This window comes from Eptesicus fuscus, chromosome 14, assembly GCF_027574615.1.
Source record: "Eptesicus fuscus isolate TK198812 chromosome 14, DD_ASM_mEF_20220401, whole genome shotgun sequence".
Taxonomy (NCBI): Eukaryota; Metazoa; Chordata; class Mammalia; order Chiroptera; family Vespertilionidae; genus Eptesicus; species Eptesicus fuscus.
The window spans coordinates 43,430,616-43,502,704 of NC_072486.1; the positions used below are offsets into that span (position 1 = coordinate 43,430,616).

Genomic DNA, 72,089 nt, shown 5'->3' on the forward strand with positions numbered 1-72,089 from the left:
AAGACACTCACATTCAATATACAAAATATATGATGCTGTGCTGAGCAATCAACGCGCCCTGTTTGTACAGATTTGCGTGAGTTGTTCTTAAGTCATTGTCAAACAGATGAAGGTCAGGTTCTAGAATTTCTGCTGCTTCCATAACTTTATTTCATCATTTTCATAGACACCTAAAATCCAAAATTTGCCTATATTGAGGAAATAGCTTCTTTTCTTTCACATTTGTGAACTAGTTGGTGTAATATATTTCAGGCCAAAGATTTTCATAGGATGTGCTAGAAAACAAAGAAATCTCTTTTTTTTTTAAATTGGATTTAGAAAACGAAGGAAGAGAGGTAGAGAGAGAGAGAAAGAGAGACAGAGAGAGAGAGAGTCTGCCAGCATCTGAAGATGGCCCTAAATATTCTTTAGTATGTATTAATATGGTACCAAGTCCTACTTCAGTTCAATACCAGGCAGTATTAAAGCACTTTCTTCCTCTTTTGACTTATCCATTTTTCTTTATATGGATAAGATTTTTTTAAAAGCTAGCAATTATCTTTACTTTCATGAAGACTCACCTGTCTTTTTGAGAAATATGAATTAGCACCTTGACAGATACAACTTACCACATAACAGATCCAGACACATGAAGATTTAGAAACATTCATAGAATATTTTGTTACCTTTTAAATAAATAAGTAGAAAATATTATCAAGTAATTAAAAGCATTTGACATTTTGAACTTCACTATGGAGACATTATTATTTTATTCTTTTCTTCTGTTTTCGAAGATTAAAATCCACAATATCAGACTTTTCATATTTTTGCTCTTTAGCTCATATTCATGTCAGCTTCATATCCTTTAAAATGGATTTACATTCTTAATATCTTACCTCATTTAATAAAATCAAAGTTGATTAAAAGCTTCATATGAGCCCTGGCCGGTGTGGCTCACTTGGTTGGAGCCTCATCCCATACACCAAAGGTGGAGATCGGGGGCGGGGGTTAATTCCAGGTCAGGACACAAACCTGAGTTGTGGGTTTGATCCCTGGTCAGGGTTGGTACAGAGGCAAGCTATCTCTCTCACATCAATGTTTCTCTCTCTCTCTCTCTCTCTCTCTCTCTGCCCTAACCCCTCTTTCTAAAATCAATGAAAAACATATCCTCCTGTGAGGATAAAAAAAAAAAAAGAGAGACTTTACATGAGCCTGCAATTTGCTTCAAAATATTGCATGTGGTGGAGGGAGGAGAACTACATTGGAAAAGACTGACCATGAGTTGATGGTTCATGAAGCTGGTGATGGAATCATGTACTATTCTCTGTACATTTGTAAACTTTTGTAGTTTTCCATGTGTGTGATGGACTTGTATATGAATATTTAAGCTCTTTCAGGATCCTACTGCAATATTATATGTTTTTTTTCTACAAAGTCGTGTGCTGCCTTTAAGTTTCTTGCTGCACCAATCAGCCATACAACTTGTTTACATTTATTTTCAGCAGTACTCCTCATTTTGAAGGAGACATGCCGTAGAGGCAGCTATAATAACAACAACTTTTAATAATGACTAGATTTTATTGGTGAGTTACAAGGGAGCAGACATTACGCTATGTGCTAAACATGAATTGTCTCAGTCTAATCCTCATGGGAATGATTTTATCCCTGGAGTAAGAGGTTATTAAGAACTTACCTGTGTAATTTACCTGAATAAGTTACAAGTATAACTTAAAAATGAAAAACGTATCTGAGAAGCTGAGTTTGAGTCAGAATCCTTTATGAAAGTCAAGTGTACATTCTAAAGCACTATATGATAGACCATGGCATTACTTTCTCCTACTTAATATCTGTAAAGTTCTTTGATTTCCTACCAAGTTTGATATCTCCTCTTTAAATACTTGATAAATTGTCTGCAACAAAACACTTCTGGACACAGATTCTGATAGACGTTTATATTTTATCTTTGAAAGGCAGATAACATAAATGAATCAATAACTATTTTCAATGAGAAAATCTTGCTTACAGTGGTCTTAGAAAATTATAAAGCGGAGTCGTTTGATTTAACATTGTTTACAATTAGAGTCAACACAGAGGCTATTCAATTTCAAAAACAGTTCAAAAGAAAAATATGAAAGAATTAGATGATAGTTGATGTGAGGATCTGTAGAATTCAAAGTAGTGAGTTAGCTATTTAGAGAAGCTGGAAAATACTAGTTAAGTCCCATTATTCTACATTCTGACATTTAAAAAGTTGAGTTTGTTTTTCCGAGAAATTTTCCTATGGTTTGCTTTTGCATAAGTCCCAGACACAATGATGTTGATTTTATTTTTTGTGGGAAATTGTGTTGATTAATTGTTTGTTTGCTAGAGTTAAACTTAATCATCACCCTTGTAGAATTTAATCCACTGTCTGTGACTTCAACTGATGCTGTTATATCAACACAAATGCCTATTCCAAAGCAGCGTAGGCGCTCTAGGAGTTAAAATAAACATGTGCAGCTTTCCTACACAGGTTATGGTGGACTTATTTTTAAAATACAACATGAATTCTCAAATTTTTCATCTCCAATTAGTTACTGATTGAGCTGTCCTACTAAGTTTCCTGGGTTTGGATCTTGGCCCACCACTTACTCTATGACTATGGTAAAGACTCTGTGCTTTTCCAGGTCGGCTTTTCAAACAGTAAAATGGAAATGCCTGCTCTTTGGGGACTTATATGCCATCTATATAATAAAAGCCTAAGTGACCATTACGGCGGAACGACCAGAATAACCAGTTGCTATAATGCGCACTGACCACCAGGGGGCAGACATTCAATGCAGGAGCTGCCCCCTGGTGGTCAGTTTGCTCCCACAGGGGGAGCGCTGCTCAGCCAGAAGCCAGGCTCACAGCTGGCCAGCACAGCGGCCATGGTGGGAGCCTCTCCCACCTCCGCAGCAGCACTAAGGAGCAGCGAGCCGAGTGGTAAGGAGCGAAGGGTCTTGGACTGTGAGATGGATGTCTACTCCATGGGGAGTAGGCCTAAGCCAGCAGGCGGGCATCCCCCGAGGGGTCCAGGACTGCAAGAGGGTGCAGGCTGGGCTGAGGGACCCCGTCCCCCCCGCCCCCCAGTGCATTAATTTCATGCACCGGGCCTCTAGTCCTGGTAAGTCCTTCAAAAAAGACCACATCCTCCCTTCATATAAAAAGCAGGTTATTTTTCCTGTCATTTTTATATAACTTCCTTTCTTTTTAAACAAATAATAATATAGTGTTTCACAAGCAATTACTTAGAATTCTCATTTCATTAAAAGGTGCTGATTGGGCAATTCATTATGGTGATGATATTATTACAGAAGACAAGGCAGAGGGGCAATTTCAGGGCTGTAAATATGAAAAATCCTCAAACTCAGAAAAAATTTTGTAATATCAACTAGATATTCTTTACTTTTAAATATGTGTTTGGGCAATGGGATCGTTTGCCCATATTAGCTCAATGCTTTCCAACTTACCTGTTCCCAAGGCTCTCCTAAATGAATAATATATGTTCAGAGCGCCTCCCCTGGAGCGGCCATTACATTGGAGCTGGGGCAGAAATCTGTATGTTTAACTATTGCCCCAGGTGGCTCTTATGATTGGGCAAGTATAGGAAGGAATGCCCCAAGCTGACTGGCCCATTCTGCTGATTGGGGGAAAGTGTATATATGCAAGTCAACCATTAAAATTATATTTTTCCTGAGACATAGCATAGTCAAATTCAATAATTGTTTCCTCAGAGCCAGCAGTGGGTTAGCAGCCTGCAGGGCTGAAACATTAATCAGAGTAAAGGTTGAGAAGATGATTTTGCCACACATCCTTTCTGCAGCAGGGTTATATTTTGGTGTTACTATATGTATTTTCCAAGTAATTCCCTCCCTCTCTGGTTTCTCGCTGGTACACTGAGGACCTCTCTTCCTAAAACCAAAGCAGAAATAAAGACTGAAAGAAGTTACCTTAGTCCATATGGGCTGCTATAACCAATATAATAGACCAGGTGGCTACACACAACAGAAAGTTCCCTTTCTCAGATCTGGAGGCTGTGAAGTCCAAGATCAAGGCACCAGCAGATTTAATGTCTAGTGAGGGCCCACTTTCTCATAGAAAGGCATGTCCTCACTATAACCTCACATGGCAAAGGGCTAGGGAAGTCCTGAGGTCTCTTTTATAAGGGCACTAATCCCATTCATGAGGGCTCCACCTCATGAGCTAAGCATCTCCCCAAGGCACCACCTCTTAATACTATCATTTGGGCATTAGGTTTCAACATGAATATTTGCGGGGGCAGAGAGGACAAATATTGAGTCTATAGCAGAAGCCTTTGGCTTCAGTGTCAGACAGTTAGGTTGTAAGACATGCTTGCTAAGATGAAGATTAACGCAGAAGACAGAGGAAGACAGATATCAAAAGGGCCTGGGGGAAAGTGGTGGGTGAGGAATACAGAATACATATCCTCCCTGTCAAAATCAATTTATCTTTCCCTCCATTCAATAATGTTTTATGCTTCAGTTTTGAGATATAATGTTACTGATTGCCTATATCCATAATTCTATATAATAAAGAGCTAATATGCAAATAGTTGTCACGCAATCATGCCATCATGCCATAACGGCTCAGACACTCAACACTGGGGAGAGAGGAATGGGGACCAGCCAGGCTGTGGCTGGGAGAGAGACAAGCTGCCCACCCCACGGTCCCGGGTGCCAGGGGCTGGGGCCCAGGAGAGGAACAAGCTGCACTCCCTACAGTCCTGGGTGCCAGTGCCTGTGTCTGTGGCCTGGGAGAGGGACAAGCTGCCCGCCCCATGGTCCCGGGTGCCTACAGCTGCGGTCTGGGCAAAGCCGCCCGCCCACGGTCCCCTGCAGCTGCGGCCGGCCTGAGTGAAGCTGGCCCAGGTCCTGGGTCCTGAGGCTGGCCAGAGGGAGGGAAGCCCTGGTCCCAGGTGCCTGTGACTGGCCGGAGGAGGGAATCTTGGGTCCCAGGTGTGGGGCGAGGCAGAGGCGATTAGGGGTGATCAGGCCAGCAGGGGATCAGTTAGGGGTAATCAGGCAGGCAGGCAGAGGTGGTTAGGGCTGATAAGGCAGGCAGGCAGGTGTGTGGTTAGGAGCCAGCGGTCCTGGATTGTGAGAAGCAGTCAGACATCCCCCAAGGGGTCCCGGATTGGAGAGAGTGCAGGCCGGGCTGAGGCGCCCCTCCCCCGCCACCCCGCCATGTACGAATTTCGTGAACCGGGCCTCTAGTGTATATATAAATGCCATATGTGTGTCTTGCCAAAATGCTAGAAAGCCCAAAAGGACACTACACTACCATCACAATATCTGCCCAGCTACTCAGCAGCAGACCTGGCAAATAAAAGATGGTCTCTTATTTCTGCAAACTTAAAAGGGTTATACAAAGTGATTCACATCATTAGATGTGAGATAAAGATGTTAATGATTATATGTGACTCTCTGGTTTCCAATTTCCACAATCCCTGCTCTCCAGCTAACCACAATATTTAGCTCTACAAGAAAACCCAATCTTGGCTACAATTCCTTTTCTCTTTTTATAATGGCCTTCTTTGGCTGTAAGTTATCTTTGATCTCACTTTGGTTCTGACCTTTTGTCCTAATTCTTAAAATTGAACTTCTGCCCCAACCAGTGTGCTCAGTGGTTGAGTGTTGATCTATGAATCAGGAGGCCACAGTTCGATTTCAGGTCAGGGCACTTGCCTGGGTTGCAGGCTCGATCCCCAGTAGGGGGCGTGCAGGAGGCGGCCGATTAAGGATTCTGTCTCATCATTGATGTTTCTATCTCTCTCTCTGAAATCAATAAAAATATAATTTTTAAAAAAATTGAACTGTCATATTTTGTTCAATAGATAAATTGGACTTCATCCAAATTAAAACTTTTGTGCATCAAAGGACACTATCCAGACAGTGAATAGACAACTCACAGAATGGGAGAAAATACTTTCATGTCATATATCTGATAAGAGAGTAATATCAAGAAAGAACTAAAACTCCACAACAAGAACAAAAAACAACTCAATTTTAAAATGAGCACAGGACTTGAACAAAGATTTATCAAAAAAAAATGCAAATAGACAATAAGAACATGGAAAAATATCACTAGTAATTAGAAAGCATAATTAGTCATTAGGGAAATGCAATCTAATCCAAAATGAGATACCACTCCACACCTAACAGAAGGGCAACAGTGCATCAAATTACTGTCTTGTACCAGTCTTGCCACTCTCCGTTCTGCCCTAACATTGACTGGTCGCTGACAGCCACAATTCACACGTTCAGACCCAGATTTTCAGCTGACAGTCCAGTCTTTAAACACTTTAACAACAGCTGCTCTTGAACATTTAACGAATTCAGCTGTTTTGCTGATACTCGCTCCATGGCTCTGAGTGCCAACAATCATCCCACGTTCAAAGGCTGTTAAATCGCGTTGTTTACCCATATCTTCAGAAAAAGTCACTTCTGCTGTAGTGGTAAACAACCTGCTCCCCTATTTATAATGGTCTGGGCCTCCAGCAACTTCAGTGTGAAATTATAGCTAATTTGCCTACAAACGTCAGGTGGTCATACTAATCTGGCCACTCAGTGTATAGTGGGGAATGTCTATATTTATCTATCAGAAAATATTAGATCGAGTGGGAAAAAATTAAAAAGGATATAATACATTTAAATTACAAAATGAAATTGCCAGTGTGTATATGAGAAGTGTTCCACAGAAATACACAGAATGTATTCATTTAATGTACACATAGAATATTTAGAAAAGATGCAATGCTAAGAATCAATAGCATGTAAGTTATATTCTCTGACTGTAAGACAATAAAATCTGAAATAAAAATCTTAACATTGTTTAAAAGAAAAAAATTTAACCCTCCATATTTGACTTCAAAACATTACAAAGCTACAGCAATCCAAACAGTGTGATACTACATAAAGACAAACGTATAGACCAGTGATGGGCAACCTTTTGAGCTTGGTGTGTCAAACTTCGCCAAAAAACTGAGCATAACTCGGATAGTGTGTCACTTTGAGGAAAAAACTAACTCCAAGACTCTAGTCGCAAATATTTCATCCTCAGGAGCAGCAAATGTTTCATCCTCTGCATGCGGCCGCGTGTCATCAGAAATGGCTACGTGTGTCAGTGCTGACACGCGTGTCATAGGTTCGCCATCACTGGTATAGACCAATGAGGCAGATAAGAGAGGTTAGAAATAAACCATCACACATATGGTCATATGATCTTGGACAAGGGTGCCAAGACTACACATAGGAAAAGGACAACATCTTTAACAAAATGGTACTGGGAATCCTGGGTATCCACTTGCAAAAGAATGAAATTGGATCTTTACCTTATATTATATATAAAAATTAACTCAAAATGTATTAAAGACCTACATGGAAGGCCTAAATCTATAAAACTGTAAGTGAATCGCTTATAGGGGAGTCACTTCATGACAATGGATTTAGCATTGATTTCTTGGATGCAACACCAAATGCACAGGCAACAAAAGCTTAAGTAGACAAATGGGACTACACCAAACTTAGAAACTTCTGTGCATCAAAGGAAACAATCACTAAAGTGAAAAGGCAAGTGTATTTTTCTGGAAGAACATATTTGCAAATCATATATATGTTAAGGGATTATTGTGCAAAATATACAAAGGACGTCTACAACTCAACAATAACAAACCATCATTTTAAATATACAAGACTTAAATAAGCATTTCTACAAAGAAGATATACAAATGGCCGACAGGCATACCAAAAGATGTTCACCTTTACTAATCATTAGAGAAATGCAATGAGAGGGTACATACATAAAAAGCAAAAAAGTAGCAATATGTCTTTGTGAGTATGTGAAGAAATTGGAACCCTGTGCACTGTTAGTGGGAATGTAAAATTTTGTAGCACTATAGAAAACACATTGGAGGTTTCTCAAAAAATTAAAAATAGAATTACCATATGATCCAGCAATTCTACTTCTGGGTATTTATGCAAAAGAATTCAAAGCAGGATAGAAGACATTTGTACAAACATTGTTCACAATAGCCAAGAGGTGGAAGCAAACCAAATGTCCATTAAAAGATGGATTAAAAAAATAAATGCATATACACATCCAGTAGAACATTATTAAGCCTTAAAAAAGAAGGAAGTCCTACGACATGGATGAACCTTAAGGACACTATTCTAAGTAAAATAAGTAAGTCACAAAAGGACAAATAGTGTGTGATTTCATGTGTTGAGTTATCTAAAGTAGTCCAACTCATGCAAACAGAAAGTAGCATAGTAGTCACCAGGGTTTAAGAGGGAGGGGGAAATGAGGAGCTGCCGCTCAATGGATACAGAGTTTCAATTTTGCAAAATGATAAAGTTCTACATATCAATTGCACAACATTGTGAATATGGTTAAAACTACTGAATGGAACACTTAAATATGGTTAAGATGGTAAATTTTATGTCACTTTTTTTTTTAACCAAAATTAAAGTAACACAAAACACCCAGGCCCAGAGACCGTGGAGTCATCTTACAAAATTACATTAAAGATAACACCTTTCCTACATGCCCCTCAATCCCATCTCTCTTTCTTCCCCATTAACCACTGCATTGTCTCCAACTCCAGCAAGGTCAACATCACTGCTACTGAGTCGGGGAGGAGCTACCTCACAGAGGGAAGAAAAATGGCACTCTTTTCTCTGGCACCAAGTGGTCCACTTCAAGTGATCCCGGCCAGGGTAAGAGACATGGCTCGCCTTTGAGAAGAGATTTGAAGTGCTCTTTAAGACATAGCACTTAGCATTCTCATTTCTATTAGAGGACTAGAGTTTACAACTTACAGTTAACTAGGAATGAGCAGAAGGGTGACTAGACATGCCCAGTTGTAATCCATTGTCAGAGAAAGAGATTTCCTACTGAGCTTGTTTGAAGAGACAATGGGAACCAAAAATAAAGATGTTTTCTAACTATATCCAATGTATTTTACCTCTCCAGTGTACTGATTGCAAATGTTAATGTATATAATGTCAATATAGGGAAAAATTTGGGAAGGTTATACATTAAATGGTTAACAGTAGTCAGATTTGTGGATGAATTAAAAAGAGGGGGTGTGTTTGAAAGAAGATATTTACTCTTCATGCATATCTACTATTTGAATTATTTGCAAGGAGTGTATTCCTATATCACTTACATAAGTGATGTGAGATGTTTAACATATTATGCAGGTTTATTTATTTTTAAAAAGATATATTTTATTGATATTTTACAGAGAGGAAGGGAAAGGGATAGAGAGTTAGAAGCATCAATGAGAGAGAAACATCGATCAACTGCCTCTTGCACACCTCCTACTGGGAATGTGCCTGCAACCAAGGTACATGCCCTTGAGCAGAATCAAACCTGAGACCTTTCAGTCCGCAGGCCAACACTCTATCCACTGAGCCAAACCGGTTAGAGCTATGCAGGTTTATTTCCTATAAGTAATAGTTCTGTCTAAATACTGTCTACTTTGTTATAACCAGATATTATTAATAAACCTATTCAGAAAGACAAACTTTTAAAAAAAATTGTTGGAAACCAGCATTGATAATAGGGCTAGGTGTAAAGACTGTTTTCTTGATTTCTTTTTTTGTTTTTTTTTTTTTTTTTTTGTAGCAAAAGAGGAAAAAAGGTAGGAAGGGAAGGAAGGAGGAAGAAGAGGGGGCGGGAAGAAGGAAGAGTGAGAAGGAAGGTAGGTTCAATCTCCTTTTCCTGTAAGTTTTTAAACAGACCAATTAAAAAACACTAACTTCATTAGCTCCTGCTAATAGTAAATGAACTCACCAAGAACAAATACTGAGCACTATAATGCTGTCTGCTTGTATTATCTTTTAAACAATTTTATGGAGAGCATACTTTTATGGAGAAATTTTACATCAACATAGTGCCTCCAAAAGTTAAGAATTACTAGAATTCCATTCTTTAGCATAGAAACATTAGGTTACAGTTGCTTACAATAAGACTAAGAAATCCCCCAGTAAGTCACAAAAGCCAATTGGGAAGGTTATACATTGAATGGTTAAATTTCTTTGAAAATAATTAATGATAATGGTAAACATTGTTTTCCTGGATATTCTGCTATGATTTTGGCCTTTCCTCAATGTTACCACTAGAATCTTACAGGAGCTGCTTCCTGCCAACATAAGCATTGTGTGAAAACTTTACAAACATAGCTGGGAAGAACAGACCAGTGACCTCTGTATGACTTCTTAGCAACTTTGCAAAAGGGAAGCCGAATTTTATATGTGGATTTGGTGGTTTGACTGGCCTTGGCTAACATCAGCTCCACATGTAAGGCGGGCGCAGCGGCCCCTACCCGGGCACCAGCTCAGTCTCATGTGCCATGAGTCACAGTGGCGGAAGAGAGCCTCCTTCCTGGTTGTCTTGACTCACTCGGGAGCAGAAGAGGATGCTCCTTGGGATTGTGGTCCTGGGTTATGTGAGAGACCGCAGTGAGCTAAATGGCTTCACCAACATGCAACCAAATCCCTCAAATTGGGAGAGAACAGGATGAGAATGACCAAAGTCACTGACGGTTTGGGCTGGCAAAGTTCTATGAAGTTCTAACATTAGCTCTGGGCTCATAAAGCATGTTTTACTTTGCCTTTTTTATTTCTAATAGGTAAGTTGCTGCAGCTCAAGTTGACTTTTCAATAAATTCTGTAGGAATGTACATTCTGTTTAAGAGTGAATTTATATTCAAAGTCTATCTTGGATCAGACCTAAATATCCCAACTTGCCTCAGAACCCATGTCTCTGGATGTTATGAATACTGACAACAGCTATCCACTATTGAATTCTTCTCCAGAATTGATGTTTTTCTTTTTTTAAATTGAAGCCACCAATCTCAGGTTTCTCACCTTTTTATTTACTCAGGATTATTTACTAGGGACTAGATTATAATGAGCACTATGTGCACTAGTGATTTGTCTAATTATCAAATTACTAAAGGGTTGTCCCGTTTAGACAAGCTCCGAAGATGATTTTAGTTGCAAACTAATAATAAAGGGAATATCAGAAAAATGTTCGAACAAAATAAATCAATGCCTCCTTTCATCATATGACCAACCACACGTCCTCACAGAATCAAAAGTGATTTGTCAATTTAGATAATTCAGGGACCTACTGTTTCATGTGCCGTTCAATGGAGGCTACCCCTCCAGGCTACTCAGTTACAGATCGTTGCCTCCATTTATTTTCCTGTAATGCTGTCCTTTTCCAACTTCTACTGGCTTTCTTCCTGCTTTGTATCTCTTATATCCTTAAAGATCCAAGTTACAATTAATCTCTTTAAGTAAATATTTTCACATTTGCCTTGCTCTGCTAGAATTTGTATTCTGTGTTTTCTTAATTCTTGCTCACTCCGACTTAAAATCTTTATCACTTCATCATTTTCAAAACACTATTTTCTCTGGTCATTTATGACTCTTCTGTTGTTTCTTCTCTGAGCTCATTGTGTCTAAGTTTCCTTTTGGTCTCTCTGCTTCCACCTACTCCTTAAAAGATATTCCCCAGGATCCTGCCCAGAGTTCCCCCTTCTCAATCTCTTACTCTCTCGCTGGATGATATTGCCCTGGAGTTTCTCTCCTTGAACTCTCCAGGTTTATAATCTAGATGCCCACTAAACACATTTCCAAATGAACCACACCTATTTCAAACTCAAAATGTTCAAAAGTGAGTTTATAACCCAGCCCTGTCCAATCCAGCCTTCCTTCTAAAATCCTAATATAAGTTAAGGGCAAAATTCTCCAACCAATCACCTTTTACCTAGCCCTCTATTTTCCCAAATAAAGTAAATTGTCAATCCCACCTCTTAAGAGCTTACATATCCATCCCTTCCTTTCCAACCCACACTAATGTATATTACTGATGGCCATGATCAACATATCTATTTCAAGGCTTCAGGCTTTTATCACATCTCATAACTAGAGGCAGACTGGAGGATGGATTAGATGGGAGCATTGTATTTGCATGACTTTGTAATACACACACACACACACACACACACACACACACACACACACACACTGCAGCACCATTCAACAAATATTTCATCTTTTCCCAATTATAAATATTTTATTGTTGATATTGGGTGGATTTCATAAATATGCTTTAGCTGTTACACTGATACTTTTTAAATTTTATATTTCAATTACAGTTTACATTAAATATGATTGTATATTAGTTTCAGATGTACAGCATAGAGGTTAAATAATCATGTACTTTACAAAGTATTTCCCTTGATTTTTCCAGTACCCACTTGGCACTATACATAGTTATTACACTATTATTGACCATCTTCCCTAGGCTGTACTTTTCATCCTCATGACTATTTTGTAACTGCCAATTTCCTTCAACTTTTCACTGAACCCCCAACACCCCTCTGACAGTTTATTCTCTGTATCTATGAATCTGTTTCAATTTTGTTTATTTATTTTGTTCTTTAGATTCCACATATAAGTGAAATTATATGGTATTTGTCATTCTCTGACTGACTTATTTCACTTAGCATAATACCCTCTAGGTTCATCCATGCTGTTACAAATGGCAAGATTTCTTTTTTTTTTCCTGGCTGAGTAATAATATTCATATATATAGGGTATCACAAAAAATGTATGCACACACTTTTTTTTAGTTTATTCTTTTATGTGGTATAAGAACGTGAACTATTTGCATTTTTTTACATGTGTCCAATTTTCCCAAAACCATTTATTGAATTAACTTTCTTTGTCCCATTAAATGTTTTTGCCTCCTTGTCAAATATTAATTGATGATATAGGCATGGGTTTATTTCTGGGCTCTCTATTCCTTTCCATTCATCTTTATATCTGTTTTATGCCAGTAACATGCTTTTTTAAAAAAATAAATAATATATTTTTATCGATTTTAGAGAGAGAAGAAGAAAGAAACATCGATGAGACAGAAGTAAAATTGTCTCTGTTTGCAGATGGCATAATCTTATGTATAGAAAAATCCTAAAAGTCAAACACACACATATGCACCTAGGATTGAGCCCACAACTCAGGCATGTGCCCAGACCAGGAATTGAACTGGTGACCTCTTGGTTCATGGGTCAATGCTCAATCACTGAGCAACACTGGCAGGTGTATATGTCTGTCTTGATGCCAGTATCATATTGCTTTAACTATAGTAGCTTTGTAATATATTTTGACATCAGGAAGTGTAATGCTTTCATCGTTGTTCTTCTTTCTTGGGCTATTCTGGATCTTTTGGTGTTCCATATACATATAAATCTTAGGATTATTTTTCTATTTCTGTAAAAAAAAAAAAAAGGTAGGCAGTTAGACAGACATGAGCAGAGCAAGGATGATGGGCCTGTTGCAGGCCACCAGGGTGGAAAGCCCAGGAGCCTAGCAAAGGACAATTGTATGGTGGGTGTATGGGGGTCACCCTTGCCCCCAGGGTGACCTTTCCTCCCCTAGCATAAACCTGATCATTCAGTTTAGATCCCCTGACCTTTTCTCCTTAGAGATAACATTTAGGTTTTGGTTGTAATTTCAGCTCCAGAAAAGCAGCAAAATCAGACAAGCAAAACCATGGGCTGACCTCAGGACCCGCATTGAACAATGAACCTTTGCCCTGGCGCCGACCAATCAATCTGTGGAGACCACAACCCTAAAAGAACACACTTAGAAAGCTGCTGGATTTTCTACTGAGATCTTTCCCTGGGGCTTCTCCTAAAATCTCTACCCTTAAAATCCCTAGGAAGGAGGATCCAGCGTGCTCTCTCTCCCTGAAGAACCCAGAGCCTTTCCCACCCCTCCCCATCCTCCCAGGCAAGTCACCTTCACCTTCCTCAGTTCTAAGCTCCAAGGGCCCTTGCTTTGCCTCTACAATTTGTTTCCTAAGCCCATTTCTTCTATGAATTACTTCTACCTCAGTGATTTTTCTAAATAATGTTCTCTTATAGTTTGAGTCTTGGTTCTGAATTCTTACCTAGTCAGAACTCAAGTACCGTGGTTGTTGAATCCAGGTCTAGTCTGACTCCACTGGTCTAACACCTGGTGCCATTCCTGTGGCTGCCAACAGCTCAATCTTACAAATCCTATGTAATAAAAGGCTAATATGCAAATCAACCGAACGGCGGAACAACCGGTCACTATGACGCGCACTGACCACCAGGGGGCAGATGCTGAATGCAGGAGCTGCCCCCTGGTGTTCGGTGCGCCTCCACAGGAGGAGCACCCCCTCAGCCAGAAGCCAGGCTCACGACTGGCGAGCCTCTCCCTCCTCTGCAGCAGAGCTAAGGATGTCCAACTGCCGGCTGCCCCCGGTTTGCGAGAGGGCACAGGCCAGGCTGAAGGACGCCCTCCCCCCCCCCCCCCCAAGTGCACAAATGTCGTTCACTGGGCCTCGAGTATATTATAAAGCTGAAGAGCCACACAAAAGCACATACCATGTATGGCCATTTTTAAGCATTCAAAAACCGGCAAAACTAATTTGGTGGTAAAATTCTGAACAGTGGTTATTTTTGTGTAGGTATGCAATGACTAAGACAAAACATGAAAGCTTCTACATTGTTGGAAATCATTTAAAATCTTGATCCAGGAGGTGGTTACAATAGTTCATTCACTTTGTTACCAAGATATACAGTCATGATTACTGCAGTTCTTTTGTACATGTTATCCCTTAAAATTTTTCACACCCATCGTTTCAGAAAATTTTAAATATTGTATTTTATCAATTTAGCAAGGGTACAGGAAAAGGGATTTTCATATATTAGGGGTAGGGATGTAAATTGTGACAACTACGTAGAGGAGCAAATGGAGGAAATCTACTACTAAGAGTTAAAATGTGCATATGCAGTGCATTCACGTGTTAGTATCTGTACCTTCCAGGACACTTATATAGGTACAAAAAGGCACATGCACTTAGGTTAAAGGTTGCAATGCTTCCAAATGTTGTAGGAGGTGGGAATGGAATGGCACCAGTTGTATGACCGGTGGGGTTAAACCAAACCTGGGTTCAGCAACCTCGGTACTTGGATTCTGCCTAGGAAAGAGTACAGGGTCCAGACTCAAACTGTTAATAGAATATTTATTGGGTAAATTATAGAGGTCGGAAAACTAATTCCTAGAAGAAATGGACTTAGGAAACAAGTTATGGAGGTAAAGGAAGGGCCCTTGGAGAGAAGAGTCAGCAGTTTTCCAGGTGCGTCCTTTCATTGATGGATTGGCCTTCACTGACTGACTGGCTGGCACCAGGGCAGGGGTCATTATCCAATGCAGCTGGTCCTGATATCAGTCATGGCTGTTTCTGTTGCTTATCTGGACCTACAGCTGAAATACAATTGAGGCATAGAGGTTATCTCGAGGGAGGGAAAGTGTGTGTGTGTGTGTGTGTGTGTGTGTGTGTGTGTGTGTGACCCTCGGGGCGCAAGGTCCCACCCTAAAATTGTCCATTGCTAGGTACCAGGGGCTTTTCTACCCTGGTGACCTTCTGTACTTGGCCCATTGTCCTTGCTCTGCTCAAGTCTGTCTAACTGCCTACAACAGAGAGAGAGAGAGAAAGGTAAGGGAATCATAATTATATCCATTGGTTCTGAGGACTACCCTGAAGTATTTTGAAATCATTGGGTAAATTTACATAGAGGTGTGAAAAGATCTCAAATATATAATGTTGATATATAATAACATCGATGCATATGTAAATGCACAGGAACTAGGAGTCATCAGATAGGGACTGGGTTTGCAATTAGGGCCTGAGCAGGATATTAGCTTAATTTGTAATGTTTAAATTTATGGTTATGTGTAACTTAAAATTAATAACAGCACTTAGAATGTCTTTGGAAGAATATCCAAGATGTCAGCAACACTAGTTGCCTCCAATAGGTGAACTGAGTGCCTGAGAAACTGGGAGCAGAAGAATTTTCACTGTATAACCCTCTATTTCTTTAAATATTTCAAGGATATAACTAGCATCTATTTTTTTTGGGGGGGGTGTTAATTAAAATATATAGATAACTTGACTTAAAACAATAATTAAAAAATGCCCAGTCTCCTAGGAAACGTAACTAAAAGTGACTATTATGAAGATGTTGGTGTCAGCTATGCGATAGGAGCTCAGAGAAAGGTCTCCTAAATAGGTCTAGACTCTAGATTCAAAACGAAGGTGAAGCTAGAACAACAAAAAAAGAAATGTTCCACTTTTTCATTCCTGGAGAGCTTAGTGCGAGGCGCCCACGGGTCCTGAAATCTAGTCCCAATTTTCAAGGCGGAAGAAGCAAAATTGATGACGGTGGGGAAGCGGCCTCTTAGTAAAACTGAGAGGCACCGGATTAGGTCAAGTGCAACCAGCGCTGGCTTTCAAATTCCCACCCTCTCCTGGGGGCAGATAAGCCCGCCCTCTTTCGCCTTTCCGCCTCGCTTATTGGGCAGATGATGATTGACATACATACTTACCAATCAGTGAGTCTACTACAGCACTCGGGCCCCAGCCGGGTCTTTGGTCCCTAGGGCGACTTGCGGACTCTGTGCGTCTACGTCAGCGTGCTGACGTCAGGAGCCGGGTAATCGTGGAGGTTCGGGGGCGGCTGGCGGCCGGCGCTGGGCTGCGCCTCGCCTGCAGGGCTCGATCCAGGTCCCGCCCTGCAGAGCCCGCCCCTCTGCTCGCGAGGGCCCCCCACGGGCGCGACCACGGAGTTGTCCTCCCCGGGCCAGCCTGGGGCAGCAGGCCCGGAACCACCCAATGAGGTAGGCTGGGTTTCTCGTCCTCCTATTTGACAGATTGGAACACTGAGTCAGCCGGGGTCAGATGACCTCCCCGGGGCTCACAGGAGACCCGCCGACGGAGGCCCCAGCCCGAGCATCTAGCTGTGTTTGCTAAGCCCGGCGGCGTCCTCCGGAGAGGGGAGGAGGAGGAGGCGGAGGAGGAGGAGGCGGAGGAGGCGGAGGAGGATGGGCTAGGGCTAGGCAGGCTCTGTTTATGAAAGATCCACAAAAGTGAAGTTGCAGCATTTAGCCCATTTTCATCTAGGGCTTGGGCTGGGATTCAGGGGGTGTTTGCAGGAGCGAGGTCTCCATTCCTTCACCCTGCAGACCCAGTGGAGTCTTCGGTGGGGTCCAGCCTCATATTGGCGCTGTGGGCCCTCCAGAGCCACCAAGAATGGTGACTCGGTGATGCCCGGGTTATACAATCAAGTGTAACCGGCATCATATTCATCAATAAACGCTGTGTTCAAAACAGAACTTAGAAATGAAAGCACAAGTCATGAATGTGTTGGCTGTGGTTTAGTTCACTGCTTTGCCCACTGATGGGCACCTGGCCATATTTCAAAATCTCACCAGCATGCTTGCTTTCGTTTAGGATTAGCAAGGTTCCCCCCGCCCCCCCCCCCCGTCCCCCTCTTTTAGTTCAAACATGAGTTAACGTGAACTTTTCTTACCATTTCCTTAATGTGCCAATTTTTCATCATGTCATTTGTCTTTATTTCACATGGAATTACTGAATTCATCACTTGGATAAGTTTAGCAAGGTAAAGTAACAGGTCTAACCTCTCAGATATAATGGAATTAATTCAGTTTATCTCCGAACTCTGTTGAGAAGGGTTCTGAACGATAATGTCTTTATACCATCTAATCAGATATCCTCTCCTTCTAGAAGCAGGATCTCACAAAACTTACGGTACTGTTGCTTTATTCATAAAGTAAAAACACGTATCACATAATATATGCATGCGTACATATTTTCTATTATATTGAAGGATTTATTCTCTTTAAATCTTGCTGTCTCAAACATTGATCTTTTAACACTGCATTATTGCATAAAACTGCATTAAAGAAGCGAAACTAAAGCCATTTCCAGGGACTTTTTCAAACTTGTGTCCACAGAAGGATGGTAATATCATTTGAATTTATTCTTTGGACAAGTTTATCTGATGAGTGCATCATCTATGCCACACTTTGTTTTAGGTGTTGGGGACTGAGTGCTGAAAAATTTATATGAGGTTTTTGCCTTCAAAGACCTTAGCTTTTGGTGGAGATACAACAAACATGTAAACAAAAATGACAACTTGAGCCTGGCCTGCGTGGCTCAGTGGTTGAGTGTGGACCTCTGAACCAGGAGGTCACGGTTCCATTCCTGGTCAGGGCACAGGCCCAGATTGCTGGGGTCAATCTCCAGACGGGGGGACATGCAGGAGGCACCAATCAATGGTTCTCTCTCATCATTGATGTTTCTATCTCTCCCTCTCTCTTCCTCTTTGAATAAAAATATGGGTGTGTTTTTTTAATGTCAATTTTAGATAATGATAAATGCCAGAAAAAAATATTGCAGGGTAAGGGACTAGAGTGTGACTGGGATATGGAGGGGGGGGCGGGAAGGGAGAATTTAGGTATGGTGGTCAGTGAAGACTTTCTTGAAGAAGTGACAGTTTGACTGAGACCTGAATTTTAGGATGAGTCAGCCGTGGCAAGTTCTGCTGGAAGTTTCCAGGCAGATGTGCAAAAGAGCTAAAGGAAAAATGTGCTAGGCACGTTCCAGAGATAGAAGAGAAGCTGTGTGACTGGAGTGGAGCGAACCTAGGGCAGAGTGAAGTAAAGGACAGTGGTAGGAGATGACACTCAAGAGATGGGCAGGAGCCCGGTCACCAAAGGGACAAAGGAAATAGGATTTGTATATTGCCAAAGCCCTCTTTGTTTTCTTTTCTTTCCTTTTTTAACCTTGATGTTTATTTATTTATTTATTTATTTATTTATTATTTATTTATTTTTATTGTCTAAAGTTTTACATATGTCTCCTTTTTCCCCACTTGACCCCTCCCCCCAATCCATTCCCACCCCGGGCAAGCCCCCACCGCCCCAGTGTCTGTGTCCATTGGTTATGCTAATATGCATGCATACAAGTCCTATGCTAAAGTGAAATAAGCCAGTTGGAGAAAGATAAATATCACATGATCTCACTCATATGTGGGATATAATGATCAACATAATTTGATGAACAAGAATAGATCGATCTAGAGACAAATGGTAGGGGAGGAGGGTTAGAGAGCAGCCGCTTTGTTTTCTTTAGTGATGGTGATAGACTCTGACCATCTCTCTGCTTTATTTTGGTTATGAAGTCATTGCAATAATTCATTATTTTTTTTTTTTCACCAGAGGTCCTCTTTCTTAAAGAAAAAATGTCTTCTTCCCTCAAGCACTCTGTCCCAAGATGTTTCTTCCCTGTTCATTGTTAATTATGTGCAGGACTCTGCTTGTCTTCAGCTTCCTGGTTTATCCTTCCTATTGCCATCCATGAGTCCTCTCTAGTATCATCTTTATGTTCTCACTCTTTGGAAAGGACTGGAAGTTAATCCCTGCTCTTCTCCAAGCTGAGTTCTTGGAAACTGCATTGGTGAAGTTAATAACCATTTTCCATTGATTAGAGACTTAATATTTGCCTGCATTTAGTGCCTACCGTGTTCCAGGCATATTACATACATTTTAATTCTTCCAACATATTGGGAAGGTAAATATTATCCCTTCTTTATGGAAAAGGAAACCTAAACCCAGCTAATAATGAAGGTGTCTAGATTTGAACACCCCAATTAGCCCGTCCCCAAAGTCTAATCCATGTTACTTTGCTGCTTCCCTCAGTATGTAACAGCTGCTACAAATCTCTATTGTTTCACATTATATTTTATAAAATGGCATTTAGAGATCATCATTCAGTACTCTCAGTTGAAAGCTGGGCTGTGGAGATGTATAGATGTTTAGTGATTTTCAAGACATAACTGATGCCAAATTCTCCTCCTGCTGATTTTCAGCCTAATGCTTTTTGAAAATTTCATCACAGGGGGTTTCTGTATATATAAAAACATAGCATTCCAATGTCCATAAACTTACACAAGGTCATTTTTTAAAAGTTTAAAGAGTGCTGCTTTGGGGGCAAAAAAAAAAATCCTTTGTTTTCTTTTCCTTCCCTTTTCTAAGCATTAAACAAGTATAAGCTTTCTGGATGAATCTTTGGTTTCTGTTAGTAGAAAGTCATTTCAAATAACTTTAATATTTAATTTTTATTTCACAAATCTTTGAAAGGGACTTTAAAGTTGTTATTGTTTTCCAGCTTTAACCTTATGCTTACAAGTATGGGAAGCTTTTTCATTAGTCAGTTAGAATAATGTTAATCGATTATGACCTTCTTTCTTAAATGTTGGAAGAAATTTAAATTTAGGCAAAAGAGAGCTTTTGATCTTTAAGCCATCTACTGGATATTTTGTCCGGGTATCTCTATCCTGTAAGATCGTTCACGCAACTGATGATCAAGACTGTTGTGATTTGGCCTCAAATCATAGTGCCCTTCTTCCACTATGAACCCTGTACCCCAAAATGCACTCCTGGCCTTTCCTCCAACTTCAGTGCCATTGTTTGTACTCTGCTTGCAGCCTGGAATGCCTTCTAGGTGGACAAATCCAGCCAGCGTTCTCCCTGTCCATCTGCATCCATCTGTGCTACTCGCTCAATGAGATATGTCCCGTGTCTCCTTAATGGAAGCCGTTCCTTACACAGCACTTTGGGAGTTTTCCTCTGCACAGGTCACCAATCTTGATACCTTTGGTAATGCACTGTTTTATTCATGGGTGCTCAAATAGATGTTAGCTTGAACTTGAAAGAGACTTAATTCATGTTATACGTGCAAAGCTTTTTGTAGATTGTAGAGCCCTGTAGTTTCATCCCTGCGTTTATTCCTCATCTTTGAGAGAAGCACTGATATGCTTTTCTTGGCTTTGAGTCATACAGACTCTTTCCTGTTTCAGTTAAGGCTCTGACTTCTATAGTTAACAAGGGGTCCCTTGAGAGGAACTCAGATCCTTGGGTTGTAAATGTTGACGAGAGATTGTCGCAAATAAAAATCAATGTTGTGTGTGTTTATAGTGTCAGAAAAAAAAATAACGGCTATTCCACTTTTTAATATTAAAGATAAGAAAATGCGGGCACAGAGTAGCTGGAGACCCCTGCAGTGTAGGGATAGGAAGGCTGGTCAGGACCCCTGGTTCACAGCAGCAGGAGCGTGTGCAGGCCATGGTTGGCTCTGATGTCCTACATCAGAACTCCTGAAAGCCTCTCCCAAGTGTATCAGCGCAGCTCAGTCATTTCCGGACTGTTTTGCTTGCTTTTCTTGTGAGTTGACCTGGATCTGGAAGATAACATCTTGGTGGTGACTCAAGATCAAAGCAGGACCTCTAACCAAGGATCCTTAACTGAGCTATGGAAGCCTCAGGATCTCCCTGGGCAGGCATGGGGGGAGTGTCAGGTTTGGTAGACCCTTAAAAAGTTCAAAGGCTTCTCTTCGACTTCTCCTCTCGTTAGTTTTACAAAAAAAAAAAAAAATATTGGGACTGGTAGGCATCCTCAACGCATTAAACTTGGGGTTTGGAAGAATTTGGCTTAGTGCCTTATAAGTTGTGGTAATCACAAGTTTCTGTGTCCTGTATTTTCTAGAACATTATACTTTTCAAATATTGTGCATTATTGTTTGCCAGAGTATATTCTTATCTGCTTTTTTGTTTCAGGAAAATGTATTCTCATAATTATTTTTTTAATTTATCACTTGCTTGTTGAATTAATAATGTGGAACCAGAGAATTTTCAGTACCTTTCCCTATTCGTATGGTAGTAAAATTCATCAAAGGTCACACAAGCAACTCTTAAGCTATTAGATGTTTCATCAGCTGAGGTGGAAACACCAGCCAGGATTTGCTTTTGTCATTATTGATAATTAACACAGAGGGCTACCTCTGTGCCAGGTGCTCTTCTAAATGCTTTGTCCGGATTCTCATCCTCAGCACTATTGACATTTTGGATACTTCTTTGTTGTGGGGGCTGTCCTGTGCGTTATAGGATATTTAACAGAGTCCCTGAGCTCTACCCACTAGATGCCAGGGGCACCTCCCCAAATTGTGACAATGGGAAATGTCTCCCCAGCCTCTGACACCTTGAGAACCACTGCTTTATATAAACTAATTTATCCCTCCTAACCATCTTTGAGGTAAGGCGTATTACTATTGTTCTCATTTACTAAAAGGAGAAGCTGAGGCATAGAAAAGTTAAGTGATTTGTAAGGTTACACAACTAGTAAGCAGTAGTACTAGATGTGAAACTAGGCAGTGTTTCTTTTGGAACCCTGGCCTAAATGCAATCAGCTCAGACTGGACACCAGCTAGTAGGGATCTCAAGACCCATGTATGTAAACAGGTGTTAACATAAGAAGCATCCAAACCTGTAAAGAATTTTTGTGACTTTATTTGAGCCAAACTGTTAACAATTGCCAGGAAGCAGAATCTCAGTGTATTGGGATAATGCCTGGAGAATGGCAGTTTTTCCTCTTGTTTTGTACATCAGAGGAGGAGATATAAGTGGGTTACATGAAATTCATTGGTGATTGATTAGAGGAGGTGAGAGAAAGCAAAGGGGGGGATGGGAACCTCTGGGATTGGATAAAAATCATAGACACATGCTTCTTTTACATAGGTGGGCACAGGATAGTTAACAGGTGACAATTGACCGGATAACAACAATGAGGGAATTTGTGGTTTCTTCCCAGGTACTACTTGTGCCCTGAGGGGTCCAGAAAAAGGGAAGTTACAAGTTAACCTGACATTCCACAGGTATGTTATCTTAGATGCAAAAAGACAGTAGGATCAGTAAAGATTAAAGTCAGGGAAGATTCTGGCCTAGGGCGTGCCTACCCACTATAAGCTGCTTTTTAATTAAAGGTTTTAATTTCAGACCATCCTTAGTGGTTACTTTACATCTCTTGAGTTTGCAAAGTCACTCACTGTGCAAGCCTTTCCTGAGTTAAGTTAGCATGTGGCCCTTTTTTGTCCACAACAGCCTTTAGACAGCTGAGTCTGGGTTTAACTCTCTCTGAATGACCAGGCTCTCTGCCTGCATTTTAGTAGCAGAGGAACTCCTGCTGGCCTTACTGTTTTCCGTTTTGAATTTATAATTGCTTACCTCTTGTTAAATAATTTGAGAGCAGATTTCTTGAGAGTGGAGTTAGTTTCAAATCTTCATTGAGAACCTGTGATCTAAAAATGGGGCCCTGTTAGGGGCAGAAATAAATATTGGGGACTAGTTATAGTTATAAGAAATATTAATCATGCTCTGTTAACTGTGATTGCTTTGTTCTGATTAAAGAAAGCACATTCTAACCTGGCTGGGAGTTTTATGCCCCTGGGACCTGGAAGTCAACCTTTGACCTGGGAGTCAGCCTTGGAATGCAGTCTATTATCATATGGAAAGATTAATAACCTTGTTTCCCAAACAGTGGAGTCCCTGCCCTGTATTGCCTGTAACCGTTATACCCATTCTTATTCTTTTTGCCTACTTTCTCATGTAATCTTTGTCTTACCTAATCTAAGCAGCTGGCTTATTGGGGGGTTGGGGGTACCAAGCAAATTTTCTTGGATGACCTGAGGCTCTCCCATAGTGCCAGCATTAATGGAATATGATTCAGCCCAGTTTCTGCTTAATTGGCTCAAGTAGTGACAGGCGGCCTGTACCCATTGGTTGTCCAGTTTCAGCCCTACTACTTTTGTGATATCTGAGCCCTTTCTCATTATTAGGCTATAATTCATAAACTTTTTTCTGGATATATTAGCCTATAGTTGCATTGAGTCTTATGTTTATGTGATTCTGTTTTCTGCATCATGAGCTAGGTTGAAAAAGTCATCTGATGCTGATATCTTGAGGGTCTGGTTTCTTGTGTGATGAAGTCTGATGAAAAAAGACAAGGGTACTGACTACTGATATTTTTAAAATCTAGGCATTAAGATTTTGGGATTTCCTTATCTGTCACATGCACCAAGCTTTGGACCTCAAACCTTCCTTCATAGTAAACATTAGTATTTTTTTTATATAAACTTTGTATCATCCTTGTATATCAAAGTACAGTATATGTAACTTCTGCCTGTTGGTTAGATATTCCTGGGCAAAGATGTGGATAGCATTCTCTTTTATTGACTTGCTCTAGTTTCTGAAATAGGAAGTTGGCCTTGGAAAACTCCAGGGGCAGTTGATGTCATGTCTAACTTAGCATTGTTATCAGGGTGCTACTTCTACCAGCTGTAGAGCCACCATAGGAGCAGTGAGTAGAAGATTGCTCTGTCAGTTAAAGTGACACTTGCAGGATCCCTCATCTCTCTAGAGAAGAAGTCTTGTGTTGTTGAAAGAAGTCTTGTGTTGTTTGACTCTGAATGGCCACCTTGGCAGCTTTGCTATCTACTTATTGGTGGGCTCCTTGGAATTTATCTTCTGTTTTGTCTGTATAGAGAAGGTAGGTCTAGGGAGGCTATGAAGAATGTGTGATAAACACATTTTTAATTCTAGTCTTTAAGATGAAGAAAGTAGTTACTAAAAGAAGTGTACACTTTTAGCCACCTTCTCTTCCCGGGAGAGCAGTGAGCTCACTGCCTTGAGGTATTAATGATTTTCAGATCTAAATCAATAAGATTGCCAGTTCTGTCCTGAGAATAGAGAGCATTTGTTTGAAAATTGCTTGCACTTACTACAAGCAATTAGCACTTACTACAAGCAATTAATAGCTCAAAGCTTTAAGTTCCATCTATCTGTTCCCAAATTGCTATCTCTAGCTCACACCTCTCCACTGAACTCCTGACTTATGTCCAACCACTTACTTTGTTTCCACTTGAATATTAATAAGCATCACATACTTCTTATGTCCAAACTAAACTGATATTCTTATTCAAAGTTGCCCCTCTCTATCTTCTCCATTTCAGTACATAACTCCCATCTTTCCATTTCATCAGACTATAAATCTGGCAGTTTTCCCTCAGTCCTTCCTTTATCCCATACCCCTTATCCCTCCCATCACAAAATGCTTCTGGCTCTGTATTTAGAGCCAATCAGTCTCACCACCTGCACTATCACAACTCGAGTCTACTAAGTCAATATGTCATCTCTCTTCTTGAATTATTGCCATAGTCCACTAACTGGTCTTGCCACTTCTATGGTTCTCAGCTTGGAGAGCCTCTTAAAGTTTTAGCTGGATCATGTTTCTCTTCTACTGAAAACCTTCCACTTGCTTCCTATCTCATTCAGAGTCTTTATCATGGAATATAATGTCCCCTGCCTGTTGTTACCTTTTCTGTTATCATCTACTGCTACTCTTCCACTGTCATCTCCAGCAGTGCTGAAAGCTGATGACCTGGTTGAACTCCTACATCAACATTTATTAAAATGTTCTATTATTGAAGGTAGGGGAGGGTGGGGGTAAAGGGGAGAGATCAACCAAAGGACTTGTATGCATGCATATAAGCCTAACCAGTGGACACAGACAACAGGGGGTGAGGGCATGTGTGTGTGTGTGTGTGTGGTGGGGGGGGGGGGGGGAGTAATGGGGGGATGAGGACAAATATGTAATACCTTAATCAATAAAGAAATTAAAATGCAAAAAAGTAAATAATTATTGGAAATAAAAAAAATGTTCTATTATTTTATGTTAACAATTACTCATCTATCCAGCCCTTTGTATTCAGCATGTCTCTATCAAAATAAACCTATGTTTCTATGAAAATTGAAGCTTTTGTTTTTGTGGGGCCCACATAAACTTAAACCTTGTTTATTTGGCCCGTGTTAGCCTTTGAGTTTGACAGGCTTGTCCTACATGGCCAATTCTACCTCTCCTCAGAGCTTTGCCCTTACTGTTCCCTCTACCTGCACTGTTCTTTCTCCTGGTATTTACAGGGAATTTCTCTCTTATCTCCCACTAGTCTTTGCAGCACCTTCTCATTGAGCTCATCCTGACCACTCATTTTAAAATTACAATTCTCCTTTATCCTCTGTCCCAAGGAGGTAAGTTCTGTGAGGGTAGGAAATTTTTTCAGTTTTGTTCATTGCTACATCCCCACTGTTCAGAGGAAGATCTGAAACATTTTTGGTGCACAGAACATATTTGTGGAGTAAATAAAGTAGATGTAGTATATTCTTGGCAAACTTTGAATTTTCAAAAATCAAGTACAATTCTTAAATCTTGTAGTACACATCCAGATTCAGTTTCTCAATATATGTTTTAGTTTGCCTCAAAAACTATGAAAACATTGGTGTGCATTTACTCAACCATCTTTAAATCTTAATTTATATGTCAAATAAAAGTTCAGTAACATTTTAAATATTGCTATAGAGATAGATCACTTAGAAATTAAGTAGCTATAAGAACAAGTTTGGGCCTGGCTGGTGTGGTTCAGTGGTTGAACCAGGAGGTAACAGTTCAATTCCCGGACATGCTTGGGTTGTGGGCTTGATCCCCAGTAGGGGACATGCAGGAGGCAGCCAATCAATGATTCTCTCTCATCATTGATGTTTCTCTCTCCCTCTCCCTTCCTCTGAAATCAATAAAAATGTATTTTTAAAAAGTTTGGGCTTAGAAGATAAATTACTGTCTGTTAGAGCAGTGACTTAAAAACACCATAACATTTTTTTTTTTTTTGCTTTAATTTTTCCAAGTCATTGATAATAATTTCTAAGTACAGGGGAGGCCGGGGAAAGGTCAATGGGGAAAAAAAGGAGACATATGTACTACTATTTGTAATACTTTAAACAATAAATTAAAATTAAAAATATAATTTCTAAGTAAATATGAATCTTGAAGCAGATTGTCAAAAGGTTAAATTCTGTTTATGGGCATTTAATAGTGTGCCTTTATATGTGGGAGGAAGAGGGCAGAATGCAGTGTGAAGAGAGAAAATTTATTGAGATGGAAAAAGACTTTCATTATGTCTCAAACAAATGTAAACAATACTAGAAAGTATGAGATCTAGAAAATTGATGTTTGGAATAAAACCATGGAAATAATATATCGACATATTACTATGTAGTTGGACTTCTAAATTCTTAAAGAAAAGTAAGAGAAAGAACAGAAGGAAATGCTGTTGAAATGTAGGTACCAGTGTAGTAAGTCATCTGCATGAATAAGAGAGCAGATGGTATATGCCTGAGCCTTGATGGGTGATGCTTTATAAAAAAATCAATTTCCCTAAGTGTCTGGGAAGTATATGAGTACTAATGTATGGAACAAATGATGGACAATTTGGCTTTTAAACACTTATAGTAAAGTGATATCTTGGGCACATTTTCACTAAAGAACTGAGCAAACTAGATACCAGACAATTGCACAACGTACACTCCACTGTTTCACTTAAGCCTTACCACAACAAAAAGAACTTCATAGGTACTTGACATTGGCTCAAGATTCAGACAGAGTGACTCCTATCTGCAGTCACAAATTAGAAGTCTTTAACTTCTATAATCAAATCTCCACTTATGTCTAGGTGATATAATCTATACTGATAAAATGGTAATATGCTAATTAGGGCGGACGTCTTCTGGACGTCCTTCTGGACAAAGTCACAGTGGCTGCGAGGGCCGAGGCTCAGGCAGCCATGGGCGGCTGTGAAAGGGCTGAGGCACAGCTGTGAAGGGCCCACGCTCAGGCCAGCAGTGGCAGCAGCAGCAGGGTAATGGGGGCGGTGCCTTCTCCTGATCGCCAGGTTGCCTCCCACAGAGGGAGGCCAGACTGCAGCTTAGGCTGAGGGCTGAGGTGGTTAGGGTCGATCAGGCTGGCAGGGGGGCAAGGCAGGGGTGATCAGGCTGGCAGGGGGCAAGTTAGGGGTGATCAGGCCAGCAGGTAGAGGCAGTTAGGGACAATCAGGCAGGCAGGCAAGCAGGCGAGTGGTTAGGAACCAGAGGTCCTGGAGCGAGAGGGATATCCAACTGCTGGTTTAGGCCTGATCCCACAGGGGATATCCTAAACTGGCAGTTGGACATCCCCCGAGGGGTCCTAGATTGGAGAGGGTGCAGGCTGGGCTGAGGGATCCCCCTCCCATGCACGAATTTCGTGCACCGGGCCTCTAGTAGTTATATAAAAGGCAGAATGATTTGGATACCCAGAAATCTAGTAAGTATAGGTTTTCCTTTTAATCTGTCATGGCCTCTCAAACTGCTGTATACAGAAGAGTTATTATACAAAGATGTGTACAAAATCCATGTTCATTCTATTTGTAGAATTATTTAAGAGATTTTCTAGGATTATTCTGTTTCCTTGCTCTGTGCTTTTATGAGCTTATACTAATAGCAAAGTTAATGATTTTTTTTTTGTAATGAAAATTTGTCTTTACTCTCTTCCATATCTATATGTACTGCATATACTTATATATACTGTTAACCAAAGAAGAGGTTCAAGCTGTAAGAAAGAACAAAAGGCATTTATATGAGCAAAAGGATTGCTGGAGATGCAAATTCAGTTAGCAACCCAAAATGCTCTCTGAATAGAACAAAGAAAGGATTTATAAAGGCAAAACCACAGAATGTAATTAAAATGAAGGATTGCTTGCTAGCTTAACAGGATTGATTAGTTCCAATATGCAAAGTTATTCTCATGCCATTTTCTTTTCTTCATTATCAATACTATATATACATTATGTCTAAATATATTTATCTTGTAAATATGTTTATATATATAAAACATCCTTATGTTCTTATGTTTTTCTGAACTATTCTTAATGTAAGTTCTGTATATCATGGCACTTACTACTCAGTACTCCAGCATTCATCTCCTAAGAACAAAGGCACTCTCCTACATAACCAGGATTTCAAACCATAACCAACTCCCCAATTGTCTTTCGTAGCTTTTCTTTTTTTTTTTTTAAATTTTTTATTCGGGATTCAGTTTTGGCTTGTGCCTTGCAATTGATGTTCATGTCTCTTAATGCTTTTTTAAGTTTGAAGAGTATCCATACCACTTTTCCTTCTTTTTGTTTTTGTTTTGCATTTTATCACATTGATTTCTCTGAAGAGTCCATGATAGCTGTCTTGTAGAATGTCCCATGTATTGTGTTTGTCTGATTGTTTCTTTATGACTAAATTTAGATTAAACATTGTTGGTAAGGGTATATCATAATCGATAATTGATATCACGTACTTCTTACTGTGTTACATCAGAAGGCACGTAATGTCAGCTTGTTTCAATGTTGGTGATACTGTTTGATTATTTGGTATAAGTGGCAGTTGAGGCAGGGTAGTAAGAAGCTAGGAAGTTCCTGGGCATGGGAATGGGGAAGCTGAAACAAAATTAAACAATTTGAACAACCTACAGTGAGCTAGTAATTTGCAAGAACTTATCTGCTCTAACCAAGGATACTTGAGAGCAAATAGTTTATACCTCTCCTCCCTAACCAGAGAATACATAGCTTAAAATCACCCTGGTCAGGGAGATAGAGGACAGAGACCCAGTTAATGCCATTTGTGCCAGCTAGACCCTAGAACAGAGGAAGCCAGGTGAACAAATAACAAAGTCCGATTAGACCCAAGGTAAAAGTAAAACAGTAAAGCAGACCAACGAATAATCCCAAACTCCCCTATATGCTCAATTTGATGCATCAACATATTAGAAAGTATCTGGAAAGCTGATGAATATTCTACTGAAACCCTCCCCTAAGATTCTCCCCCATAGAAGAAAGATAAAAACCCTCAAGACAAAGACCCAGGCCAGGCTTGCTCTAGAGCAGTGGTTCTCAACCTTTCTAATGCCGTGACCCTTTAACACAGTTCCTCATGTTGTGGTGACCCCCAACCATAAAATTATTTTCGTTGCTACTTCATAACTGTAATTTTGCTACTGTTATGAATCGTAATATAAATATCTGTGTTTTCCGATGGTCTTAGGTGACCCTGCTAGCGATTCTCAACCTGTGGGTCGCAACCCACAGGTTGAGAACTGCTGCTGTAGAGCTTAAGACCATCGGAAAACACAGATATTTGCATTACGATTCATTAACAGTAGCAAAATTACAGTTATGAAGTAGCAACGAAAATAAGTTTATGGTTGGGGGTCACCACAACATGAGGAACTGTATTAAAGGATTGCGGCATTAGAAAGGTTGAGAACCACTGCTCTAGAACATGCCCATGCCCCTTCAGGAGCATGAACTTTTTACTTCCTCCTAAACTCTAAGAGTCCCCACAAGGCTTGTAACCCAAGGAGCAGCAGGCAGTGGCAGCTGGTCTCAGGCTTACCGCCTCATCCTGTCTCCAACTTTCCAGGGAGCTAACAACAGCCCTGCCTTGCTCACTTCTTTCCTGTAACATTTCCAGGGAGTCAAAGCAGAATACCACCTAGGTTCTCTCCTGTTGCTTCTATCCTAAGCCCTTCCTTTTTTCACTGTCCCCAGCGTTAATAAATGTACTCTCACACTCACCTGGACTTGAGTTGTGAAATCTTCCCTACAAGAAGTCAAGAACCCACACACTACCGACCTGCCTGAGGCAGACCCACTCTGGGCCCAGTCCTGGTCCAGTAGTCCAGTAACAAAGGTACATTATCCCTTAATAAAATTAAATAATCGGAGGGATAATACTTTGAGACTATAAAGATTCTATTTCCTAACAAACTTTTAATAATTTTTAGCATTTACTAAAAATTTTTGCCTAGCCTTGGCCGGGTGGCTCATTTGGTTGGAGCATCATTCTGTTCACCAAAAGTTGCAGGTTCAATCCGTGTGGGAGGCAACCGATCAATTGATGTTTCTCTCACATCAATGTTTCTCTCTCCCTCCCTTTTTCTCCCTCTAAAAATCCATAAAAACATATCCTTAGATGAGGATTAAATATATATATATGTCTAAATTAGTTACTTCAACTAGGGTTACAAACTTTTGTTTTTTCTAATTTTATTATTTCTTCTATCTTTTCTATTGGACTTTTTTTTTTTTCTGTAAAGAAGAGCTTCTACTCCATCTCTCCTTTATACAGTACTAGAGGCCTGGTGCATGAAACTTGTGTACAGGGAGAGTCCCTAGGCCTGGCCAGTGATCAGGGCCAATTGGGGCCTTCCAGCTGCTGGCCGGGGCCTTCCTTCGTTCCATGCCAGCCCCTGTGCACTTCGTTCCAGTGCACATCCTAGCAAGCGATTGAACTCCCGGTCTCCCATCAAACTCCCAAGGGGACACTTTGCAGATTAGCCTTTTATACATATAGATAAGCACTACATTAAGCACCGGCTCTCCGACTTCCCCTGAGGGGTCCCGAATTGCGAGAGGGCGCAAGCCAGGCCGAGGGACCCCACCGGTGCACGACTGGGGCCAGGGAGGGACCGCGGGAGGGCTCTAGGGCATGACCGGCCCATCTCGCTCAGTCCCAATCAGCTGGACCCCAGCAACAAGCTAACCTAACGGTCAGAGCACCTGCCCCTTGGTGGTCAGTGCACATCATAGCAAGCAGTTGAGCGGCCTTAGCATGTCTTTAGCATATTACGCTTTGATTGGTTGAACGGCCGGCCAGTCAACCAGACACTTAGCATATTAGGCTTTTATTATATAGGATTACTGTGGACTTGTGGAACTTCTAATTTTTCTAAATATAAATTCTAAAAATTACTCATTTTCATGTTCGAATTGTTTCACATGGGCTAGCAGGAACTCCTGAAGACAAGCCTATACAATTTTTTTTCAGATGATGTGGCTTTTGTGTCTTCTCTAAGAAATCTTTGCTTGCAAAAAGGTTGTAAAACTATGTTCCTACATTATCTTACTTTTTGCATGGTGTGAGTTAGGGTTTAAAGTTGTTTTGCTTTTTTTCAATTTTGTTATCTGGTTGACCCATCATCATTTGTTGAAAACAAACTTTCTTTTCATCATTGGATTCTTTTGACATCTTTGTTAGAAGTCCAATGATCATATTAGTGCTGGCCTAATTCTAGGCTCTCCATTATGTTCCATTAACCTATTTGTTGATCATTATGTTAGTTTCACATTGTTTTTATTACTGAAGCTTTATAGAAAGTTATTAGTGTGAGTTCCAATTTTGCTTTTTTTCAAGATTTTTTTGGCTGTTTACATTTCTTTACATTTCTATATACATTTTAGAATTGCCTTGTCAAGTCTACAAAAGCCTTGATTGATTATGATTGGGATTGAGTTGAGTCTGTAGATCAACTCAGAATTTGGGGAGAATTGAAATATTAACAATATGAATTCTTCATATCTATAACCCTAGTATATCTCTCCATTTATTTTCATCTTTTATTTCTCTAAACTGTGTTTTGAAGTTTTCAGTGTTAGGACTTAGCGTATTTTTGTTAAATTTATTCCTTAGTGTGTTATATATTTTGTTATATTAAATGCCTCCCCCCCTTTGTCTCTAGTTTTCCCCCACTCCCCATATGAAGCTCAGAATAAAGAAACTGGTAAATAGGTGAATCACAATATCCTAAGTGAGCTGTTGGTTTCTTTAGGGAAAATGTAGAGCAAAAATAATCTTATGCAGCGTAAGAGGAGTCATTATGTAGGTCTGTGTACACCAAGCATGTCAAACTCATGGCCCACAAGCCGCATGTGGTCCACAACGAATATTTTTGTGGCCCAGCCAATATAACAGTATGTAAGAAACATTTTAATAAAAATTTCATAACTTAATTTTTATAATATCTTGTTATACATAATCTATATATGTAAAAGGCTAAGTGACTGACTGTCCGTCCGTCCGACCATCCAACCAGCTGGTACATATGATGCACACTGGCAATTTAAAAATAAACCTTGACTCGCGCATGCGTAATATATATAAAGCTCTCACTGGCACCAATCACGTGTGTGTTTCGATCTGTCATTGTCAGTTGTGAATTTGGTTGTTTTTGTTGATATTTCTATTATAGAGAAAGGGTGAATAGCGATATTAAAATATTTCTTCGAATTAATTTCCTTTCAATGTGCACAAATCCATGCACCGGACCACTAGTCATTAATAACGAACTACAACGTTTGCTAACGACTGATTACTGTAATCATGTTGCATTCATTTCCCTTACACACAAGCACACCATTTCTTTCCACTAATACTAGCAGTGAATATTTTAGCAGCTGATTGCCACGTCATTAGTCTTGTACTGACTTGTTTGGTGTATGCAACAGGAAATATTTTGCTTTTGGAGAACAAAAACAATAGGCTTATTAAATAGATTATTAATTATTAGTTAATTAATAAATTATGCTTATTAATTTGTGCAGTTGTTCAGTATCTGGTAATTAATGTTCAAGAAAAAATACTAATTTTTATTAAAATGTTCTATTATTTTATGTTAACAATTACTCATTTATTTTAGCCCTTTGTATTCAGCATGTCTTCTTTCGAAATAAACCTACGTTTCTATGAAAATTGAAGCTTTTGTTTTTTTTGCAGCCCACATAAACTTAAACCTTCTTTATTTGGCCCATGTTAGCCTTTGAGTTTGACATGCTTGGCGAACACTGTTCTCTGATAGGTATGGAAGAAAGAGTAGGAGGAATCAAAAGTTTCCCTAAGAAAGTGACCTTTGCGTTAAGGCTGATAGGAAGAGTAAGAGCCATAGAGGTAAGGAGAGTAGCACTCCATATAGAGAGAAAAATAGAAACAGAGGTTCCAGAGAATGTGATTTTTTTTTTTTAAAGGAAACTGCTTGTGATTTTTAGCATGGTGAAGTGGTGCTGGAGAAGTAGATAAAATTAGGTCATGTGCTAGATTAGGCAAGATTAAGGAGTTTGTGGTCTGTTGAAGGTCTCAGTAAACTGTTGTCAACATAAGCATTCAAACCTGCAGAGAATTTTTATGAGTTTATTTGAGCCAAACTGTGGACATTGGATTGAGAAAATTGTTCCAGAGAACGGCAGTTTTGCATCATATTCTATACATTACAATCAAAAGAGAAAACGTAAGTGGGCAACATGAAGTCCATTGGTAATAGATTAGGCAGATTAGAGAAAGCAGAGCAGGGGGTGGGGTTAGGTGGGAATTCTGGGATTGGATAAAAAGTAAAATGTAGACACATGCTTCTTTTACATAGGTAGGTACAGTATAGTTGACAGTCAACAATTAACTCAATAACAATAAGAGAATTTGTGGTCTCTGTCTTGGTGCATTGGTTGTGCCGTGAGGGTCTGGTAAAAGGGAAGTTACCCTGACATTCCAAAGTAATGTTATCATAGATGCAAAAAGACAATAGACAGGCTGAATTAAGGTAAAAATGAACTTTTGTCAGGGCATATTCTAGCCTAGGACATGACTACCTGCTATACACTGCTTTTAGTTAAAAGGTTTTAATTTCAGACCATCCTATGTGATTCCTTTAGATCTCTGAGTTTGTAAGTCCACCATGTAGGCCTTTCCCGAGCTTGTCAGGGTTAATACATGGCCCCATTTGGTCCACACTATTTAATAAATGATCTTCTAAATATAATTTTTGTTTTTATTTTCACATGGGAAAGATGTCCTCATTTAGGAAGCTACCAGTACAGAGGGGTAGAATTTTTCTCCAGTTTTAGTAGTGTGGAATAAAAGAGAAGAAAGTCTTCAACTGTAAGTACTGTTGAAGTGGCCTTCAGATAAGCCAGCATAAGACCATCAGTACCTAAACTGTAGTGTGTCACTAGAGCAACCTGTGGAAAATAAGAATGAATTACAAGTTTAAGAGCATGCAAATTAATATTTGTCAATCAGCCTAATCTGAATAACTCTCAGTCTTACCCTGGTCCCCTTTGAGAAGCTGATAAAAACAGTAGTCCCTCTTTCTAGAAAAAAGATGCAGATAATAAAATAAACGTTTTAGGCTTTGCTAACCATATGGTCTCCGTTGCAGTAATTTATCTGTGCCATGTTCATGTGAAAGCATCCATAGGCAATAAGAGTGGATCTGGTGGCGTTCTAATACAACGTCGATGTTCAAAACCAGGCAGCGGGCCATATTTAACCTGCAGGCTCTAGTTTGTCAACCTGTGATTTAGAACATTGATAGCTGTGCTAGGTTGGAATATTAATCAACAACTATTCTCTTACCTACTCTTCCTCTTTGGGTGGAGTATACATCCCAGCTCTACTGCCTTTAGGTTTGGCCTTGAAATATACTTTGGCCGATAGAATGTGAGTAGACATGATGTATATACAGAGATGTTAAGTGTGTTTACATGTTCTAGCTATTCTAATGTGCTCTTGCCAATTGCTGTGAAAAGAACATGCCTTCTCCCACCCACCCCCCTGGCCCCCCAAAAAAGAACATGCTTGACCAAGGAGGACGACAGACAGGAAGAAGACCTAGACCCACCCACCCGAGTTCTCTAAGCACAGCGTGTAGCAGAGTTGGCCAGCTGAGCCCAAACTGGATCAGCCGAAGTTAGGGCAGCCTGCAGACCTCTGAACTTGAGAATAAATGTAGATTGTTTTAAGCCATTGAATTTGGGGATAGTTTGTTAATACAGCATAATTATAGAAATAGCTGGCTAGTATACTACAGTAGAGGATAGATAAAACAACTAAATGAATCTCGTTTTCATAGACCAAAAAACAAAAGAGGATTCTCAATCTCCTCACACAAATTTGAGAAAAAGATAAGGGGATGTTTTTCTTTGTTTTATAATTCTTGACCCCACTCCTCATCCCCCATGCTTTCTCCCTGGTTGGAATAAATCTTGAATTGTAAATTAAGCCAACACCAGAGAGGATCTCAGTACTAAGAACTGAATATTTAATACTTCTTAAATTATATCTAGGAAAAGATCCCAGTTCTTCCTCAGAAATGAACAGTTGTAGTCGCCTCAGTTCAGCAGAGAATTTTGAGATCCTGCTCTGTGCTAGACTCTGTGTTACATCTGGTTGATAACATTTATTCAGTCAACATTTGTTTTGTCCCTGCTGTGTGCTGTGTACTGTGGTAATTCCTGGGGACACAGGGAGCATTTTAGGGAAGTCTTCCTGAAGGAACTGGCACTTGAACTAAATCCTCTGAAGGACATGGTTAGGATGAAGTCCCACAGTTGTAGACTAGAAAGAGGCTTTAGGAAGTATCCTCTTTACACATTAAATGAAGCTTTCTCTCACTTAAGATTTCTCTTTGTCCCAGAAAGAGATCAATCTGATGGGAGTCAAGCTGCTTAGAGCAATCTGTGCTTTGGGTAACTTTATTATTAACTAGAGGCTCCGTGCATGAAATTCGTGCACGGGTGTGTGTGTGTGTGTGTGTGTGTGTGTGTGTGTGTGTGTGTGTGTGTTCCTCAGCCCAGTCTGCACCCTCTCCAATCTGGGACCCCTCGAGGGATGTCCGATTGCCTGGGATCGGGCCTAAACGGGCAGTCGGACATCCCTCAAGTGGTCCCAGATCCAGGACTGCTGGCTCCCAACCGATCGCCTGGCTGCCTGCCTGATTGCCCCTAACTGCTTCTGCCTACCAGCCTGATCACCTCCTAACCACTCTCCTGCCAGCCTGATCAACGCCTAACTGCTCCCCTGCCGGCCCCATTGCCCCTAACTGCCCTCCCCTGTCAGCCTGGTCACCCCTAACTGCCCTCCCCTGCCAGCCTGGTCACCCCTAACTGTCCTCACCTGCAGGCCTGGTCACCCCTAACTGCCCTCCCCTACTGGCCCAGTAACCCCTAACTGCCCTCCCCTGCAGGCCTGGTCACCCCCAACTGTCCTCCCCTGCAGGCCTGGTCACCCCCAACTGCTCTCTCCTGCAGGCCTGGTCACCCCCAACTGCCCTCCCCTGCAGGCCTGGTTGCCCCCAACTGCCCTCCCCTGCAGGCCTGGTCACACCTAACTACTCTCCCCAGCTGGTCTGGTTCCCCCAACTGCCCTCCCCTGTAGGCCTGGTCCCCCCAACTGCCCTCCCCTGCTGACCTGGTCACCCCTAACTGCCCTCCTCTTCTGGCCCGGTCACCCCTAACTGCCCTCCCCTGTAGGCATGGTTGCCCACAACTGCCCTCCCCTGTTGGCCATTTTGTGGAGGCCATCTTGTGTCAACATGGGGGCAGCCATCTTTGACCACATGGGGGCGACCATCTTGTGTGTTGGAGTGATGGTCAATTTGCATATTACTCTTTTATTAGATAGGAAGCTATGCAAGTATCTATAAATACTAGCTAAGTAGTAGTTATATGCAGACATGTTAAAATTATATAATAATTCTAATTTCCTAAGACAGGTGTACATCATTGTATGATGTCAGTTTATAGTTTGAAGTGGCCTCAGATTCCTAGAGTTAGTGATTTATTTTTATTTTTATTTTTTATAATTCATGAGAAGTGGGCTTAGGGAAAGGAGGAATGAATGAGACTAAGAAAATGATCTAATTACTTTGGGAATGATTTTGTTGAATTTTCTGTACATTTTAATGGCTTTAAGAATTTAAATAGATAATTAGACTGGCTTAAAAATTATATATATATTGCTTTTTCTTAATGTAGCATGTGTTGTTGCAGAAATACGTCTATTTTCATCCAGGTTCAGTTTTAGAGACAGCTCAGCCATCTTTTCCATTCTGAAATCTATATTTCGTCACAGAAGGCATATTGGTTACATTCATTTTTACTTATTGTTTCAGAATTAACTTTTAAAAGTCTGACAGATAAATCTAGTATTTTGCAAGCTTTGTTTTAAGAGCAAATGTTCTAGGGAATATTGGTATTCCTTCTACTAGGATGGTATTGATCTCATTGAGACAGATATTGTGTAGATATAATTTCAATTTATACTTTCTTTTACAAAACACTGAAGTGGACTTCTGTTGAGTTTTTCAAAGTACTTTGCTGATTTGCTGACTCTCAGGAGGCAAATTGAATGACCAAAATGCTGTTATCTACTGTTGCCCAGATGGGTTAAAAAGAGAGAAAGAGCTTCATAAAGTCCTAGGAAATCTGTCCAGGATGCTAACAAAATTACATTTGAATTTTAGTTCCTTCTGTTGTAAAATATAATATGTGCAAAATAAGAAAATTTTAAATATGGAAAAAGTCATGGACATAGATAATGGGGTAGTGAGGGCCTGGGGCAGGGGGATGAGGGTGAGCTGGAGGGGGCCAATGGGGGGAAAATGGAGACATATGTAATATTTTCAACAATAAAGAATTGTTTTAAAAATATGGAAAAAGTAAAAGGAGGAGAAAATATAATCTTATCAATCAGATATAATCAGTATTAACATATGATATATTTCATAGGTACATTCTTCTAAACATATGGTTTTTCTATTTTACAAAGTTGTGATCATACTGTGTGTATGTATGTATTCCATTTAGTAGCTAGATTTTAATCTAGTTATTATAACACAAGCATTTTCCAAGTCATTATAAATGCTTTATAAGTATTTATTTTAATACTGTGTTATAACTATACTATGACTTATCTAATTAGTCTCCTATTATTAGATATTTAGGTTGTTTTCTACTTGGTATTATTATAGATATATTATGATAAAGTATTTTTTGATAGAGACTTCTATTGAAAGATAACATACCCAATTCATGTATGTGTACATGTAAGCATTTGAATTTTTCACAAGTCAGCACACCACTGAAACTACTGCCCATGTCAGTGAATTTTTCTAAGTGAGCATAGCCACATTAGCACTACACAGGCCAGGAAGTAGAACTCGGCCATGCTCGTGCCCCTTGTCACTCTTCCCTCCCTCTTTCTCAAAGGTAATCACTAACCCCACGTCTAATGACATAGATCAACTTTTCCCTTGAAGGTCTACATTTAATTTCTGTTAGATTTGAAGTAGGGTTACTAGATCACGAAGTATAAACATCTTAAAGTATCTTAGTTCATGTAACCAAATTGTTTTCAAAATGTCATTTTATTACCACATTGTATGAAAATGTGGAACAGACTTTTGTTTGAGTGTGAGAAGGGAGAGAAATGAGGGTCAAGTGTAAAGAGACAGAGTCCTGGACTGTGAATATTACCAAATGGGATTATATTACTTGAGGGGAATTCTTGCAATGTTTTGAAATTTTATTTTACCCATCTTGAAAATGGTCTTCTTTATCTGGACATTGCTAGTCATTGTGGCAGGAAGAAACGAGAGCATGATAAACCATGCACTTGTTCTTAAGATCTGGAGTGACACAAACTTCTGTCCACATTACGTTGGCCAAAGAAAGGCACATGCATTCAATAGAGCCACGGGTATATAATAAATCGTCCCATAGGCAGGGAAACTGGAATCTTTGGCAAAAAGAACTACCATCCACCATACCTTCTACTTGATGACTTTGCCTCCTCCATAAGGACATCAAACCATTTATAGCACTAGATCTTTTACTTTTACTATGGAAGTACATCCTGGCCTTGGGGGAGGAGGTTCTGCACCTCCCTAGAGGAGTGTGTAACTACTGTAATTGCCAGTGGGGCATTTATGTGTTGCTGAACTTGTTGCAATGTGTGTATTTCTTTATAAAGAAGAAGCCCAGAAACATGCTTATTCATTAAGAGGTGATGGGGAAGTACGAACTTTAGTTTATTTAGATACCTTTGGTGGAAAGCAATTCCTCTTTAGGGCACATTTTTATAGTTCACACATTCTGGTTACATGCTCTCTGGGAAGCTATTCAGTGAAAGTTTTCCTAGTCTGTGGGTGATGACAGAATTGTAGAGGTTTTCCTCTTGGCACAGCAAGGGAACTGGCTTGGCTTGCTCACCAACGGGCCTTCTCCAGGTTATCGGGCACACCTTTTTGTTGGGGTCAACTTCCTGTCTTTATCCTGTACTGTAAGTTTGCATTCTTCTCTATTGCCATTCTTTTCCATACAGCTCTTTTGTAGTATTAATTGTTAGCATTAAGAATTGCTTCTTCTTTCACTTTCTATTTATGTTTTCATCAAGACATAAATGTTTTCAGTTAAGACGCTCTGTGCTCCATTAGAGAAACAGTTGTATGGAGGTGGGGGTAATGCTGTGATGTTGGGTGAGCTCTGATTTAACATGGTGTCTCTCTTTTAATCCCCAAAGGCCTCTTCTCTCTAGGGATGGTGAAGCTGGAAAAAGGCTCCTGTAACTCCCCTCCAGGATGAACTCCCTGCCAGCAGACATGGAGAACGCTCTCACAGGGAGCCAGAGCTCTCGCGCTTCTCTGCGTGATGTCCATTCCATCAACCCTACACAGCTCATGGCCAGGATTGAGTCCTATGAAGGAAGGGAAAAGAAAGGCATATCTGATGTCAGGAGGACTTTCTGTTTGTTTGTCACCTTTGACCTCTTATTTGTAACATTACTGTGGATAATAGAGTTAAATGTAAGTGTGTGTTTTTTTTTCCTGTAACAGTATAAGAATTGTTTCCAGAGACAAAACCATTTTCTTATTTTTTTATATAATTTCTGTCTCAGTTAGTGAATTTTGTTTTTTTTCCCCACACGAGGCAATATTGATCTCCAGCTGAATTGAACATTTCTTTTTCTTTACTGTTTAAACGAAACCTTGTTAATTTAAAACTCATTTTGTCTGGGATTTTGGAATTTGAATTCATGGTGTTTTGTATTATAGTGAGAATTGGCACACTACAGCCTGGGGGTCAAATTCAGCTGGACTGCTTTTGTAAATAAAGTTTTATTGGAACACAGCCCTGCCCATTTGTTTACTTATTGTCTATAGCTGGCTTTTATGCTGAGTGGTTGCATATTTGTGACAGAGTCAAACCAGCTAGGGCTGTAATTTTTTTTATTTGACAATCTAAAGGAAAAGAAGTCAGTGCCTCTGACTAAATAATCAGACATTGCTTGTTTTTAAAATTCTTGCAGCACTCTGGTTGAAAATCACTGGTCTAGATCAGTACTATCCAATAGAAATATAATGCAAACCTCATATGTAATTTTAAATTTTCCAGTTGCTACATTTATTTAATAAAAGTAAAAGTAAATAGGTGAAATTAATTTTAATAATATAGTTTATTTAACTCAACATACCTGTTTTCTCCCAAAGCCTTGGTTTTGTTTACATTTCTTACCAACAATAAAGGTAAACACTTCCAAAATGCTTTCCTCCCAGGAAGAAGTTGTCTGCTCCTTTCATTTTCTTTTCTTTTTTTCCTCACCCAAGGATATGCTTATTGATGAGAGAGAGAGACATCACTGTGAGAGAGAAACATTGATCAGTTGTCTTCCATACATGTTTTCTTGTATTATTTCGCACATAAATCTTTTTGTTTTTACTTTTTACTCTCCTTCCTAGGTGAATGGAGGCATTGAGAACACGTTAGAGAAGGAGGTGGTGCAATATGACTTCTACTCTTCTTATTTTGATATATTTGTAAGTATTTTCTATTATATCGTTTATTTCAGATATGATGAAACTAACCAAAAGGCAAATTTCCTCCCAATAGACCTCATATTCTATGTAGTTCTATTTGTTTCCTCCCTTGAACACTATATTTCCAATCCCCCCCCCCCCCCCTAGTTGCTGGCCCATTCTGTGTTCTCTTTACCTCTTTCTAAGGAATTATCTGGTCATCTCAAGATAATAAAAGATACAAGAAAGGCAGCAGAAGAAGCCATTCTGATTTTCTTAGAAAAAAGCCTTTATTTTTTCAAATAGCTGAAATAGAAGCCATTGGCACCAATCACTAAAAGGAAAATTTACCTATTTATGTAACAACATCATGAAAATGCATTTTCTTTTCAGTATATTTTCAATAATAAATCTGTTTCATTTTTTCTAATATAATTTGGGAAAGTTTTATATTGGTAATCTTGGGTAAATTAGTCAATTGTAGAATTACAGATGCAATTATCTGTAGATGAGGCATTCATTTATTCAAATGAATGCTTGCAGTATCTCTAGGACACTTTTAAAAATATATATATTAATTTCAGAGAGGAAAGGAGAGGGAGAGAGAGATAGAAACATCAGTGATGAAAATGAATCATTGATTGGCTGCCTCCTGCATGCCCTCCACTGGGAATCAAGCCCGCAACCCGGGCATGTGCCCTGACTGGGAGTTGAACTGTGACCTACTGGTTCATAGGTCAGTGCTCAACCACTGAGCCATGCCTGCTGGCTCTAAGACACACTTTAATTGGCTTTGACACATCTCCCTGGTATATCTCTTTATGATGTAAGTAGATCAGATACTAACATTGTGTTAGATATAGCATAGGCACTTAAAATTCACAGTGAATTCCCCCAAATTCATTTTAACTTCTTTATTCACTGTCTTTAGAAACTGTAGAACCCTTAAAGTCAGAAAACCTGATTACAACACTATTACTAGTTGTAGATCTTTGAATAAATTATGTCTAAGTTTCAGTTTCCTTAGTATTTAAAATGAGATTATCATCATCATTCTGAAAAGTAAATGAAATCATACATGGAAAACACATAACCCAATGATAGGTAGAGCTCAGGATCTGCAATCACTGTCATTATTTTTATTGAAAACTTTAAGGATTATATTTTCTAATGGTTTTCAAACTACTCTAAAAGATCTTATTTCCTTTTTGAAGGGGCCTGAATAAGTGTGTCTGGGGAACAAAGTGGGATTCCCAATAAGTAGAGATCAGGATTCCCTTGTTATCACCCCCTTGAAACCAGACTAGTTCCATTTTTCTTTATACATTATGTAAGGGTTCATTCTTACGTGTAGACAGAGCATAGGCACTTAAAATTCACAGTGAATTCCCCCAAATTCATTTTAACTTCTAGTATGTTAAGATTCTATACAGTAGGTTGAAAAAGTGTTCGAATGCTACCGAATATTTGGAAAACACTAATATAATGTAATCCCCTTATTTTTCCAAATGAAGAAATTGTGTTTCATTGTTCAGTGTCTTGACCTAGCCTAGGTCATTGAAGTTGGTGGCAGAACATGTTATTTCTCAAACCTTATGATATTTCTTTTGAAACTATTGACATATCAACAACAAAATAGATTTCTCTTTTTTCCTCTTATTTCCCTTGCTGAGTTTATCTTAACATAGCCTGAGTCAGGAATTATCAGGAAGCCAGATTAATGCACTGGTCAGATCTCATTGGTTGTCTGTGCTCCATGCTTAGGGGGTTACTGGACAAATAGGGAGAGCCCATTAGCTCAGTTTGGAAAGACTGTTGAGCATGAGACCTGGGAGCATGAAACCTTGGGACCTGGGAGAAGTCAAGAGAGAGGGGTAAAGAAATACTTTGCCAAGTCCAGAATGTGGAGATAGAATTTGGAATGAAGAGAAACTAAATGGTTAGATTATTGGAAAACACATTTTTAATGAAAGCAGCAAATTAAAGACAAATATAACCTGTGAACTTCATTTATGTAAAAGAATCTCAAGTGAGGTTATCTAGTCAATGGAGCAAAATGTTCAGCCTGCAGCCTTTTAGCTGTTTTGACTGGTGAGGAACTTTTGGCAGACTTCTACCCTGAGTCTCAAGGGTCCAACTCAGAATAAACATATTTTCTGAGTAAAATTGGTAAACTTTTATCATATGTTTATTTCTTAGTGGATGAGAGTTACTAAGACAGCTGTAGTATAGTGGTTAAGAGCCAGGTCTTGGAAGTCAGACTACCTGGATTCAAATCTTGGCTTTCTAAGGAGCTGTATGGTTTTGAACAATATTTCTATTCATCTTAATCTGTATAATATGATTAATGATAGTGGTTGACTCATGTGGTTGTTGTGGTGGGGATTACATGGGATAATAATACACACAAAGGGTTTCACAAAAGTCCCAGAACCATCCTGAATAAACAGATAGGAACTACTGGGATAGCCTGAACTCTCCCAATACCTCTGTAACCCAGAGCTTTACCGTAGACTTGACTAAAATCCTGCTGTCTTCCAAAAGTGAGCATTTGTCCCTGAAGTGGAATCGGAAATATATGTGGACTTAAGTAGAAAGGAAAAACAAACATTTAATTTTATGTTCTTTTGTCGAGAATGGGAAGTTGATTTGAATCCTTATTTGGGTGGTACTCCATAAATTCTAGAGCAGGGATCTCAAATGCTGGTCTGTAGACTAGTGCTAGTCTATGGCAGTCTTTAGCTAACTCAGAATAATGAAGGCACTTTGGTGGGTTCTTCATAAAACTAAGTTACTCTTCTTTTGTACATATTTTTAAAAACTTGTCTTTTCTTTTTTTAATATAGCTTTTGGCAGTTTTTCGGTTCAAAGTGTTAATACTTGCCTACGCTGTATGCAGACTGCGCCATTGGTGGGCAATAGCAGTGAGTATACCTGGATGAATGGTTCGCCTCCTCCAGTGCTGGTGGCTAGGGCCTGCTCACAGCAGGGCTGAGCTGGGAGAAGAGGCAGTTTTCATCTGGGTTGAATTCTACTAGCTTTTCCTGAGTCCCCTTTCCTCTACCTTTCAACAGTTTAGCTTCTTTCCAATGGTAATGACTAACTAGCTTTGTCTATATGGATATTGAACCAATTCAGAAATCCAGAGGCCTCATAGGATTACTGGCCAAGCACCAACCCACCCTCTATCTCATTGTATAATGAGGCATAAGATCAGTATCTCTGTCACAAAGATATTTCGAAAATTTCCTGTTTGAAACTGCTTAGTGATTGTTCATGACTTGCTCTCTGCTCATTTTGATAACTGCCTTCCTCCCTGTTTTATTCCCCTTCCTCCTGTCTTAAAGGGAAATGCTCTCATGTTTCTTTTTATGATTGCCTTAGGCTTCTTAAAGGCAGTGGCCTTTTTACTCATTTCTATTTCCTTGTATCCAGCATAGAGCACATACTATTCACCCTAAATAAATATTGATTGATTGAAAGAAGAATTATAAGCAATTTTTCTATTTCCACAGATACCTGAACACTCACCTTTTTGAGAGCTCTAATAAGGCAGGTATATGAGGGAGGGGAATGCTGCTTAGGAATAGCCTGCAGTCCTGCTTTGGAGTGTGAGACCTTGGTCTGTGTGGGCCGGCGCAGGCTTGTCCAGCACTCCTAAGACAGAACCCACCAGGGGCCACCTCTGCCTGGGCCATCTCTCCTGAGCATCCACAGAATCGTCAGACCATCCGTTGAGCCCTAAGCTCGCATTTCATTGATATCGGCTGACAATTTTAGCTAGACTGACAATTTTAGCTAGTCTTGAATATGAAATAGCTATTTGGCAATACCAGATAGCTGATGATTGTCCCTTCCCAATTTTCTACAATAGTCCCTATTTGAGTCTCTGTAACATGCACTAGTATTTGTCAATCCAACTGTCTCAGTGTTTTGTTTGTTTTCAGAAAAATGGTTGACATTCTGAGAGTTTTAAGAAAGCATCTTCAGTCTCTAATTGTAAATTATCAAGAGAACAGGTCAGATTTAGCATATTCATTATATCGTTTCTGTTTTTTATTTTGAAAAACAGTTGTAGAGAAGGGTCCAGGCAGCTGGAAGAAGTCAGCTGGAATCTAAACAGCACTTAGTTCAGCCTGTAAAGTAAATTAGTATCAGAATGTAAAATGCTTCCTCTCCAACTAACTCACTTTAGCTGGTGTGTGTGTGTGTGTGTGTGTGTGTGTGTGTGTGTGTGTGTGTGTGGTGGGGGGTGGTGTTTTGCTAACAAATACCTACTTTGCAACTTTGTTAATACTCACTAAGCATGACACCTGATGTCCCCTGACCTCCATTCTGTCAATCAAGGCGACTATTTGGCATTCGCTTTGGTCAGGTTTCATATTGTTACAATCTTAGTTGGAGGACAGAGAGACTAGGGCCAGGTCCTATGGGATAATCACAACCCCAATCCCAGGAGCCCAGCCTCTGCATTTCACTCTCCTTTCTTCTGTGGTGATAGTATCTTTGGATAAAATTTAGTTTCCCAACACACCAGCTTGCTAAATGATGGAGAAAGGAGGCCATAAGAGCCAGTCAGGGATCGTGTGTCACATAGAAGTTCACTTTGCCGCAGTCTGGGTTCAGGACATAGAGATAGAGTGATGTGGGAAGGAACCAGCCTGGGGGTAGCTTCTCAGGCATTGTGTACTTCTGGCTCAGGTGGGTCTCTTGTGTGAGGAAGGTGCCTCTACAAAGTCCAATGTCTAATTTGAATGGTGCCGACTTTTGTGTCTTTCAGTTGACGACAGCAGTGACCAGTGCCTTTTTACTAGCAAAAGTGATCCTCTCAAAGGTATGGCCTACCACTTTTTCTGAACAATACTATCTTATTCTTCTATAGTAATAAGAGGGTAATATGCTAATTAAACCGGGAGACCTTCTGGTAAAAGCCAGGGCTGAGGCAGAGGTGGTTAGGGGTGATCAGGCCAGCAGGGGAGGGCAGTTGGGGGTGAGCAGGCCAGTGGGGGGGCAGTTGGGGGTGAGCAGGCCAGCATGGGGGAGCAGTTGGGTGTGATCAGGCTGGAAGGGGGGGGGCAGTTGGGGGCAATCAGGCTGGCAGGCAGAGTGGTTACGGGTGATCAGGCAGGCAGGCAGGTGAGTGGTTAGGAGCCAGCAATCCTGGATTGCGAGAGGGATGTCCGCTTGCCGGTTTAGGCCCACAAGGATCGGGCCTAAACCGGCAGTCAGACATCCCCCGAGGGGTCCCAGATTGGAGAGGGTGCAGGCCGGGCTGAGGGACACCCCCCCCCCCAAATGCACGAATATTGTGCGTTCACCAGGCCACTAGTCTATAATAATCAAGCCTCATTTTCCACTGTGAGCTCATGGTAACTGGATTTCCATCTGCTGCTCACATCTGTCCTTCCAGCTTTTCTCTCAAGGGGCTTTTGGTTATGTGCTGCCCATCATTTCATTCATCCTTGCCTGGATCGAGACGTGGTTTTTGGACTTCAAAGTGTTACCTCAAGAGGCAGAAGAAGAAAACAGTAAGTTCCTCTCAACATTGGCCTCCTGGGACCGGCTAGGTGCTGAGCTGGAAGGAGGAGCTGTGGAGTTGTGGGTGCCGTAATTTGAATGGAGCGGCAGGTGGCTGAAGTTAGCAGATCATGGTGTCTAAGTTCTTTAATAGGTGTAGCTGATATCGCAAGGAGAGTTAGATGAAAGGGTAGTGACAGAATGTGGCTCCTCCCTTCAGCTGTTAGACCTGGCTTCCTGAGAAGACGTGTGAACACTGTTGACAAAGACATTCAAACAACAAAAATCGCCAACACCGCTTTCTCCTCAGACAGGTTGACCTTTTCTCCCTGTTAATACTCAGGACACGAGACATTTTGTGCATCTACACAGAGCTATTGTTTAAGGACAGAGAAATGTGAAACCATTTTAGGTGAACTGAGTCAGCCATTCTAAACGTCAGTGATTCTCCAGAGTTTCCCATGGCTGTCATCCAGCTGTGGCTTTGGATGTGCCTTAATTAGAACATTGAGCGCCTAGGGTACAGCTGTTGGTGGGTTGATGCTGAAGATGGAGTTCAGGAAGAGGAAGAGAGCGAGCCAGGGAAATGCTCAGCCATTCCAGGCTTGCACCACGCTCCTCCGAGTGACTGAGTGATAGCTAGTGTTGTGGAGTTGTGAGTCCTGCCAAAGCTGTTGTGCTCTCCCTGTGCGGCTTTGAGTATCCCTGGGTATTGACTAGGAAGGCCACGTGATTCATGGAGCTTTCTGATTAATTATTGGGCTGGAATTCTTTTCGAAATCATGGCCTCAGTGGGAGTCCACGTACTCCACCCGCCCTCTTGGTGGTGACATGATCCAAGCTCAACAGAGACCCAGGCAGATTTAAGACATGCTCTTTCATGCCCCCTCAGTCACCTGGCTCTGTTTGCCCCGCCGAATGGAAAAAAATGTCTGTCTCATGTAAAGACAAACATGATTATAACCTAAAGGAACAGCAGAAGGAAAAGTAACCTTGGAAATGACTTTCTTTAGGAAAAACCTCATTTTCAGAGAAGACATCTACAAGAAAAGAATTATTCAAGAGCAGATTTTAAAACTCATTAATCAGACCAAGCCGTATCTATCCTGTGCCTTCTTTTCCTTAATGAAAACATGTTGTGGACTTGGGACAAAGTTAATGGAAGTCATTTCTTAAATTATATATAAATTGAACTTGATTGAAAGCAGAACAACTATTAATGTGACTGAGGCCTGAATACTTATGTGTTTAAACCAGATTCAAAATAAGTAACAAAGCAGAACACACAATTAATGAAGAACTTTACAATAGCATTTATTTTTACTGTCTGTGGCATATTTTACACTCTTACCTGGTATCTGCTATTTACCTGCTGTTTCTCATTGTTAACCCTTTGCACTCGCTTGCTTTTTTCTCGATTCCTTTATTCTACTCGGGATTTAATTTTTTAAATACCCCAGATTTTACAATGCGCGGCAGTAGAATAAAAAACTGGAGTTTCTTTTCATACAAACTTATTTATTTGGATTTTTTTATATTTCAAATTATTGATACATTCAAAGAGTAATTTTAATCTCGACATCCGAGTGCAAAAGGTTAACTCACATTCAGTCAGAACTCGTTGATCGCCTCTCTCATCATGTGTTAGTGTTCTTGAACTGTCCACATCGTGCTTCCTTCCCTTCCCTTCCCTTCTCTTCTCTTCTCTTCTCTTCTCTTCTCTTCTCTTCTCTTCTCTTCTCTTCTCTTCTCTTCTCTTCTCTCTCTCTCTCTCTCTCTCTCCCTTTTTAAATACCCTTCTTTTGTGAGGACCTTTTTACTGGATAATATTTCTTCACCATCTTATAAAAGTCTGTTCATTCATTATGTTTTACATCTGGCAATTCTCCAGATTTGCAGGCTATAGACCACTTGTACGAGCTGACCAGGTTTTCTGTTTCGCTTTGTATTTGGTTCTGATGTTGATTTCTGTAGGGAGAAAGCTGTTCTCAAGGGAAGATGCTGTAAATACCGAGTCAAAGAATCACATGAGTAACACGAGGCCATTTTTAAAACTAGTTGAAATCTGTCCTTACAGTACAGGTTCACAGTTTATTAATAAAATTTATATTTTGGTGGAAATATTTTCAAAGTATCTCTTTGGCTAAGACTTGTTTTTAAGTGTGATATTAACATCATTGTATTGTGGTTAGCCTTGCCAGAAGCTGCCAGAACAGTGGCACCATCCTACCCTCTGAGTCTCTTCTCTTTCAGGACTCCTGATAGTTCAGGATGCATCCGAGAGGGCGGCCCTTATCCCTGGGGGTCTTTCCGATGGCCAGTTTTATTCTCCTCCTGAATCAGAAGCAGGTAAAAAAGTTTGGTTATCATTTGTGTTTTTGTCCATTATTCAGATGCTCAGCTAGCTGTCTCTCCCTCTGCTTCTCTCCCTCTACTTCTCAAAACACTTAGCAAACATTTAACATACCAGGTATTTCGGATATGAGAATAACTAAGACATGGTCTTGACATGTGATTAGTGGTCTCACATAGAGATGTAAAACTAAATGGAATAGAGAGCCAGAGACACTGTGGCTTATTTATAGCCTGCATCCTAGAAGACGCAGGGTACACTGTATTGTATGTTCACCCTAAGTCAAGTCTCCTTCTATCAGCATTTATCACCCCTATAAATGGTGGGGGGATAAATGGTGATAGAAGGAGACTTCTATCTACCTCCACCTCCCTCCACTCCCCTCCACACCAGCAGTTACCACACTGTTGTAAGTATTCATGAGTTCTTTCTCTTCTTTGCTCAATCCCTCCACTCCCCCATCACCCAGCCCCCCAATCCTTCCCTGACAGCTGTCACCCTGCTCTCTGTCTATGAGTCTGCCTCTGTTTTGCTTGTTAGTTCATTTTGTTCATTAGATTCCACATATGAGTGAAATCAGATGTGTACCACTTAATTCCACCTTGAGCTTCAATTCAGCATTTCTTGCTTCAGTTTCTGCAACAGCTTGTCTCCCTGCCTTAGTTGCCTTCTCACAAGCAGCCACCAGAGTGCAGTATTAAAAATAACAATCGCATTGTTCTAAGTGTTTCTCATAACCACTCTGATGTGAAAGTCTTTCTCCCTATTTTAGAGATAAGCGTATTGAGGCACAGAGAGGTGAAGTTATTTGTCCTGCATCATACAAAGAATAAAGGTTGGAGGTAGGATTTGAACCCTGGCTCTAGTCCTGGAGTCCACACTCATAGCTGATAAATATATAGCCTTTAAACATGAATGAAAATTAAAAATTGATCACATTATTGCCCTGGCCAAAAGCCTTCGGTGACATCAAAGATTAAGGAAGTCATGACTCCTTAGCCTGGAAGAATGCACTTCTATGACCACCCTTACCCAGTTGTCTAGCCTCTCTGCTTGTTAACTTCCCTTGTTTTTCTGAAAATGCAGTGTACCCAAACCCTCTCAAGCCACTGTGTATCTTGCTTTTTTCTATCCTTAACACTACATCTCTGCAACCCTAGTCCCCACTCATGTGTTCAGAAGGCTTCTCCCTACCTCCCACCCACGCTGGCTCCTGGCAGTGTTGGCAGCATGTCCTTGTCGTTTGCTTGTTCTTTGGGACACATCCCACAGCCCTGTCACCCTCTATTGTCTGCACTGTCTTCAGCTGGGACCTGCCCTGTTTCTAGCACTGAGATATAAACTTGAGTTAGAGCCTGCATTATTTTATTCCTAGTGTTATACTTAGTAAATATAATAAACATACATACACGCACACACACATGGTAAAACAGACTCCAGGCAGAAAGAGCCATGTGGAGATCAAAGGCACAGCACTGGGACAGCATGTTAGAGGAACTTGAACTAACTTGATATTCTGTACTATTGGTGTTGGCTCTAAACGCAGTATAAATCAAAGGCATAGAGTCAGATGATAAGATATATGAACTAGAAGAAAAGCTATTTCTCAGCCATCAGAAACTATTAGAGTAAGTATTAAACTTTTTCATTACCTCATCATAAGGATTATTTCATTGAGATTTGTGCATCATAGGACTCATTCCTTTAAAAAATAAGAATTTTGCACTATAGTTCATGCTTTTGTATAGCTTTTATTTTTCTAAGACTATTAAAATTTCTCAACATTAATGTATTTTCTTAATTGGAAATTCAGAACAGTGGGATAATAACATGGGGAATACCTCTCAGGCACTCTTCCAACAAGCAATCCATTGGCTTCCTGCCTGTGACTTTTAATACCACCTAGTGGTAGTTGGAAATATTACCATTTCACCGGCTTATGATGCTAACCAAGAACAACAAATACTTTCACAGTGTTCCCCTGGGGAGCTGCTTTGTCTAAGACAAAATGCAGATTAGTAGTGGTCAGAGGAGTGTTCAGAATGGCTTAGTTTATTGTATTATATTGTATATTATATTATACTAGAGGCCCGATGCACGAAATTCGTGGAAGGGGCTTGGCCCTCGCAGCCCCGGGTTCCTCCGGAAGGTTGTTCGGAAGTCTGGTCTAATTAGCATATTACGCTTTTATTATTACAGATTATTTTAGTGTTCAATTTAAGAAAGAATTAAAATTAAAAACTGTTATTGAAATTAATGTGCCTAGAAGATTATACTGTAAAGTTTTTCATTAGGCAATGGCTAAATATTAAACAGTGTGTTAGCAGCAGAAGTTATAAGCTTCTGTTGTCCTGATACAGCTCTGATTGGCCCCGAGAGGCAAGAGGGCATCTGGGGCCTGCCTTGCCTTTTCTTGTCTTTCTTCAGCACATAGTACAGTGCCTGGCACATACTAAACTTAAACTGTTGGAGGGAAAATTAAAATAAGGGGAAAAGTTGAAGGCACCAAAAATTGAAATGTCAGCATTTTCCTTGTAAAGGAATGACTTGAATTTTAGCATCACAGAGATTTGGGAAATTAGCATATTTTAGTAGATGTACTTCTAGAGGTTATAAAGGTGGTTTGCAGGTTTGCTTTTGGTCTAGCCATTTTCTGCTTACCTGTGTATTAAATGGAAAGAATGAGGAAGCACAGTCCTCTCTCAGATGACGGGGTTGAAGTTGTTGCGTGTGGTTACACAGCTTAAATGAAGCAGTAGGTCTGGAAGCATCATAGCAGTTTAACAGGCTGGAAAGTGAAGGCTTTGTCTACTTATTTATCACAAACTCACCCTTAACGGTGTGACATTCATGACGTTAAGATGTGGGACATAATCTTGCCTTAAGATTGTTGGCCTTTCGTTCTCCTGGAGCAGGTTTATTTTTGGCGATAACCCAGGCAGACACGGTCATGAGAAAAGTGCGTTACCTGACAGGTGCAGCCGCAGCGGGGGGCAGGCTGCTTTTGTGTGTGCACATGTTGTATCGCTGACTGCTACCTTCGTCTCATCTCTGCTCCTTTTTGTTTCTGGGGCCTGGTTATGAGAGTAATGCATGTTTTTTTTATAAAAATGTAGAAAGAACAAAAATAAAAGATGGCCTATTCTTCAAACTATTCAGCAACCTCGATGTTAACAGTTTAATTTGTTTCCGTCTAGTTTTGTGTTTGTAATTTCTGTAATTGTGGCCATAGAGCCTATATTATTTATATCCTGTTTCTAAACTTGTGTAGTTACCGTGGATTTATTCTAGAGGCTTTGGGAATCCAGAACTGTGTGTATGTCACCTGGTTGTTTTCTCCTGGTCTTTCTGACTTGCACATATGTATTTAGTGTTTTATTTTTATCAAACATGATCTTACAGTATATATGATTTTTTCATTATACATTTGTTTTTACATTATAACATGCATTTTTCATGTTATAAACTATATAAACGTAATTTTAAATGGAAGCAAGATATTTTATGGAAATGTAAGAATTTTTAACTGCTGCTCTCAGAATTAGACTCTTTTCCCCTACTTTTGAGAGGAAAAAAATCTACGTGATATAAAACAAGTACTATTTCCTCAAGGATATAGCCTAAGGATATAATTCAAGAGTGGAACGATTGGGTCAAAGGCACAGCTAATGTGAGGCTCACTGGACATTGACCCAGAAGGGTCAGAACAGTGGTCACTGGCAACAGCACACGCGGGGACCATCTGGCATCACCTGGGCATCAGGAAGCCCTCACTGCTCTCTCACTGGGACAGTGCTTTTTAAAAATATGTAGATTAAATTATCTGTACCAAAGCTCAGGTATTTGCCCTTGAAAAACATATATAAGCTTGTCAGCACAGAGGTGGAGGAGGAAGAGCCTGGGTAATTAGATTTCTGGTCCGTATGAATATTTTTAACAGTATGTAAATGAAATCCATTTTGACAGATTAGTGCAAGTGATAGATCCTGTTTCAAAGTTCCTCCTACAAGAAATACGGTAAAACTTTATAGTTACAGTTTTAACCTAAATCTCTGGAGGATTAAACATGTATCTCTCATTTAAAACTTTGTGTGTATATATTATAATTTTAAAGGTATCGTTTGTTACTTTAATAGAAAACAGTACTTTTTCTCGTTCCCCTTTCTTACCACATAGGATCTGAAGAAGCTGAAGAAAAGCAGGACAGTGAAAAGCCACTTTTAGAGCTATGAGTCCTAATTTGTTAAAGTAAGTCTTTGAAAATGAAACTGTAACAGCAAAGTGCTGAAATAGGGAGCATTTCTTTGAGCGGATTCAAAGTAAAATTCAAAGAATATGAGTGAATCTGTAGCCAGATTTCTCCAATTTACATGAATTTATCAGTCATATTGTAATTTGTGCAAAAGGTCTTAACATTTTTTGTATGGGTATAAATTTGTGAAGTATGAAAAATACCTCAGAGACCCCAGTTTCTAAATAAGGATGAATTGATTTTTGTTTACTTGGCCAGAATGTCTCCATGTCAGACATCGTTTAATTACAAACCCTAGCAGTCCTATGAGATGTGCTACTGCTACTGTCTCCATTTACACTTGAGGCAGCTGAGAGTTGGGGGGGGTGGGGTGGGTAACCTGTTCAAGGTCACCCAAATAGGGAATGGCAGAGCCAGGACGCAGGCCGTGCAGTCTGGTTCCAGTGTGCGCTCTGACCCTGCACTGAATGTCTCTCGAGTTTGTGGATCTTCTGAGATGGAAGATGTGATCCAGTCATTCAAAGCAGTAGCGCTTGATGTACCTCAGGTGGGGCACGTTGTTAAATCCCTTCAAATCATCAAAGAAGAACATTTAACCTCGGAAATACAAGAAGATAATAAATATAAATTGTAGTAGCAGTGACTAATTATTTAAACACAGAAGGGAAAAGAGAGTAGATCTTAAAAGTCCTTATCAGAAGGAAAAACCAATGTTGTAACTGTGTGGTGATGGATGTTAACTAGACTTACGGTGGCAACCATTTTGTCATATATACAAATATTGAATCATTATGTTTTATACCTGAAACTAGTATAAAGTTATGTGTCCATTAGCTCTCAATAAACTAATAGTAGCATTTTTAAAAGAAGGTAAGCATAGTAGACAGACTTCAGCATAGTTAGGAAGCCAGCATAGTGGCGGACGGACCGGCAGAGGCGGCCAGAGTCCTGGCGAGTGCGGGCCCTCACCTGCATCAGCAGCGCCCCATACTCCTTCCCTTCTTTGCACACGGTGCTGAGACAAAGCGGAAATGTGGGCATGTGAAGAGCTGATCCTTTTCCACAGCGCTTTCAATTAAGTTCTTGCATGACCACACCCATTGCTCTTTAGGTGTCTGTAACACAGCCATCTTCGGCACAGACTTTGTTATAAAAACGTAAGGCAAAGCGTAGCATTCTTCCTTTCAACACATCTCAAATATTTTTGTGTTCTCTCTTTTTCTAAGTTTGAAAAACCCTCATTGAGAATCACCAGAGGCAAAAAGGACCAGAGATGGGGTCTCTGTCTGGAAGGTTGAAATGGTGACATCACTGATGACGTGATTGATTGGCTAATAAAGAACTTATTTCTCGTAATACCTCACAGACACTGTATCATATTCACAGACGTTTAGTAACCTGCCTGTGGCTGGTAAGATAATAATGTCATGATCCATCCTGTATCCGTGAGATTGAGTCTGACCTGTAAATGAATAGTTGCAGAATGGTCTTATACTGTATTCCTAATCAAAGGACTTCTTAATATATTAGCATAACACTTCTTGGGTAAGCAAATATCTTTTTGTTTGGATTCACAGAGTGGACTTGTTTTGTTTCATGTCTCAGATTTCTTTTTTTTTAACGCTCTACATTTTCTTTGTCTTTTTTAACTCATGCACATGTGCTCTTTGTACAATTTTAAAAGTAATAAAATCCAACATATCAAAATTATTAGTTTTATTTTTCTCATTTTGCATTTGGCCCAAAGTGTGGGAATTACAAAAGGGGGGCAAGGAGGAATTGTGAATACATATAAAAGGTCACCAGGCGTTTGTATTATTTTTATCATGAACAGTATCTTTCTCTTAGCAGTGTGGTTCTAAAGGAGTCTGAACCCAACTATGAAATTGCTATCATCTTCCCTTTGTGTTTACCTAGTTTGAATTAAAGTAGACTAAATTATATTGAGCTTTTTTTTTTTTTTTTACTTTCACTACAGAATACTTTATTAGAACACACAGCTCCAGCACAAACCCTCTATGTGCAATGTACAAGCACACACGACTACCCTAACTGGGGGCCCTTTCCTTCCCCCGTGCCTTGCGGGCCTCTTCTATCAAATATTTCACATACTGGATCTCCTTGGCCAAGGGATTTGCCTTCTCTTTCAGAGCCTCGTTTTTTCTTGTCTTGTTCTTCACACTCGTCAGGTAGGGCCTCCTGCTCTGCCCTCTTTTTCTGGTGGTACCTGGTGGCTGCTGTCTTGCTCTGCTCCATTTTTTTCAGCTTTTTATCTAGTTTCTTACCCTTTACTTTTGCTGCTACCATCTTGTGTCCAGGAGGGCTGTAGGGCTTGGGGTGGGCAGAACCACAGAGGGTGCCTGGAGACAGCAGGAACATTCCTAGTTGGAAGGGTCCTGGAGGTAGGGAGAGAGCCCACATAGGACTCTGGGCTCAGAGATGCCACTGTCATTGCCTGAGGTGACATCCTCCTCTTTTATGCATTGAGGGATTGTGGTAATAAAATCAGTTGAGTCGGACTTCCTATTTCCTTCAGAAATATCGACTTCACTGCCCAACGCTAAACTAAAGGAATGATCCGGAGTGGACAGGGCCCCTGGAGAAAGGGGAAGAGGTTGCAGGAAGGTGAAGGGGGCAACCTGGTCAGTTTAGGGTGAACTTTCTGAAAGATGGCTAATTGGGTTCATTGTCTAGGAGTGAGGGGGGCTCCCTAATAATCTCCTGGTCTAGGGGGTCACAGAGATCACATGTGTCATCCAATGTAGCCAAAGCTCAGAGGGCATGGTTTCCAGGTCATCTAAACAGGTCATCAAAGTCAAACTCCTTGCGATCCAAGGTCTCCACCATCCGATCTGTCCTGAGAAGGCATCTTCCTTACACTGTCTGAGGCATTGACCAGCCCATCCACGCCAGCCACTCAGAGGAGCCCACTTTAGCCTGGTCGCTGGAGAACCCATGAGACTTGAAGTGCTTGGCCACCTCCAGATGGTCATCTAAGAGACCTTGGCTTTCTTCAGCCTCCAAACCCCAGTGATTGAAGGGAGGCATCAAGTCCATCTGTGCTTGTTCTAAGAATGGGCCAAATGACAGGAATGCCGCAGGGGAGGCTCTCGGGGAGGCTGGAGCCTGACCTGGAAGAGCTTCTTATGGAGGAGAAAGGGGTGAGGGAAAGCTCCAGGGGGTAGCTTTGGACTAAAACCTTAGGAACTCACTGGCGTTCTCACAGCGAGAATGCCCTGTCTCAGGAATGGACTCCTACACCAAGCCCTCAGATGACGCCTAAACCAGATGTCCTTGCCATATTTAACCGAGAAAGCGCTCTCACTCAACATGCTGGACTCAACCCGTGGGGTACAGCCCCTCGTCATAGGGAGCCAAGGCTCCCAGAAGTCGGCTCTCAGAGCACACACCAAGAAGAATGAGGGGTCTGATTTGAAGGTGCCGTGAAGTGAGACTGAAAGCCTGAAGCGTTGTTCCCAACAATAGAGCCATACTTCCCCCGGGACCGTGCAGATTGAGCCCGTGGGCCTGGGCACCCCTCTGTACCGTGCGTGGCTGGGGTGGGGCCCACATTTGCTCTTTATGCTCACAGTGCTGACCAGCCCTCTGCTCCTTGACCCCAGTCACACTTTTATCTGATGTGCATGTCCTCTATTAGGCTTCGCTTGGGTTGACGGAAGTATTTGTCTTTCTTTAGGGGGGCTTACATGATTCCGCATAGGACCTTCAGGGACACAGTTGAACGTAGGGCCTTGCTATCACTGTGTTCTTACGAAGGAGAAAGCTCATCACCCGTGCCCACATCCATGGTCTGTCCATTGCTACGAGGTTCACAGACACAGGTGTCACCCTGTCTACACGGAGAAAATGAAACCCGAAAGGTACAGGCCTCAGTAGATCAAATACCATGGAAAAGCCCAAATATTTTGGTGAAATGTTAGGGATTATGCCAGTGCTGTTTGCTAACCCTCCAGAACAGCGTCGTGATGGCCTGAAGGGGCAGCATCTGAACAGTCCTGGGCATACGATTTCCAGCTCATGCAGGGTAAGCCTTATTAATCTCCTGGTCTAGGAGTAATGGGAGTAAGCCTTGTATATAAAAAGTGGGGACCCCCTTCCCACAGCCTAAGTGTATGTCTAATAACAACCGCCTGCTTGTGTCTGTAGGTGGGTATTTTCTTTCACATTAGCTGTGCCCTTTTGAAAGTGGTTGTGGTTTAACTGTCCTTATTTTATCTTATAACACGCCAGCCACCACTGGTACAGACCCAACCAGTGGGGGCCGGTTTGAGTTGGAGCCTTTTCCACGAATCAACCACATTTGCCAGAGCACGTAAACAAAACAGGCCTGAGAAAAGGAAACACCATCAGCTGCACCAGCACCCTCCCACCACACACGCCGGCTCCTCCGCCGCCACCTCCGCTCTCCTCCTCTCCACCGCCGCTTTCAGGGCAGCCCAGGTTGAGTTGGGGAAGGAAGTGGCCACGAAGTTTGAAGCCACAGGAGATACTGGCTAGCAGTGCCCCAGCTGTGAAATTAGCCACACAAAACACTCAGTGATTTTTAGTTCCCTCTGCTCCTACCTTTCCCCATGCAGAAATAGTTTCAACTTTCTTAAGTCAGCAATCTTCAGTCTTTCTCATTTCATGGCACACATAAACTAATAATATTCTGCAGCACACCAAAAAAATGTGGGTTTTTTTGCTAATCTGACAAAAAAGTAATAATTTTGATTGACTTATGAAAACAATAGTAAGAGTAATTACTTACCCTTTTTGCTCAAAGTAACGTTTTAAAAAATCAGGTGCATATACTTGTATATAAGGATTTCTAGTACTAAGAATTAACCGATCATATGCAACCTTATTATGAGATGTAATCGATAAGATGCAACTCTTTAAATGACCTATATATGTACGGTTTAAGACAGGGCATTTACACCAGCAGGCTATTGTGTTGGCTGTTGTCATTTTTTAATTTGACAATTTAAGGGAGAAGAGGTCAGTGCCCCTGACTAAAAAGTCAGGTACTTACTGTTTTAAAAATCCATGTGGCACACTGGTTGAAAGTAGAGGGGTATTTGGCCTAATGAGGTTTGATCAAATCAATGAGAATCAAGCAGGAGATCTAATTAAATTTAATCTTTCTTGTATCTGCTTGGTCTTATTTTATTTCCCAATGGGAACCTCTACTTGGTTTCACAGAACCTAAAGCTGATTGTAAACAAACAAAATCTTTTCAATTTTAAATGAGACATTGTTTTAATTCTAATATGTAAAGGTTTTTGTTTTTAAAGGATTCATTACAGAAGATAGAAAAATATAATCACATTTGTTTTCCACCCACCAACCATACATTGAACATTTTGTTTTATGCCTATGCCCATGGACATACACAGACACAGGGATAAATGAGTGTCATACTTGTTAGTATTATTAATAGAAAAAGGGGCCAAAGGACATGGGCAAATATTTCACAGAAGGAAAACATAAATAAACTTTAAATATATGAAAAGATGCTCACCCTCACTCATAAGAGAAAAGCAAATTAAAACAATGATGAGACTTTTTCAGTTGTCCTGTTAGCCAAGTCCTGACATTGGACAGCACACTCTCAGCATTCACCTACATTGCGGTAGAAATGACCAATGCACACATTCAGAATGACATAAAACACTAATATTTATTTCAGCATTTTTTATAACAGGACTAGAGGCCCAGTGCACGAAATTCGTGCATGGAGGGGGGTTGTCCCTCAGTCCAGCCTGTACCCTCTCCAATCTGGGACCCCTTGAGGGATGTCTGACTGCCTGTTTAGGCCCGATCCCGGTGGGATCGGACATCCCTCTCACAATCCAGGACTGCTGGCTCCCAATTGCTTGCCTGCCTGCCTTCCTGATTGCCCCTAACCGCTTCTGCTTGCCAGCCTGATAACCCCCTAATCATTCCACTGCCAGCCTGTTTGCCCCCAACTTCCCTCCTCTGCTGACCTGGTCACCCCTAACTGCCCTCTCCTGCAGGGTTGATCACCTCCAACTCCCTCCCTTGCAGGCCTGGTCCCTCTCAACTGCCCTCCCTTGCAGGCCTGGTTTTTCTCAACTGCCCTCCCTTGCAGGCTGGGTGCCTCCCAACTGCCCTCTCCTGCTGGCCATCTTATGGTGGCCATATTGTGTCCACATGGAGGCAGGGTCTTTGACCACATGGGGGCAGCTATATTGTGTGTTGCAGTGATGATCAATCTGCATATTACTCTTTTATTAGATAGTATAGAGGCCTGGTACAGGGGTGGGGGCCAGCTGGTTTGCCCTGAAGGGTATCCCTGATCAGGGTGGGGTTCCCTTGGGGCGTAGGGCGGCCTGAGTGAGGAGCCTGTGTTGGTTTGCAGGCCGGCCATGCCCCCTGGCAACCCAAGCGGAGGCCATGGTATCTGGAATTTATTCTCCTTCTATAATTGAAACTTTGCAGCCTGGAGCGGAGCCAAGTCTGGGGCTCCCTTCAAGGCCGGTAGCCATTTGTGTTGGGGTTATAATTGAAACTTTGTAGCCTTAAGCGGGTGGGCCCGTCCAGGGTGTGTGGAAAGCTTTGCTTCCCTTGTTGCTGGTGGCAACCCTGGCCTGCTCTCTCAAGCTCCATTCTGCCACCATTTGTTTGAATTTGTTTACCTTCTATAATTGAAACTTTGTAGCTTGAGTGGAGGCTTAGGCCTGGCAAGGGCAGGCAGAAAGCTTGGCTTCCTCTGTTACCTAGAAAACCTTGCTCTCTGTGGCTGTAGCCATCTTGGTTTGGTTTAATTTGCATACTCACTCTGATTGGATGGTGGGCATGGCTTGTGGGCGTGGCTTGTGGGCGTGTCGGAGGTATGGTCAATTTGCATATTTGTCTATTATTAGGTAGGATTGGGAATAAGCCAACAGTCTATCACGGAAAACTTATTTTATAAAGGATTGTATATTTACTAGTGAAATACGCAGCTAAGTGCCCCTATGTCCTGACATAAGAGCTCTAGGATATATAAGTAAGAAAAGTGCAGAATAATGTGTATTGTATACTCCCTTTGTGTGTAAGGGAGGAAATTAGAATGTATATAAACATGCATATGTATTTATATATGTGCATTGATTGCATAATAAAAACAAGAAGGATGCATGAGAAACAAAAGTGTGGTCTGCAAGCTAACACATTTTACAGGTGCTGTGATGTTTGAACCCTGTGAGGTGTCATCCAACAGTTTCAGATACCTTTCCAGGTTGCAGCATGTCCTGTGGAATGGGCTGTGATGGCTCCCGGCTGTCTCGGAGTGGAGACAGCAGCACTGGAGCTCAGGAGCTATTTCAGTCACCTGCTGGCCTCAAACCGGCTACGCATTAGAATTACTAAAGGTTTTATTAAACTCCGGCGCCTGGCCTGTGATGCAGTCTGGGCCTCAGTGATTTTTTAAAAATATTTTTAATTGAGTTCAGAGAGGAAGGGAGAGGGAGAGAGAAACATCAGTGATGAGAGGGAATCATTGATCCGCTGCCTCCTGCACACCCCACTAGGGATGGAGCCCACAACCCGGGCCTATGCCCTGACTGGAATCAAACCGTGGCCTCCTGGTTCACATAGGTTGATGCTCAACCACTGAGCCATGCCAGCCTCGGTGATTTTTAAAGGCTCCAAGAGGACAGCCGCTGACATAATGGGTAAAACAGCAGATTTTCAATCAGATGGACCTGGAATCGTGTGGACGCAGGCACTACCCATGTTTAACCTCTGGCATAGTAGCCTCTCTCCACTAAGCCTTCCCATCAATGCAGCATGATACCTGCGCTGTGGTACAGTGAGAGCATTAGACTGAGCATGCAAACTGCCGAGCAGAATTCCTGATGCTCACTGATTGTAGGTACCTGCTGTTATTCACACAAAACAGAAGAAACCAAACAAAAAAATAGTCTAACAGAACCTGACAGCGACCATGCATTTACCCAGATAAGTTTTCATGGCTAACGACATGTTGAGTTTCTAGCTTTTTGGCTGAATTGTATCACGTGGGTCTCTGACTATCTCTTATTATTCAGAATTTCTAATTGGCAGTTATATAGGACTTTGATTAATGTAAAGGGAAAATCGAGTATTACATCATTGTGGCTTGCTTGATTGACAGAAAGCCTTCACAAAAATCTATGACTTTATGGAGAAAAGAATCTAAAACAGTGGAGAGACTTCATAACTGGAAAAGTTTTGAGAATTGCTGCTTTGTTGTTTCCCTTCTTTTGTGGTTGGGAAGTGCGTGGAGTACTTTAACGCTATAAAGACTATTGAGACGTGAGTGCTTTCATGTGGAATTGTAGAAATCTTTGCCTAAGTTTCTCATTGCACACCTGCAGATGCCACCTGTTGTCCTGGTATTTATTTCACCCAACCAAGTGCCATGGACCCTAATCTCAGATGTCTGATTGGTGTGTGAGAGGTCAGCATATAAAAATCTTCCCAACATGAGAAAAATTGTGTGGCAGGTTGGCCTATAACCCTCTAATTGTATGAACAGCGCAGTAGGAGTAAGGAGAGGAAGCGTAGACAGGTAAAGAGGCAGTGCTCTTCATTAGCTCTTAGCCTAATAAGGAAGAAAATTTTCCTGTCTTAACTGAAACTAAAATTAACCCGTTTCTACTCTAGTAGCAACTAATGTAGATGTAAGAGCAGAGCTCCGGTAACCAGGCTTCCTGGGTTCAAATCCAAGCTCTTCCTGTTATTAGCTAACTATGGGGACATTCTTTATCTCCTCTTTGCCTCAGTTTCCCAATCTGTAGAACAGAGATAATTGTTCTTGTTTCATAGGGTTCTTGTGAGAATTGAATTGTTAACACATACTTAGGTAAGTATTAAGCACTGTGCAAACGTTTGCTATTATTACTTCATTAGGATATTAATCATTGAATTTGTAAATATGCTAGAAATGTGAAATTATTTAAGTTGAACACTTTCTCGTAAAGATGGATAAACTTAGGCAATATGACATGGTCAAAGCCTGGCCAGTGTTGCTCAGTGGTTGAGCATCGACCTGTAAACCAGGTGGTTGCAGTTCAATTTCCGGTCAGGGCACATGTCCAGACTGGCTCCCCTAGGAACTAGTAAGGGACATGCAGGAGGTAGCTGGTCAGTGTTTCTCATTATTGATGTTTCTATCTCTCCCTTCCTCTCTGAAATCAATAAAAATATTTTTTAAAAAGAGAATAAATGACAGCTAGTTAGAGCCAGACCAAGTAACAGGCTCTAATTATGGAGTGGGAGGTGAGACTTCTGGCCCAGTGTTCCTCCCACCACACCGGGTGGCCGTCTTGCTATGAGGGAAAAGTCCTGGACCAAAACGGAAGTGTACCCACCTCCGACCTCAGAAATGCCCACGGACATACAGAGGCTTCTATACAGTGATTCTGTGGACCTCGGGACCCAGAGCGCACCATCAGAGGTCTCTGCCTGGGACTCTCAGTTCATTTCATTAACACCCCAAGAGAGCAGCTGCAAATCTGGGACACATCAAGTAAGGCAGGATTTCCATCCTATTGCTAATCAAGGGAGCAATTATGGTTCTACCAGGAGAAAATGTAGATGCACCTGCAAGTCCGTAAGAAACTTCTCCCTGGCTCCTTGGAGGATGCCTTTGGTAAAGAAGCAGTGCATGTTTTGTTTTGTTTTCCCCAGTTGAAAGTAGGTGAAGGGGGGGCCACATGATACTAAGTAACAAATTATGGCTCTGAGTTTCGAAAGACCTGGCTTCAAATGACCATTACTTACAAAATGGTGACCAGGAGCAGATAACAGTCTCTCCAGTCTGTGAACTTGGACTATCCCCACCTCCAAGGGCTCTGAGAGGATTAATGGGATTGCCTGGTTTGCAGTAGGAACTCACTGAGGCACTATTGCATCCACATCTAACCTCTCTGCAGGGAAATAAGATTAGAGATGACTGTCAGGGTGTGTGTGTGTGTGTGTGTGTGTGTGTGTGTGTGTGTGTGTGTTCTATTATTTCTAAAGTAGAGCTACTAGTAGTTAGCTGCTAATGCTATTGAGGACTTACATGTACTAAAAATTATTAACCCAACAAATCAAGGAGACCAGCCACTGTAACTGCATTCTACAAATGAGAAAATTATGGCACATAGAGTTCAAAGAGTTTGTCTGAGGTCACACAGATAGCAATGCCAGACCCAGGATTCAGATCCAGGCACTTAGGGTTCAGAGTCGACGTGCTTCACCCCTCCCTCATGCTGCCTCTTCAATGCCAGGGCAGTTCTCACAGGGTGATTGTGAGGATCAGAAAACTTGATGCTTGAGAAACACTGGTATCGATCTGAGCACAGAGTGCAAACCATGGTAGGTGCTACAGTGTCACCATTGGAATTTCCCAAACCAAACAAGCATGGCTATGGCGACCTTTGAAAGAGAAGGAAGCTGGGCACCTTCATTTGGCACTGGCTCCCCTAGGAACCAGTGCCCCAAAGAAAGCATCAGAACTACCGTCTCAGGGAACAAACTAGAAATGTAGTGTGGACCATCTCGCCAACACTGAACTTGATACCTTATTTGTCATGTCTTTCTTATCTTGGACTTTCAATTAGATTAATCAAAGTACATAGACAAGAGAAGACTTTTGATTGAAAAAAATTTTATTGTTTTATTATGAAAAACAAAATACAGAATTCAAGTAGCAAATATGGCATCTTCTGGGTGTGTAAAATGGAAAGTTCAGGGCAGTTATCTGGTGCAAAAGCTCTAAGGAGTGTGACTAGAGGCTGCGTGCTGTCGTACTCAGAAGGCGTGATTATTAGGCGTGGCTAGAGGAGCTGATGGGGATTATGGGAAGATGGTGCTAAAGGGTACCCTTTGGCCCTGCCCCTGAGTAATGGCAGAATTTGTTACGTTACACAGTGAAATTTTCTTTTGTCCAGTGGTTTTAAAATCATTATGCAAAAATGACATAATAGAAAAATGCACATGTGAACTGAAATCATCCAAACCCAGAAAGAAAGTCCAGCTAGATCCTCAGCAGACAGGTTCAGAGGCAAAAAAAAAAAAAAAAAGAAAAGGAAAGAAAAGTTCATCCTTTTGTGCCATCATCTTTTATGAACTCTTTCCATGGTCACAGACTGCTGTTCTCCTAACCAGGCAGAAGGAAATGACGGCAAAGTAGACCAGGCTCTTGAGGAGGAGGAGGAGGTAGGTGTAATAGGCAGAGGCATTGATGAGCTGCAGCTGAAATACATCTAGGAGAAGTCATTTGTTTAGTTTCACCTGTTCTTTTGAAAGGATAGGAAATATTAATGGGAGGGGTCACACTTACTAGTATTTACTTCTTATGATCTTCATTAAAGTGACACCCTCACACCACCAACCCCCCAAATAAGCAAACATCTACCACCTCTACCAACAACAACAAGACAATGTAGAATCCAGCTTGCAGGCCAAGTCAACCAACAACCTCTGCTAAATTCACTTAGAGCACTCCAAAATATTAAAAACTACGGTTGCATTTTTAATGAGTGAGTCCACTGAGAAGAAAATATTTGTGGTAAATAGCTTTTAGCATCTCTTCACCCCCACCATATCTCTAATTAATAATAGCCAATATTCATTAACCACTAAACAAGTGCCAAACACTCTTAAGAGCGTTGTATGCAAAGCATTAATCTTATATATTTTTACAACAACCTATGAGATTATTATTTTAATTCCTGCTTTACAAATAAATGGGGAGAGGTAAGTAATTTGCCTGATGGCATGCATTTAGTAAGTACCAGAAGGTGGATTTCAATCCCAGCAACATGAATTTACAGATCACATTCTTAGTTACTCTGTAATTCTGCATCTCCAGGTGCAATTAATAATACCCCAGATATCAAAAGGTTAAGCATGAGTATAAAGTTGAGTTGCTGATTTAGAAGTATCTGAGGCATTACATGTGCATGCAATATGATTCCTACTAAGGGTACAATCCATGAAAATTTGGTGGCGTTCACAGTGTGGTGGGTGTGAGGTTTCAGTAGAGGGCATTATGTTAACTGGAAGAAAGTGGTTAATCCAAATTCTCTGCAACTTTAAGAGGTGATGGCTCACCTGTCTTTCCTGAATGTCCCTCTTTGGGGCTATGATACTATAGGGAAATTGCACTTAATATCCTTGGAAGTTTTGCAAGAAATATACAATGTTAAGATATGATTGACGACAGTGATGGAGGGCCAGACTGGTACTCAATGAACCACAAGGTCACGTCCTTTCCTGTGGAAATTTCCCTTTGACGTGCTTTATCTTCACAGCGTCAGCACTCCAGAATTATTAGCACTTGGTGTGGAAAGGGGCCTCAAGAAGTGATGTGCTCAGAATGCCTGCCTTTGGTCAGAGGAGGTGTTAGTTGAGGTCCAGAGCCCCCTTGATATTGGAAATGGAGGAGAGATCAGCAGGACTAGAGCCAGTGCTTCTAGTGGCTTTCTTTGTACATTTGTAGGGAGAAAGGGCCAGAAACTAGCACATATTCTATGCCAGCTAAATGAGACACCTTATGCTAGACATTCCACATATATGACCTTATCTCTTTAAGAACTGAGTTAGGTGTAAGTATTCCTGGTTGGCAGATGAGGAAAGTATTTCTCATAAAATGTTAGTACCCATATTCATGCAACTAATTATTAAAAGAGTTGGGGTTGAAGCCCAGTCTGTGGTACTCAGAAGCCCATGCCCTGCTCCCAGCCCCGCCCCAGCCGTGCATCCATTGTCTTGGGGTCTTGGCTTTCGGCTTTCTTGTTCTATGACTCGATTCATAAGGGAAGAATAGAGAACTGAGGAAGTGTATGAACTCTTAACTCAGGTGGCCTGGGCTGAAACCCCAGATCTAGCTGTGTGGCATGGTGTACGGGACTTAATTCTAGCTCACTCTCTCATCTGTAAAATGGTGGAAAATATAGTTACCACTTCACAGGAGTATTATAATTGAACAAGAAAATGCATTCAAAACACAACACTAAGCCTTCTGTATAAGAACTGTTCAGTAAATGTCAGTTAATGTTATTAACTACTAGCAAGGACCAAAGATAAACATCTAGAAGCATATTGATAGCATATGTTCCCTAATCAATAGAAACAAAAGCCATGCAGATGAATAAAATCCAGTGTTGAAATAATTCTGAGCATATCACCGCACTCCACAGTCATCTCATACCAAAATATAGCATTTACTGTGTTAAGATAGCTAATAGGAAATGATGGGTTGGCTTAAAATATCACTCAGTCTATTCTGCAAAATCCAGCCATTCTGATTTTTCTACCTTAAGTCAAAGAAATTGAAATTTTAAGTTGATCAGAAGGGGAAAAATGCTACAGCATGACACAAAGGCAAACATATGCAAAAACTTACCACTTTTGTCTTCCAGATAAACTTCTATTGTATGATTAATAGCAGCCTCTACAAGAAATGAGAGCACTATTAATAAATTGTTCATAACCATTATTTTACTGTGTGTCTGGATAGATAGATAAATAGATAGATAGATAGATAGATAGCATAGATAGATACAATCTACCAACAGAGAAGAGAGAACCATTAAAAATATGAGCTCCATAATTCCAGGAATAGTTGCCAAGACTCTATGGAATTCAGTAGACCTAATACATACACTGTGTTTCTGCACGAGAAGATGTTGAAGGTCATGAAGGGTACATTTTAACTTTTTAATCCTACCTGGAGGCTACTACCCAAGCCTACCTGTTTTCCTCCTACACTCATTGCTCCTAGCACAGTGCCCGCCGCAAAGTAACTGTTCAATAAATACTGTTGAATGGGAAAAAATGAACAGAAAAAGGAGCTGGTCTACAGTCTTCAGCACACACTGCTGGCATGAACAGTTGCTACCCAAAGAAATTTGCTTAATTGTAGAACCCACAACAGAATCTTACATGTTTGAAGGAGTCTGGTTTAGACAAATTTCCATCAAAGCCATGCCTTTCCAAATCATACATTTCCCCAATATCCCCCACTCACCCACATAATTTTCTGCAGTTGTGTTTGTGGACATGACAACGATATTAATAAAAGCTAATGTCTACAAAGTGATTATTACTGTGCGAGGCTGTGTGGCACAGTGCATGTCAAATGCTTCACATGCATTATCTCATTTAATCCCCCAGTAACACTGGAGTGAGTTGTATTTTGGAGGTCCCCATGTCACAGACGAGGAGTGGGGTTTAGAGAGTATTAGTGCCTTGTTGAGAGGCACACCAGTGACAGGCAGAGCCAGCATTCAAAGGACTGTTGTGGGAGATTAAATGGGAGAGAACATGTGGAAAGTACTCTGTAAAAATAATCCACAGAAATAGAAAATAATCTATAGAGAAACAACATATTTCTACCATTGTAGACACTAAAACATATCTTCCAGGTGTCTTAGTTATGCTTAGCAAATGACCTTTTTACTACAGGAGCTTGGCATTTCAGGGCAATTCTTTTCAGATAAACCAAGTCACACCTATAGTTACTTGAATATATAAAACCTGAGGTGAGAGTTGTGTTTATCTACAATGTTTTTTAAAGGCAAATATACATACAAAGACAGAATTTCTTAAAAAGAGCATTGACCATTGGGTGGAGAGAAACAGTCGCAATGGTTGCTTTGGCTTATCCGTTTTCTACTAGATACGTTCTTGTCCGTATGGATGTGGTTCTGGTATGCAGTTTTATGCACTCATGAGGTCTTTCTTTGCTGTGCTCTAAAAAAAATGGCTCTGAGGTATAGACTTCAGGGCAAACCCCAAGATTGAAAATGTTAGTATAATTATGTTTAAATGTTAAAATATCCCCCAGGGACTCACTTTACTGTGTCTCAAACGTCCCTTTATTTTCCTTGCAGTGACTTTATTCATTAAAAAATAAATAAAAATCTATTAGCACCAAGCACTGATTGAGGTAAAAACAAGAAAGTAACAATTTTTCATCATAAAATCCGTGTGTGTATCCTAATTCTCTTTCCTAATCTGGCAGAAAACTTGGACTAGATTAGTTTTCTCTCTCTTCAAAATCGCTTGATTGATTTGTGCTTCCATGTTATATTTTTAGAACAAAAAAATGACAAACAAAAATCTTCCAAGAAACGGCATGAAGAATTTGCCATAGAATGACATTAACAGAAACACCCTCATTAGCTTTGCTGCCATGAGACGCTCAAGGGAGACATTTGTTTCAGAAATTAGATGCCAAGTAAAACACCTTGTAACCGGAACCTTCTCTCCGTTATGGTAGTCATCCCTGGTCACTGGAAAAATCAAAACCTAATAGGACATTGAAGCCCAGTGATTGTATTAAACTTGTGCTTTGCCTATTTGCTTTCTCTCTGTTTCGTAGCCACAGGAATAGGAAAACTAGGGCTGTTTTGGCAATCTTACCCTAGTTTTAGGAAAGGATATAAATAAATACACATATATGAATAAATACATCCATGTTATATTTTTGAGAGCAAGCATTTCAGAGACATTATTTCATTTGTCCTTCATCACAGCCCCAGAAGGAAGTCAAGGCAAGTGTTCGAACCTGATTTGATCTTTGGGGAAACTCAGATCTAAGATAAAGACTGATATACAGCAAAGGTCTTAGCACGTCTTACGTCCTCTTTTCCCAGTGCTTAAAAAAGGGCTTGTTAACCACAGGGTAAAGTACCAACTGGTTCCTTCTTACGGGACCATGGTCTGTTGTGTTAATACTCAGGACTTTAAGTTCTGAGTCTAGGGAGTTATGGGACCACGGCCGGGGCCAGGGCACATTCGGCCCTCTGCCCACGCTGTCTAAACATGTACAGCATCTGAATCAAAGGCACTCCTTTGGGACATCATGCCTGAATCCCAGGTGACCCTGCATGTCTAGGAAAAGACTACATTCTCTTCACTGTGTGCATCCTCCTTGGAACAGAGATTCGTCCTAGTGTATTCATCCATACCCTTCCAGGCCTGACACGCGCTAACACTGCACTACATGTTTGTTGAGCAGCAATACCAATGGCAAGAAATAGACTCACTATGTAGAACGGAAATATGTTTCTAGGCACCAGCCTCACCAAAATTTACCTGCAGCGGTATATAAAATGCGAATCTAGGACCGTAATAACACTGCAGGGCTAAATTATTCTATTTTTCGGTGAACCTTGATCCGACTCCCTCAGAATGACACAATCAGTTGCTTAAGACTCATTGGTTATGGGTTATACTTCAAGTATAGCAAGACTCAGGCAAGAGTGACTTTGCTTGCTGAGCAGAAAATTCCTGCAAGATGTATGATTATTCTTATTTCCTGACCAAGTAAGATAATCAAAAGTAGAATCTCTTTTTGAGCATTTCTTGTGTGCTAAATTGCTATGCTGTCATGTAGGTTGTTTCATCAACAACCCTAAAAAAAAAAAATCATGTGACTTTAATTTTGGATGATAAAACTGAGGCTGAGAAAAGTAAAATTTTTATTTCTTTATCTTTTTATGTTCCAAAACCTATACTATTTTTAATTTTATGGGAAAATAGCAGGACATTTATGCTACTATTAAATGTAGCAACATTTGAGGAAGATATATAATAATTATTATTATTAATGCTTAACAGACACATGGGGCATTCCCTTTGTGGGGTGCGGGAAAGTGTTCTGGGAAGACACACACACACACACACACACACACATACCTTTCTTTATTGCTGGAAAAAGAATCTCTTGATCCACTTTATTATGCTCATGTTTGACGATACATCTGTGTTCTTTATTCATTGACTCTTCACTCACGGTCAGCCAGCTGAATTTCATGTATGTGTCGCCAGTCTTCGTGGTATTCCCCTGCTGAGATTCCAGAATTGTATTGCCGTTTTTCTCCTTCCAGTACACCTTGATAACATCAGGGAAAAATTTCTCAAGAAGACAAAGATGTGTTCCAGCCTTATGAAGGTTTATTTCAGCAACTGAAGGACGAAAAATAGTGGGCTTGGGGTAGAACTCTGGACCATAGCTTCTATCTGTGGGGAAAATGGAATCGCAATGAAGAATTAGAGACACACAAACATTGTGTGGTTTGCAACAACCTAGCATGTAGCGAAAGGAAGGAAAGCTGCCATTGAACCAGTGCTTTTAATGGTCTTTCATCCACAATATACCAGTAGTGTGGCTACTTATTATTGTTCTTACTTTCAGATGTGAAAAGAGGTTTCCTAACTCGCGCAGTGTCACAACTATTAAATGGCACAGCCTGAATGAAAACTTGGCTTTTATTCCTTCTCCATGTGCTAAAATGGGGTATGACTTACAACTGCTCCAACATTTGTGAACTTATTTATTCATTTTTAATCTCTCTCATGCTATCATAGGCGGAGGACGGATGGCGGGATAGGGGAGTAGGGGAAGAGATAATCTCTCTTCAGATGAGAATCCTTAGTGGCTTCTAAAGTGCAAATAAGCAAAAGCCAAACTAGACACAGACAACACTATGGTGACTGCCTGAGGGCAAGGGGGCAGGGGCGGCAGAAGAAGGTACAGGGAGGATAAATGGGAATGGACTTGCCTGGGAGGTGAATGCACGATGTAATATACAGATGATTGTTACAGAATTGTACACTTGAAACCTGTATAATTTTATTAACCAATGTCACCCCAATAAGTTCAATAAAAATTAAAAAAAATAAAAAATAAGGTACTTTCCTATCCCACGCTATGACTTTTGTAATTTAAGCTCTTTTTGGCCACACAGTCTCCTGTTCTATAACTCTGTGGGAACTCACTCTCTATTAACTGATTCTGAAATATACCAAATTACGTTATTTTTATAAAAATAAATGCCAGGAGGAAGTTTTTCTTTTCTTTCTAAATAATACACAGTCACTTGTTTTAATGGGAATCTACTACCAGGTGTATTTACTTTATCCAGTTATTCTTTTACCTTCCAATATGGACCCCATGCCCAGTTCTGAAGTAATAGAGTTCTCCTAATAGGTTTCACATCTGAACCACTCCAGATTTTTTAGGGCAGTATTGAAAACTGCACCTCCAAATAGTTTATGATGCCTTGAATTTAGAAGCAAAATAGCAATAATTCCAAAATTTCTATTAAAATTTTCATTGATTATTTTCAGAAACACTTATCTTAATCTAGCGAGTAAATGCCCTTAACAGAATTTCATTTTGCCTTTGAAAAGATTCACCGAAAGCACATTTTATTTTGGAATTTCATTTGAAGTCTAAACATGACTATTATGCCATATTTTAAATACACCATATTTTGACTCGGAGTATCTCCCATGAAATTTTTGTTTACCCTATAAGGCTGCTGAACTATTTTAGAGCTCCATCATTTTCTTTGTTTTCATCTGCTGAATAAAATTTATATATAATTGAGATAATGTTAAGAGCTATGGTTCTAAAGTTTCTTGCAGATATAATGTCAGAATATATAACAAAACATCATATATTTACAAAGGCATGCCACATGCATGCTGGAATGTTACTAAATTATATATTTATTATTAATCTAATGATTGAAATTATAAACATTAAAACCCTTTCCAATTTTATTTCTGATTAAAACACAAATTCCTTACTGTATTCTTTTTGGACTAGCTTAGAGTTAGTTTAATAAGTCAATGGGCAAATTTTTAAGAAAAATTAATTGAACTTCTCATTTGAGAAGGAAAGGAAAAAAGTTCTTGAGACTTTCTATCTGTGAAGCAAAGCTCCTGATTTTTATACTAAATCAGTAAGCAAACAATGTTGAGTTTATAAATCATGTTGTAAACATAATTAAGTCATCATGTGCTTATTTTAATTTTATACATCTTACTTTTAGTGCAATAATATTTTATTGATTATAATAGTAAGACATTCTATATTTCTCCAACCATATATTTTATTTTT

The 72,089-nt window shown here is 40.5% G+C and overlaps 2 protein-coding genes and 1 pseudogene across 4 annotated transcripts in view; 1 reads left to right on the top strand and 2 right to left on the bottom strand.

The window, feature by feature from the left end:
* The first annotated feature begins 16,548 nt into the window (after positions 1-16,548).
* STARD3NL (STARD3 N-terminal like) lies at positions 16,549-54,929 on the top strand. 3 transcript variants are annotated; one of them, XM_054726519.1, is made up of 10 exons: positions 16,549-16,745; positions 22,575-22,638; positions 39,797-40,079; positions 41,013-41,090; positions 43,916-43,993; positions 45,850-45,903; positions 46,480-46,597; positions 48,840-48,935; positions 53,116-53,187; positions 54,418-54,929. In XM_054726519.1, exons 3-9 carry the CDS (start codon positions 39,855-39,857, stop codon positions 53,169-53,171), a joined length of 705 nt encoding a protein of 234 aa, XP_054582494.1. In that variant the 5' UTR covers positions 16,549-16,745; positions 22,575-22,638; positions 39,797-39,854; the 3' UTR covers positions 53,172-53,187; positions 54,418-54,929. The 3 variants fall into 3 exon arrangements, with proteins under 3 accessions (XP_054582494.1, XP_008148470.1, XP_054582495.1); XM_008150248.3 differs by lacking the exon at positions 22,575-22,638; XM_054726520.1 differs by lacking the exons at positions 16,549-16,745; positions 22,575-22,638 and adding an exon at positions 23,748-23,768.
* A 310-nt stretch (positions 54,930-55,239) lies between these two features.
* LOC103295002 (cyclic AMP-dependent transcription factor ATF-4-like) lies at positions 55,240-56,248 on the bottom strand (annotated as a pseudogene).
* Positions 56,249-64,275: 8,027 nt separating this feature from the next.
* The window catches only part of LOC103295012 (T-cell receptor gamma chain C region DFL12), a 16,054-nt gene continuing 8,240 nt past the window's right edge, over positions 64,276-72,089 (bottom strand). The window contains exons 4-6 of the mRNA XM_028159361.2: positions 69,878-70,201; positions 66,579-66,626; positions 64,276-64,434 (exon numbers count right to left, since the gene is read on the bottom strand). Of these exons, the coding sequence (XP_028015162.2) occupies positions 64,292-64,434; positions 66,579-66,626; positions 69,878-70,201 (515 nt within the window). The 3' untranslated portion in view covers positions 64,276-64,291. The remainder of the gene's footprint in view (positions 64,435-66,578; positions 66,627-69,877; positions 70,202-72,089) is intronic.

Bases quoted from the DNA above. Each gene is read 5' to 3' on its own strand.
- STARD3NL (XM_054726519.1), top strand. From the start codon at position 39,855: ATGAACTCCCTGCCAGCAGACATGGAGAACGCTCTCACAGGGAGCCAG. The intron at 40,080-41,012 runs GTAAGTGTGTGT...TCTCCTTCCTAG, and splicing joins TGTGGATAATAGAGTTAAAT to GTGAATGGAGGCATTGAGAA. The intron at 41,091-43,915 runs GTAAGTATTTTC...TTTTTAATATAG, and splicing joins CTTCTTATTTTGATATATTT to CTTTTGGCAGTTTTTCGGTT.